Genomic DNA, 72,089 nt, shown 5'->3' with positions numbered 1-72,089 from the left:
AACACGTGTTTAAAATAAGCCCGGAAATGGATAAATTGACTGATTATAAGCAACCTTCGTTCTATAGAATTTTTTATGCAAGTCAATACTTTTCGAGTTAATTGCGATTGAAAATGTTTATTTTTTTACAAAAAAACTACGTTTTTATATGGTTTTTCGCAAATATCTTAAATAGTAAATATTTTATCGAAAAAAATATTCTTAGCAAATGGGGCTAATAAAAAAACAAAAAAAAATTGTGTATCAGCAAAGACTATAAATTGAGTAAAAGCAAAGTAGTAGCTCATGAAAAATACGTTGTTGTTCGTCTAATTCCAAATGGAATATTTCAGTGCGAAATTACCGAAAAATTAAGCAATTTTCGGTAAAAACTTATTAACATTTTTAAAGTGTTTAAAAAAAAGCTGAATTTTTATTTTTTTACAAAAGCATTTTTTTAGCATCAAAAGTAAACGAGTTTTGCTGAAAAAAATTGGACCATTTTTTGGGTAGATAAAAAAATCGTGAAAATCTACTTCTATTTAGCACCTTAAATAAAATTATTCGTTACCGCTTCACCATTTTTACTTTAAAGGTATTTGTATTGTTTATATCTGTACCATCCGTGAATAAGTGGATAAGTCAAATTTTCGTAAAAACAAGATATCTCAATCTTGAAATAGTTCTCTTTCAATTCCGGCAGGTGAATAAATGAGTAATTCAAATATGCAATAGCTTACTTGGTAGAAGCCCGTGAATATTTGGATTTGACGATTTATTAGGTATCAGAACTGGTATATCGACTTATCTAATATTGAAGTTTTAAATATTTGTTTGAAATAATGTATCTTAACTTGACCATCCGGGTATATAATATTCAGTCCGTGAATAACTAGGTATGCAGAAATACCCACTTGGGCACGTTGCATTTTGCTTTATTTTTCTCGGTATATTAAATTACCTGTTTATCAACATAACAAAATAGTAGGGGGTTTTACATTTGAATCGGGAGTAACTAGATGTTCAAGTCAAGTATAGTCCGTCAGGACAAGAAAAGATTCCTACAAGACAAAGGAAAAAGATCAAGACCATGTTTCAGTGGAAAACGGCCAAATAGTACAGAAAAAAAGAAGAAACAGGGAAGTACACGGAAGCAAAGACAAGAACGTAAAGACCTCAGAAATGCTGGTAAAAGTTACACTACTGAAACAGGAAAGATCGTAAAACCTAGCAATATGAGACCATTAAAAACATGTCGTATGAAATGTAATGAAAGGTTTTCAGATGAAGACCGGGGTAAATGTTTTCAAAATTATTGGAACTTGGGAAGTCAGGATAGAAGGGCTAACTATATTGCTTCTCTAATTAACATTAATCCGAAGAAAACAGAAAAGCTAGGACCAAGAAAAAAATATAGAGAATGTTCATATAAATATAGCGTCATTATTGCTGGCATACAAAAGCCAATTTGTAAAACTTGCCTCATTGCAACCCTTGGCGAAACTAAAGGATTTATTGAGATAGTGGGTGAAAAGAAAAAATGCATTTTCTGAAATTATTTCTCCTGATAGACGTGGAATTGCGCCATCAGGTAATAAACGCTCTGCGGAAAAAATTTAAAATGCCAAAGATCACATTTTGTCATTTTCTAAATACCAGAGCCACTATTGCAGAAATAGGACATCTAAAAAGTACTTGTCTAGTGACTTATCTATTGCTAAAATGTATGACATGTATAAAAAAAAACAGTAGACAAACCCGTTTCATTAACGTTGTACAATAACTGCTTCTATAGTTTGTACCAAACACATTGCCTCAAATCACAGATAAGCTTCTGCCAATTAGTAAGGAGAAAAATAAAGACCTACTTGATCTTTTGCCGCTCATCAATGAAGTTTTTCATAACTTTTACCGAAATTTGCCCACTACAGATGTGCAAGACTTGGACCCTGATTTGGAAGAGTTTGATGCAGATAATTAGTAGTTTTTTAGTTTCTTTTTTCAATTAACGTTGATGTTACTTTTTATAAAGAAATAAAGTATAAAAAATGTTGAATTTTTTGTCCTGGAAATTTACACTAAATACAATAAGTCGGTAACTCAATAAGACCACAGAAATTTGGCGTGAATAAGTGGGTAAGTTAGATTTTTTTTTAAAGGAAGTGACATGCTCAAAGCTCATAATTATGTACGTCATTCGTTGCATGATTACCCACCAATTTCTACGAAAACGAAACTGAACTTAAATTTTTTATTCTTCAAAACTAATAAAATGTTTAAAATGGCCATACTGAAAAGTTTGTATTTTTGATGTATCGACTTATTCACAGATGGTACAGATATTATGATCTATAAGTTTGACTGGTGTAAAGTGCTTATTTTTGAAAAAAAAAATGGTTTTAGGTATAGTAAAATAAAAATTCAAAAAATTTCGGAAAAATTTCTTTTTTTCAAAATAACTTAAAAGTGTTAGTGATAAGAAAACTCTCAACGAGTAAAAAATGTAGGTTTTGCTGTTATAAATATGCTAGTTTCATTTTGTTTTTCTGTAAGACAAAAATTGGTTAAGATATGGCTGTTCAAAGTTTGCACACTCATGCTTGGTGACTCGTTCAAGCCCCTTCAACTATGACCCTTTCAAAAATAAGCATTTTAAACCGGTAAAACTGACAGATCATATAAAAAATAGATAAGAAAAATAAATTGTTTGTAAAGCGCTAACGATTAATTTCATTTAAGAGCTAAACACGGAGAGATTTTCATGTTTTTTTTACAAAAAAAAAGGTGCCAACTTTTTTTTATCGTAACTCGCTTATTTACTGCTAGAAACTTTTATAACCAATTACAGTCAAACCCGCTTATTAGAATACCTCTTAAGGAATATCCTGGTTTAGGGAATAGAAATTTGAGGTCCCGAAACGTTTCTACTAGCGACCAATGATCGGTTATTAGAATATCTCGGTTATAGGAATATTTTTGATTGGCACGAAGGCTATTCCAAAAAGCGGGTTCGACTGTAAAACAAAGCTTTTCTTAAACACTTTAAAAAAGTTTAAATGGGTTTTTCCCGAAAAGGGCTTTATTTTTTGGTTATTTCTCGATGAAGTATTCGGTTAGGAATTGGACGAATAAAAACGTTTTTTCATGAACTACAAATTTGGTTTTGCTGGATCTATAGACTTTACGAATACCTACACAGCACTTTTCGTTATTTTCTAAGCTACATTTTTTCTAAAAATATTTATATCGATAAGATATTTACTTTTTGAATAATTTGCGGAAAACGGTTTGAAAACGTAGTTTTTTTGTCGAAAAATAAACATTTTCAATTGCAAATAACTCGAAAAGTGTTATATAAAAGACTTATATAAAAAAAACTTTAAAGCACTCATGGGAGTGCCAACAGAAGTGAAAACTTCTTATGTTATACACTCACCGGCAGAGAAAACGGGCACCCCAAAAAATGGGTCATTTTTAATGTCTTGTATTTTCTAAACCTGATGTCCGATTTAAGTAATTTTTTTAATATGTTATAGCATTATTCTTTATCAATATCTCTGTAATAATATTGTTGCTAGACAGGTACATTGTCATTGTATACAGGGTGTACGAATCAAACTGTGTTTTTTCTCAAACTTTGGAACACCCTGTGGAATGTTCTAGCTTTTATAAAATACTGAAATTATAACCAAACTATAGCCTCAGGTTTTCTTAACATTCTGTTTTTTGATTCAATCGCTTATGTTGGATAATAAAAAAGTTAAGCACTTTAACAACTACCCCCGTTTTTCGTCAATACAGGGTGTTTTTCAATAAGTACGGCAAGCTTTAAGGGGTAATTCTGCATGATAAAATAATGACAGTTTGCTTTATAAACTTATGCCCGCAAATACTTCGTTTCTGAGATAGGGGGTGTTGAAATTGTTCTTACAAACTGACGATTTATTTATTGCTCTAAAACGGTTTGTGATATGCAAATGAAATTTGGTAGATTTTAAGAGCTAGTTATTGTACATTTTTTGGCATACAATTGATAATTGTATATTCACCATTGGCGTGCATACGGGATATATCTAAAATATTTATACCCGTATGCACGCCAATGGTGAATATAAAATTCTTAATTGTACGCCAAAAAATGCGCAATAACTAGCTCTTAAAATCTACCAAATCTCATTTGCATATCACAAACCGTTTTAGAGAATTAATAAATCGTTAGTTTGTAAGAACAATTTCAATACCCCCTATCTCGGAAACGAAGCATTTGCGGGCATACGTTTATAAAGCAAACTGTCATTATTTTATCATGCAGAATTATCTCTTAAAGTTTGCCGTACTTATTTAAAAACACCCTGTATTAACGAAAAACAGGGGTAGTTGTTAAAGTGCTTAACTTTTTTATTATCCAACATAAGCGAATGAATAAAAAAACAGAATGTTAAGAAAACCTTAGGCTATAGTTTGGTTATAATTTCAGTATTTTATAAAAGCTACAACATTCCACAGGGTGTTCCAAAATTTGAGAAAAAAACACAGTTTGATTCGTACACCCTGTATACAATGACAATGTACCTGTCTAGCAACAATATTATTACAGCGATATTGATAATGAGTAAGGCTATAACATATTAAAAAATTACTTAAATCGGACATCAGGTTTAGGAAATACAAGACATTAAAAATGACCCATTTTTTGGGGTGCCCGTTTTCTCTGCCGGTGAGTGTAGTATATAAATTACGAGCTCAATGCTTTTTCCCATCCTAAAAGAAGTGCTATAACTATATTAGATACGCGTTGCGTACGTTCTATGCTACTTATGTATACATACACATATTAAAATAAATGATGTTGAATAATCGAGTACAAACATACATATTATACAATAAACAAAATTATTGGCTAATACTCGTAAAGTGAATGTGAATTTAAATGGAAATACTCACCGGCAGAAAATTCCGCCACCCAAAATTTTTTATTAAGTTTGATAATTTATAACTTTGTTATTTGTACTCCGATTTTCAAGATTCTTGCACCAGTTTGTAGGTACATGTATTGATATCGTTTGGTATTATTCCGGTAACACAAAAATTTTGCTTGCATTCATTATACGGGGGTGAATGGAAGTGTTGTATTTCCTTCTAACTTTACAACATTCTGTGGAAAAATGGAAGGGCTGGTTTTGTTTCATAGTCCTGTGATATTATCCCGGAGGTATCACTAAAATTTTGTTTTTTGAATTATCCGAATATCTCTTTTCTTGTAAGAGCGGTACCATTTTTTGTAAATAAAAACACTGATTTACTCATAAAATAGAGGTTGGATTGATAAGATTAGAATGGCCCGCATGCAGCCCAGATCTCAACCCTATTGAGTATTTATGGGATGAATTAACAAAAGCTATTCGCCGTCATCCTAGACCTCCAGAAAATTTGGTACAGTTATGGCCCTGGTAGAGGAATATCGGGCTATTCCCGAGGCAAGGATAACACATCTATATTCGATGCCACACAGATTGCGAGCAGTAGTTGCTGCAAGAGGTGGACATGCCCGCTATTGAATTGTTTGGTTTTGTTGTTAATTTTGTTTTGTTTTGTTAATTTTAGTGAGTTTGATATTTTTAATTAAAAAAGCCTTCAAAGCAGTGTTTTTATTTACAGCTTTTACAAGAAAAGAGATATTTGGATAATTTAAAAAACAAAACCTTAGTGATACTTCCAGGATAATACAAAAGGAATATGAAACAAAATCAGCCCTCAAATTTTTTCCACAGAATTTTTTAAATTTAAGAGAAAATACAACGCTTCCATTCACCCCCGTATAATGCCATCTAAGCAAAAATGTTTTGTTACCGGAATAATAAAAAACGACATCAATACATGTACCTACAACCTGATGCAAAAATCTTGAAAATCGGAGTACAAATAATAAAGTTATAGATTGTCAAACTTAATCAAAAATTTTTGGTGACGGAATTTTGTGCTGGTGAGTATATAAAATGATGAAGGGTCATCATTCCATATATTTTTGGGCAACTATATGGGCAAATATATACACCTGTTTCGGCCTAATTAAACCTCATCAGTATAGTGTAGCAAGTTAAAAAATTGTAGGTTAACTTGTAAATGCATCACTACAGGAGCAATGTTACCATTTTTGGTCATATTGTTAGAAGACCCGCATATACGCAAGGCTACAACTAACACTGCCAAGGTCCAATTAGGCCGAAACACGTGTATATAGTTGCCCATATAGAAATCAATCTTTTTTCCCATCCCAAAATAGATTTTACATTTATTTTAAATTTAAATACTTCTACACAATTTATATATACATAGGTACACATAATAAATATACGTACAAAATTTATTTCGCCGAAGAGATGACGGTTGCGATGACGGTCGCGAAATAAATCTTTTTCCCCTATCCAAAAATAGGTTTTACATTTATTTTAAATTTAAATACTTCTATACAATTTATATATATATATATATATATATATATATATATATATATATATATATATATATATATATATATACATACACATAATATACCTATATATGTACAAAATTTATTTCGCCGAAGCGATGACGGTCGCTATGATGGTCGCGAAATCTATCCTTTTTCCCCATCCTAAAATAGGTTTTAGATTTATTTTAAATTAGAATACCTCTACTCACAATTTATATATACATACACATAATATATAACATAAGCGATGACGGTCGCAATGACGGTCGCGAAGACGGTCGCAATGACGGTCGCGAATTCAATGCTTTTTCCCCTATCCAAAAATCGCACAACGTCCCTAAAGAAGTTTTCACATCAAAAATATGTAGAACGAAAGTTTATCAGTCAATTTATCCATTTCAGTGCTTATCCTGAACGTATGTTTTTCACCCCCGAGAAGGGGTGACTGTCACCCCCCAAGCAAAAGCAACCAAAGGCAAAAATTCAACTTTGAAGTGGGGGGTAAGTAAAATATAAATCCAAATTTTCATGCAGGGAGTTGGCCCTGAAAATTACGACGTATTCCCCGTTCACTTACTGGGCTAAGCTGAGTATTGTGAGAACCATGGAATAAAACTACTAATAATATGAAATTAAAAACTTTACTCAAAATATCAACTCAACAAATAATTACAAAAGAAGACATAAAACTAAGTTTTTCGGACATTTTCGTAAAATCGGACATTTTCTAAGACTAGAAAGTGGTTTTGATGCTGTTTTCTTGTGGCATTTTTAAGTTAATACACATAGTTTCAAAAGGTATGCATCACCTAAAATTATGCCTATTTTTATATTTTTTCGTGAACAGATTAACGGATTCCACCAATTTTTTTGTATTATTTTAGATTTTTCTTTGGTATTTACACAGCTGTGCAAAAGTTTACTAAAACTTATTTTTTGAACTTATACCGGGTAGAAGACAAGAAACGTTTCTCTTGTTAAGTTTAAGATACCCTCTAGGGAGGAGAAGGTATAAGCATGGGTATACATCGAAATCGTATCGTAGTGTTACGGTTTGTGAACATTTTGTTTCTTAAAATGTCCCTGATATCTTTAGAAATAAAGAAAATAGTTTTATTCTTTAACATGACGTGTTTTAACTGAAACAAACTAAATCAACAATAAAAAAACAGTTAACAAAACTTTAAAAACAGAAAGACACATAACGTTAACAATTCTGGTCGACATAAGAGTTATTTGTCGACCAAGTGAGCGGTATCCATAGCGCAACATACGAGACGAGATTGTTTAATGGAGGCTCTGTGATGGTTTGGGGTGGATTTTCCTTGAGAGTAAGTACGGCTTTGGTGTCTAAGCACTTTAAATATCGAGAGGTACATTGCGGAGATGCTATAACATTTAAATAGCGAGAGGTACATTGCAATACTATAAAAAGTTGCTAACCGAAAGTCGCCCCCAATTCAAAGAAGTAGAAAGAGACGGAATAGAAATCTATACACATGACGACATCGAATTAAGCCTAGCTGAGGTAAAAAATAACGATCAAAACACTAAAGAACAAAACAGCAGAAGGCTCCGGCGGAATACCAAATGAATTGATAAAGAACGGATCGGAAAAGCTATTCCGCATGATACACAAAATGTTTGACAGAGCACTGAATGGAGAAGACTTACCGGCAGAATAGACTCAAGCATATATGACATCAATATGTAAGAAAGGAAATAGAAAAAACTGCGAAAACTATCGAGGAATCAGCATAATATCATCTATAGGCAGATTGTATGGAAAGACCATAAAGAAAAAGTTAGAAATATATCATCATCATCATAGTCATTAACATCTTAGTAGATGTGTTGTGGTTCATAATTGGGCTTCAGCAGCTCGGACAGTTTGATTGATAATATTTCTCCACTGGTCGCGGTCATCAGTTACATGTATTGCCTCAGTATGCTGTTTGTTGAGAAGCTTTTTAGTAATGTCCGCCCATCGTTGTGGAGATCTTCCGCGTTGGCGTTGAGTCTGAGGCCTTCCTTGGACCACCAACCGCTCCATTTTGTGATCACTCCGATGGATATGATCAAAGAACTTTAAAATTCTAGAGTAAACGGTACTGGAGAGACGCTGATCCGGTTTAATTTCATCCAGAACCGAGACATTTGTACGGCGAGCCGTCCATGGAATTCGAAGCAGGCGTCTCCATGTCCACATTTCAAAGGCGTCTATACGTCGTCTATCTGATTCTTTGACTGTCCATGTCTCGCATGCATAGTAAAATATGGAAAAGACCAGAGTTGAAACGAGTCTCTTTTTGTTTGTCATAGTAATGTGACGATCACGCCAGACCCCGTTTAGTTCACTCATTGCTGCTCTTGCTAGTTGAATGCGTCTTCTAATTTCGGGTTCACAAATATATATACAGGATAAAATCGGAGAAGACCAGACAGGATTCACAGCGGGGAAAGCATGCTTGGATCACATCTATACGGTCGAGCAACTAATAGAAAAACGAATGGCCAAAAATAGATCCGTCCATCTGGCATTTGGAGACCTTGAGAACGCGTATGACTCAATACCTAGAACCAAGCTATGGGAAGCAATGGAAGACATCGAAATCCCACGAAGATTAATAAAAGCAGTAAAGGCACTCTACAAAAACTCTACACAGTAGCTATCAAAATGGGCAATCGAATATGCAGTCCATTTAAGACGACAAAGGGACTACTACAGCGCTGCTCCACATCCCCTACCCTATTCAAAATATTCCTGGAAAAGACCCTAAAACCATGGAAAAGAAAGTGCGAAGGAATGGGTATACCAGTAAGGAATGAGTATCTATATACCCTAAGTTTTGCTGACGACCAAATGGTGATCGCACAAGACGAAGATGACCTTAGTTTTATGATGAGGAAACTGGAATAGGAATATACAAAGAATGGGATGGAAATAAACCTAAAGAAAACTGAATACCTAACAACGGAGAATACAGAAATAAAACAACTGCAAATAGACGAAGGTAAACAAAGCAGAGTAACAAATAAGTACAAGTATTTAGGTTTTATAATATCAAACAAAGGAACAACTGAGGAAGATATAAAAAATAGACTAGGACAAACAAGAGACTGCATCATACGAAAATTGAACCCGATACTGTGGGATAAGAACATCAACATAAAAACAAAAAGAAGAATATATAATACCATGACAAGAAGTATCCTCACTTATGGGTGTGAAAATTGGACAATAAATAAGAAAACCAAACATAAAATAAGAGCGACAGAGATGGAATTCCTAAGGAGAAGCTGCAGAGTAACAAGGAGAGATAGAATAAATAACATAGAGATTAAGAGAAGAATGGGAGTGAACTCAGACATAATAGACTACATCGAACAGAAGAGATTAACCTGGTACGGACATGTCAGAAGAGCAGAGCAAAATCGGTGGATAAACCGAATAACAGAGTGGAGCCCGATAGGATAGGAAAAAGGAAAAGAGGCAGACCCCGAAGATCCTTCAGAGATGAAGTAGACGAAGCAATGGAGAGAAGAAATCTACAGGAAGGAAGGGGACTGGCAAGACAGAAAGAGCTGGAGAGAACGGTTGAGTGAAGGAATACAGTGAAAACTGTGGAAATCCTTAGTATATATATACATTGCAGAGATTTTTTTCTTTGAATACTTTTTTCCTTCCGCACTATATATAGGAAATAATTTCGCCTTAGTGTACGATAAGACATGACCTCCTCTTGTATCGAATGTCGTCAGTTAAAATCCATATTATTAAAGAGTAAAACCGTCTGTTTTCATTCTTATTAAAGATATCAGAGAAATCAAAAAATAAAATGTTCACAAAATATGCGGCTACAACATAATTTCGATGTATGTACCATTTCCTACAGGGAGGAAATATTTCAAACTTTTGTTTTATGTATAACATAGATGTTAAAGAGTAAAACCGTACACTTTCTTTGTTTCTAAAGATATCAGAAATATTAATAAAACAAAATATTCACAGACCATAGGACTACAATACGATTTCGATATGTACTCACACTTGTACCTTGTTCTCCCTACAGGGTGTCTCAAACTTAACATAAGAAAAACATTTATTTTCTTCCACTCGGTATAAGGTCAACAAAGAAGTTTGAGTAAACCTTTGCACGACTGTGTTAATACCAAAGAAAAATCTAAAATAATAATAAAATTAAAGGAATCCGTTAGTTCATGAAAAATCAACTATGACAATTAATTTAATTTTAGGTGATGCATAACTTTTGAAACTATGTTTACAAACAGATTCATCCATACTGATGATCTGAAAATACAAAAAACAAATTAATAATGCCTTTACAGTCTTATCATGAGTAGGTATACCTAAATTTGTGTATGCAAAATAAACTAACTAATAAACTAATTTAGTTATTGTAGACCTATAGGAATAATATCTACCTGTGTCCTGCCTAGAGTTACATTTGTCTCAAACTTTTGTTTTATGTATAACATAGATGTTAAAGAGTAAAACCGTAAACTTCTTTGTTTCTCAAGATATCAGTGACATTGATAAAACAAAATGTTCACAGAACATAGGAATACAGTACCATTTCGATATATACTCACACTTGTACCTTGTCCTCCTTACAGGTTGTCTCAAACTTAACATAAGAAAAACATTTCTTTTCTTCCACTCGGTATAAGGTCAACAAAGAAGTTTGAGTAAACCTTTGCACAACTGTGTTAATACCAAAGAAAAATCTAAAATAATAAAAAAATTAACAAAATCCGTTAGGTAGTTCATGAAAAATCAACTATGACAATTAATTTAATTTTAGGTGATGCATAACTTTTAAAACTATGTTTGCAAACAGATTCATCCATACTGATGATCTGAAAATACAAAAAACAAATTAATAATGCCTTTACAGTCTTATAATGAGTAGGTATTAGGTCTGGATCAGGCGTATGAAAAAAAAATTGATTAATAGCAAGCTGAAAATTTGTTAATAGCTTAAGGGTGTCTAGTCGGACCAACTTTGATATATGGGAGCACTGGAACAGGGAAAGTTTTAATTGTGGAACAGGTTAAAAATTTGGAACGGTCAGACTACGAAAACGGCACATGTATTTTGTCCGACAAAACAGAATTTAACTCTCCGAACAGAGATTAAACTCTCATGCAAAAATCAGACTGCTATTTATCACCAAATGGGCGTTTTAATGGGTGGAACATGTAGAATATGTGAAATGACAGGAATTATGACAGGTGATAAATAGCAGTCTGATTTTTGCATGAGAGTTTAATCTCTGTTCGGAGAGTTTAAGTCTGTTCTGTCGGACAAAATAAATGTGCCGTTTTCGTGGTATGACCGTTCCAAATTTTTAACCTGTTCCACAATTAAAACTGCCCCTGTTACAGTGTTCCCATATATCAAAGTTTATCCTACTAGACACCCTTAAGCTATTAACAAATTTTCAGCTTGCTATTAATCAACTTTTTTTCCTACGCGGGATCCAGACCTATATACCTAAATTTGTGTATGCAAAATAAACTAACTAATAAACTAATTTAGTTATTGTAGACCTATAGGAATAAAACCTACCTGTGTCCTGCCTAAAGTTCCATTTGTCTCAAACTTTTGTTTTATGTATAACATAGATGTTAAAGAGTAAAACCCTACAATTTCTTTGTTTCTAAAGATATCAGTGACATTGATAAAACAAAATGTTCACAGAACATTGTAATACAGTACGATTTCGATATATTTGTACACTTGTACCTTGTCCTCCCTACAGGGTTTCTAAAACTTAACATAAGAAAAACATTTCTTTTCTTCCACTCGGTATAAGGTCAACAAAGAAGTTTGAGTAAACCTTTGCACAACTGTGTTAATACCAAAGAAAAATCTGAAATAATAAAAAAATGAACGGAATCCGTTAGTTCATGAAAAATCAACTATGACAATTAATTTAATTTTAGGTGATGCATAACTTTTGAAACTATGTTTACAAACAGATTCATCCATACTGATGATCTGAAAATACAAAAAACAAATTAATAATGCCTTTACAGTTTTATCATGAGTAGGTATACCTAAATTTGTGTATGCAAAATAAACTAACTAATAAACCAATTTAGTTATTGTAGACCTATAGGAATAAAAACTACCTGTGTCCTGCCTAAAGTTCCATCTGTCTCAAAATTTTGTTTTATGTATAACATAGATGTTAAAGAGGAAAGCCGTGCGCTTTCTTTGTTTCTAAAGATATCAGGGACATTAATAAAACAAAATGTTCACAAAACATAGGACTACAATACGATTTCGATATATTATACTCACACTTATACCTTGTCCTCCCTACAGGGTGTCTCAAATTTAACATAAGAAAAACATTACTTTTCTTCCACCCGGTATAAGTTCAACAAAGAAGTTTGAGTAATAAACCTTTGTCCAAGTGTGTTAATACCAAAGAAAAACCTAAAATTTAAAATCTAAAATCTAAAAAAGCGGAATCCGTTAATCTGTTCATTAAGAAATCAACTATGAAAATTAATATAATTTTAGGTGATGCATAACTTTTGAAATTACATTTACAAACAGCTTCATCCATACTAATAATCTGAAAAGACAAAAAACAAATTAATAATGCCTTTACAGTCTTATCATGAGTAGGTACACCTAAATTTGTCTGTGTAAAATAATGTAATTAATAAACTAATTTAGTCATTGTAGACCTGTAAGAATAAAACCTGTTTCCTGCCTAGAGTTCGCGTCCGTTTTTAATTATTATTAACCCGGCAGTGGTCGCCATAATATGAGATTTTCTCTCACGGTTTCATAAAACTGCCAACAACTTTTTTTCTGGGAAATTATACGCTCTGTAGTTCCTACAGCTGCTAGTCTTCTACCTATCCTCCCTCGACAATATAATAGACTCGTCCGCTCAGATAGTGACGGTGACGCCGTAGCAGCAGTATATTATAACAGCAGTATTACCCGATTGTTAAGTCAGTGCGCTTCAAGTGAGATATTCTTTCATCGCGCGACAACCGGCGCCAGCAACTGTGTACAAAAATTTATTTTGTAATAATTTGCAATATGAATAGTGCAAAGAGGATTTTAAAACTTGCCTTGTTGCAGGAAGCACAAGAGAAGAATAAAGGTACTAGTAAAAGTTTGAAATTTATATTAAAATTAATATTATTTCTACATTTTAGATCAAAATGAACAAATTGACGATCTCAATGACCAGATTGAAAGATGTGATCAACTAGAAAGTGACGCGGAAAGTGAACATGAATTACACGATACGGACAGCGAACAGTCTGATTGCGAGACAGTTGGAGATGAATTTGAGACAGTTGATGAGCTCCAGCCGCCTGAAGGTGAGATTTTTTTCAATAATACTCCAATATTCCGTGGAAAAGACAAGAAAACCATGTGGTTTAAACATGCTCCTAAAGTGTATGGCCGAACGAAGATCCAGAATCTAGTTGTCAAAATTCCAGGTGTAAAGGGTATAGCACGTGAAGCCAAGACACCCTTAGAATGTTGGAAACTCTTTTTCCCAGATGATTCTATTCAGGAAATTGTCGACTATACTAACGTCTATTTGGGGTTGATGAGGAAGAACTATGGTCGAGGAAGAGATTGTCCAGACACAAATTATGATGAGATATATGCATTATTGGGCCTTCTCTATTTAACTGGAGTAAAGAAAAGTCAGGATGTTGATATCTCCGAGCTTTGGACAGATGACGGTACTGGCCCTGAGTGTTTTCGTAGCACAATGTCTTATAGAAGATTTTATACATTACTGCGGGCGTTGAGGTTTGACGATCATACAGATATAAATATTCGCATGGCACAGGACAATCTGGCTCCCATTAGGAAACAGTTTGATGGTTTCGTTGAACGATGTAAGGAAAATTACCAAATTGGCTTGTACGGAACCGTTGATGAGATGTTAGAGGCCTTTAGGGGCCGCTGCAAGTTTAGAAAATATATTGCAAATAAGCCTGCAAAATATGGCATCAAAATATATGCCCTAGTTGATTCTACCACGTTTTACACATCAAATTTAGAAATATATGCCGGAAAGCAGCCCGATGGTCCATACCGTGTTGATAATAGTACCATCAGTGTTGTCAAACGAATAATAGCCCCAGTTCTTAATACAGGTCGTAACATAACGATGAACAACTATTTCACGTCCATTTCTCTGGTGAATAACCTCATACTCAACCATCGCACCACTGTAGTAGGTACTCTACGATCGAACGAAGGAGAAATTCCTTTAGAATTCGTTAAGATCAAGGAAAGACCAATTCGTAGTAGTATGTTTGCTTATTCGCAGAAGAGTGTACTGGTATCCTACATTCCTAAAAAGGGAAAAAATGTACTTCTGCTATCTTCTCTACGACATGACGACGGTGCAATCGATGAGACTACAGGAAAACCTGAAATAATATCCTTTTATAATGTAACAAAAGGCGCCGTGGATGTGGTCGATGAAATGAAAACCCTATATTCTGTTTCACGGGTTAAGTGTAGATGGCCACTTACCATATATTTTTCAATGTTAGATATTGGCGGCATCAACAGTCACATTGTGTATAAAGCTAATAATAATAAAACAGAAGAACGTCGTGTGTTTTTAAAGGAACTGGCTTTATCGTTGATGAAGCCACATCTTATAAATCGTTTGACAATTCCACACTTACCTTTAAGCTTTCGGAATTCTATTGCAAAAATTGCCAAAATAACATTACCGAACTCATCGCAACCTGGACCATCGGATATTCAGTATTGTTCATTTTGCCCTCGCCGCAAAAATAAAAGAGTTAAAAAAAATTGTAATTCTTGTCATCGACCAATTTGTCCACAGCATTCTTCTTATACTTGTGTAATGTGCGTTGCCGCAAATTATGAACATATGGATATTGATTAATATTATTGGTTTAATTCTTATCATTTTTTTGTATCTATCTTTTTATACACTGAGCAGCAAAATTAACGCATCACCTTTAAAATGGGACATATTTGATCACTCGAATTTCCTCAAATTGTTATCCGATTTTAGTGATATTTTTAATATGTTATAACCTTATTCTTTAAGAAAATCGATGTAGTAATATTGCTACTGGACATACGAATTTCATTGTATACCGGGTTGTAACAATCATACTGTGTTTTTTCCTCAAAGTTCGGAAAACCCTGTGGAATATTACCTTTCTTCTTCTTGATGTGCCTATCCGTGACGAATGTTGGCGATCACCATGGCAATCTTCACTTTATCTGCAGCAACGTGGAAAGCTGCACAAATGTTGTGTTGAATCAGGTTCTGAGGTTGTTTAATCAGGATGTTCTTCTTCTTCCTGGACCTCGCTTTTCAAATATTTTTCCTTGCCGGATGTCTTGTAGGAGGGCATATCTGGATTCATTTCGCATAATGTGTCGAAAGTATTCCAACTTTCGAGATTTGGTGGTTAGTACTTCTCGGTTCTTCCCCATTCTTCTAAGAACCTCCTCATTTGTGACCCGATCAGTCCATGGAATTTTAAGAATTCTCCGATATACCCACATCTCAAATGCTTCCAATTTTCGACACATATCCGCGTTCAAGGTAGGTCCATGATTCAACACCATAAAAAAAGGTCAGAGAAGACGTAACATCTCAGTATTCTTACTTTTATACCAAGAGAAAGGTTGTGGCTCTTGAAAAACGCCCCCATACGGTTGAAGATTGATCTAGCTTTTCCGATGAGCGCTCTTATTTCTTGGTTGTTGGTTCATTCTTCATTTATTATGGTGCCGAGGTAGTTGTAGTGCCTCACTCTTTATATAGGGGTTTGGTTGATATAGAGTTGGCCTTCTGTTATCTTTTTCTTGCTGACGATCATAAGCTTTGTTTTCTTTACGTTTAGATTGAGTCCATATTGTTGACTGCAATAGGAGATTTTGTCCATGAGGACTTGTAGGTCTTCTAGGTTGTCCGCAAATACTATGGTGTCATCTGCATACCTGATATTATTTAGCCGGTACCCGTTAAGTAGAATATATTTTTCAGTTTCGTGCAAAGCTTCGATAAATATTCTTTCAGAGTATTTTAAAAATTAGGGGGGACAAAATGCAGTCTTGCCTCACTCCACGCATGATTTTGACATATTTGGTGAGTTCACCGACAACTCTGAGGTTTGCAGTCTGATTCCAGTAAAGGTTTCTAATTATTTTCAGATCTTGGTTGTTAATTCCTGCTTCTTTTAGTATTTGCATCATCTTGGCGTGTTGTACTCGATCAAACGCCTTCTCGTAATCAACCAGACATGCGTATACGTCGCAATTTACGTCTCTGCATCTCTGGAATAAGACTTGTATTGAAAAGAAAGCCTCTCTCGTACCAACAGCATTTATGAACCCGAACTGGTTGGGGGAAATTTGACTTTCACATAGCTTGTAAATTCTCGTATGGATAACCTTTAGGAACAATTTTAGGAGATGACTCATCAGGCTTATCGTATGGTATTCTTCTCACTTTTTGGCTCCTGGTTTTTTTGGAAGTGCAGTAAACTCAGACTTCAGCCATTCTGTTGGTATGTGTCCAGAGTTGTATGTGTTGTTGAATATTTTTGTGATTATTGCCATTGATTCGTTGTCCATCAGTTTGAGTATTTCTGCTTGTATATTATCGGGACCTGCTGCTTTTCCATCCTTTAGCCAGCCTGAGTTATGGCAGAATAAACTATTTTCTGTAATATTCTTGGTCCATCATTTACCTCTTCTTCTAACTCAAAGGTGTTATCTCTTTGGTCTTCAAATAGTTTTTCTAGATATTCTTTCCACGTTCTAATTTTACTCTGTTTATCTAAGATGATGTTTCCATCAGAATCAGTTAGATTTCCTCTCTGTCTCCTTATTAGTCTACCTGTGAGTTCTTTAACTTTTCTATGTACATTGTAACTATCGTACTTTGATTGTAGAATCTCAATTTCTTGGCATCCCTCTATTGCTTCTTTTTCTTTCGCTTCTCTAATTTCCCTTCTTATTGACATATTGATTGTTTTGTATATGTCGGGGTCATTTTTGGCATTTCTTCTTTCGTTCATTAGTCTCAGGATCTCATCTGTCATCCATGATTTCTTCTTGGTTAATTTATTTATCTTTAAGTGTCTATCCGTTACATTTTGAATTATTTTGAAGTCCATGTGAGCCGATGTACTGCATCTTTATGCACTACCTTTAGTATATAAAAAATATTGAAATTAAAATTGAATTGTGGCCTCAGGCTTTCTTAAAATTCCGTTTTTTAATTCATTCTCTTTTGTTGGATAATAAGTTTTGTTTCCTGGTTGAAGAACCTGAGAAAATGGTTTGGTTGCAGCCCAAGGCAACTGTTCAGAGCAGCGCCTCGAAGATCAAAATAGCCATAATGATTGCCAACCTTGTCGCGGAGATGGCACTTAAAGAAGAAGAAGAAGAAGTTTTTAACGGATATCAAAAATGTCCCATTTTTAAGGTGATGCGTTAATTTTGCTGTTTAGTGTATTATTATGTATATTATGTTATTATTATGTTCTTATTATTAGTTAATAAAAAAAATTTAAATCTGTTTTAAAAAATTTATTTCATACAAAAAGGTAAAAGTTAGATTTGTGAGACAAAATCTCACGCGCCAACACACACGTACAAACCAACCTAACGACCAATGCCGGGTACAATTTAGTGCAAAAAACGCAATTTTTTCGATTTTTTGCACTCCATTTAGAAGCTAAATAGTTGACATAAAATTACAAAGGTAAATTTTTTAGAGACTTGAAAAACCTTCAAATTGCCGATTTTTTAAAGTTAAAAAGTCAATGTGTTGCTTCGCAAACTGCAAAATAAGTGAATGTCGTTATTTGTTAATAACTTTTACTAAAACCAACTTAAAACTTTATTGTTTCACCCAAAGTTGGGTATTTAGTCTAGAGAAATAAGATTTTTCTCGTGACACATCCCCTTCCAGGCCGAAACCAAATTTTTTGAGTAGTATGGACATCTATATTAATAACCTATATGTTTCCTGCAGCCGATTTTTATGATATACATAGTTATAAACAAATAAAAATCAAAAAACAGTAAATTTTTGCTTTTTTCGTCTATTACTACAAAGTGAAGCATTCTAAACAAATTTGGGAATAATAAACTCATAAATCATATCAAAAACTTCAATATGGTGTTCGCTGAATATGTCTATCCTTATTTGTTGCTTATAAAATTACAAAATAAGTCATAAATTTTGAGATTTTATCTTCTTCTTCTTCTTGTAGTGCCTATCCGTTTCGGATGTTGGCGACCATCATGGCAATCTGCACTTTGCACACTGCTGCTCTGAAAAGATTTGTAGTGGTTGTGTTGAACCACGTTCGTAGATTTTTCAGCCAGGAAATCCTTCGCCTTCCTGGTCCTCGCTTTCCCTCTACTTTTCCCTGCAAGACCAGTTGCAGCAGTCCATATCTCTCACTGTTCCTCATGATGTGACCGAGGTATTCGATTTTGGCTGTTTTTATTTTGATTAACAGCTCTTTTTCTTTTTTCATTCTCAGCAAAACACCCTTATTAGTAATGTGGTCGGTATAAGATATCTTCAGGATTCGACGATAAAGCCACATCTCAAAAGCCTCAATTTTCTTGCAGGTGGCGTCTGTGAGAGTCCACGACTCAACTCCGTACAACAGTATAGGAAATATATAACATCGTAGTAATCTGACTTTTATGGGTATCGACAAATCATGACATTTGAACAACTTTGCCATTTTTTGAAATGCAGATCTTGCTTTCTCTATCCTACATTTGATTTCTATAGAATGGTCCCCATTTTCATTGACGTTCGTACCAAGGTAGGTGTATATTTTTACTCTTTCTATTTGTTGACCATTCACACTGATTCGTCCAAATTGCTGTTCATTCTTAGAGATCATCATACATTTGGTTTTCTTAGTGTTTAGTGAAAGTCCGTATCTCTGACTGACTTCTGCGATTCTGCTCATTAACTCCTGTAGGGCTTCAGAACTGTCAGCGAATACCACAGTGTCGTCTGCGTATCTTATGTTATTGATACATTCTCCGTTAATTCTAATTCCGGCTTCAACATCATCCAATGCTTCTTGAAAGATTTCCTCAGAGTAGATGTTAAACAGCAGTGGGGATAGTATACATCCCTGACGGACCCCACGTTTGAGATTTTATAAATATTCATAACTTATGCAAAAATTAAGTTAGACACGGAAGTATTACACGGAATGCTGAGACTTCTTGTGCTTAAATTATATTTTAAATTATAAAGCAATTGGTCAAATACTTTAAAAGTTATTTAATTTGTTTATCCCAAATTCATTTTTTTGCAACACTATAAGTCAGAAAATTATGAGGTTACAGTAATAATTCGGACAGTTTATGAAAGAAGAACATTCATACTATTAAATTGATTTAAAAAAATGACAAAAAGTTATTTTAAACAGTGTAAAATTATTTTGCAAAAACATGTCGATTTTTTGCTTACTAGAATAACTTTTTAACCGTTACCCGTAGAAAAATTACGTTTCCATATTTAGAAAGACTGAATTTTTATACACATTTAGAAAGAAAAACAATTGTCCTAGGAAAATTAGGGGCGAAGTTAGCCCCTCCGTTTTTTTAATTCACATGTCCTTGCAAAATAATTTTACAATATTTAGAATTATTTTTTGTCATTTTTTTTTAATTAAATTAATAGTACTAATCCTCTTCTTTCATATACTATCCAAAGTATTACTGTAAGTTCATCATTTTCTGACTTATAGTGTTGCAAAAATAATAATTTGGGATAAACAAATTAAATTATTACTTTTAGACTATTTGACCAATTGCTTTGAAATTTAGGGTATGATTTAAGCCCCAGAAGTCTCAGCATTCCATATAATAAAAATATTCTAAGTTAATTTTTACATAATAGGTCTGGATCCCGCGTATGAAAAAAAAGTTGATTAATAGCAAGCTGAAAATTTGTTAATAGCTTAAGGGTGTCTAGTCGAATAAACTTTGATATGTGTGAACACTGGAACAGGGGTAGTTTTAATTGTGGAACAGGTTAAAAATTTGGAACGGTCACAGCACGAAAACGGCACATTTATTTTGTCCGACAGAACAGACTTAAACTCTTCGAACAGAGATTAAACTCTCATGCAAAAATCAGACTGCTATTTATCACCAAATGGGCGTTTTAATGAGTGGAACATGTAGAATATGTCAAATGACAGGAATTATGACAGGTAATAAATAGCAGTCTGATTTTTTCATGAGAGTTTAATCTCTGTTCGGAGAGTTTAAGTCTGTTCTGTCGGACAAAATAAATGTGCCGTTTTCGTGCTGTGACCGTTCCAAATTTTTAACCTGTTCCACAATTAAAACTACCCCTATTTCAGTGTTCCCATATATCAAAGTTTATTCGACTAGACACCCTTAAGCTATTAACAAATTTTCAGCTTGCTATTAATCAACTTTTTTTCATACGCGGGATCCAGACCTATAAGTTATGAATATTTATAAAAACTCGAAATTTATGATTAATTTTGCAATTTTCCAAGCAACCAATAAGGATAGACATATTCAGCGAACGCCATATTGAAGTTTTTTATTTATTTTTGGTAATAGATGAAAAAAGCGAAAATTTACCGTTTTTGATCTTTATTTGTTTATAACTATGTATATCATCAAAATTGGCTGCAGGAAACATATAGGTTATTATTATAGATTATAGATGTCCATACTACACAAAAAAATTGGTATCTGCCTGGAGGGGGTTGTGTCACCAACAGGATATTTTTTCCTTGTTTCTCTGAACTAATTGGCGTACTTAACAAACTTTCAAAATTTTAAACCAATCCATTAGTTAGTTTAAAACTTATTCTATTTGTTTATCCCAGAGATCTTTTTTTGTAATAACACAAGACAGAAAATAAAGAAGATATAATTCTGCTTATGCCAAATGAATGTAGAAGAGTAACACTATCAAAATTTATTAAAAAATGATTTAATATAGTCAAAATCCTAATGCCAAAATATTTGAAATTTTGTGGTTTGTAAAGATTTATTTAGAATAAGTTAAAGAATACTGTCAGTCGAAAAAAAATTGTATACATTCGAAAAGCTAGTATCTTCAAATACACGAATTTTCAAATAAAAAAGTTTGGCCTAGATCAATTTGGGCCAAAGTTAGCAATGTCTTTTTCTTAATTTACAGCTAATTTGTTTATAATAATTAAGGAACCTCATTGATGCCATTTTAAAGAATTGATTTGTTTGTTATATACCATAAAAAAGTTAAAGTACACTTTAATAAATAAAATATTTTTAATAAATAATTATTTATTGAAGATAATTTATTTATTAAATTATACCTTAACTGTTTCTATGATTAACAATGATAGTACGATTAAAAAATAGATTTTTGGAAAAAATTATTTTTCAAAAAATTGTTTAAACAAATTAGACTGTTTATAAATTAATAAATGTCTAGAGAAATTGTATATTTGTAATGTTCACAAAAGTAGGGACATACAAATTAAAAAAATAAAGATCAAAATCCATTGAGCAGATCCCGAGATATAGAAAATGATAGTAGTTTTAAGTTGCTTTTTTAGTTTATGAACTCGTGCATTTGTCGGCGTTCAGATCCTCCTTCACTTACTACGACTAGTTTTAGTACCATTTTAACAACATTTTTAAAAATTCGTGTAAAATACCAGTATTTCGAATATTTAAATATAAAAATTATTTCCTACGGGCAGTACTTTTAAAGTTATTCTAGATATTTGTAATTTTCAAAATTTCAAAAATTTGGCATTAGGATTTTTGACTATACTATAGTATTAATAATTATTATTTAATTAAATTAAATTATTTAATATTAGTGCTGTCGGAAAAATGCAAAGAAATTGAACAATATGAAAAGAAATACGATTACCACAACATGCACAAGAAGATAAAAGAACTGACAAATAAAAGAAAATACAACAGCTCAGCAACGGACATACTTGACACCAACGGAATTTTGATCTCAGAATCAACAAAGATTCTAGACACATGGAATCAATATGTTGAAAACCTTTTTGCTTCAGACCGCCCTAATAATTACTCAATTGAAATCACCAAAAACAGTCGTTCCATTCTCAATTCAGAGGTAGAAAAAGCAATATGCTCCCTCAAAAATAACAAATCTCCAGGACCTGACAATATTCATGCTGAAGTGCTAAAACTCTTATGAGAAACGGACAACTCATTCCTAGAAACCCTAACCACTCTTTTTAATAATATATATGACAGCGGCAGAATTCCGGAAAATTGGTTACAATCAACCTTCGTGGCCATTCCTAAAAAACCATACACTAAATTTTGTGACCAACATAGACTGATAAGCCTAATTAATCATATCACCAAAGTCTTCACCAAAATCATATATAACAGAATCTACAACAAGTGTGAAGCGGAAATCAATGAGTCACAATTTGGTTTTAGGAACGCTTTGGGCACAAGGGAGGCAGTGTTTTGTCTGCAAGTATTAGTAAAGAGGTGTAGAGATATGAACAAGGATGTCTACATGTGCTTTGTAGATTACTCGAAAGCCTTGACAATGTGAGACATGACCAACTAATTGAAATTCTACAAAGCATAGGAATTGATGATAAGGACATCCGAATTGTGACAAGTCTCTACTGGAATCAGACAGCCAGGGTAAAAGTCGGCAATGCGTCCACAGAGAGCATTGATATCAGAAAAAATGTGCGACAGGGATGTGTTCTCTCCCCTGTCTTTTTTAATATTTACTCCGAAAATTTTTTTAAAAAAGCACTGGATGAAGAAAACGAAGGCATAAAAATCAATTGAGAATTGACAAATAACATCAGATATGCGGACGATACAGTCGTACTTGCCAGTAGTATCGATGAACTTCAGTATCTTATGAACAGGGTACAAAGAGCGAGTGAAGAAAGGGGACTTAACCTCAACATAAATAAAACAAAATGCCAGACAATTAAAAATAAAAAACCAACTAATTGAACACGTTGACTCGTATATACAGTGATCAGCGAGCTAATAACCGGCAAAATAACACAAAAGATGGAAAACGTATTACGTTGTGAGATAAAAAGAAAGGAAACTAGTCGAGCTGGGAAATTTAGAGATATTGACTTATAAATTTACATTATTTTGATTGTTTCCCACCTTTAGACGTATTGGACGTGTTTGGCAACTACTACTGTCATAGTGACAGTTTTAGTTGACATACTCCTCTTGAAAACAACACTCCTCTGACAAACAACATGAAAAATATATTCACCCATTCCGACTAAAAATACGGCTCTCGCACTAAAAATACGGCTGCTCTAGTCAAGTGTCGATGTACACTAGCCCAGAGGGACCGACGGCTTAACGTGCTCTCCGAGGCACGGTGAGACGGCTCGTATCATTTTTAGGAATGAAAAATTGTTTGTCTTTGGCAGGGCTCGAACCCACGTGCACTGGTGTTTGAGGCCAGCGATTATGCCATTACTCCACGGCCGCTCACTATGCCTATACTAATAGGTAGTTACACAACATAGTGAGAAATATAACAAAACCGTTTTATTAGGTTCAATTCACATTTGTTTTCTTCTCGGACGAGTCTTGTACTTTGGACCGCTATCACGTCTTGTACGTTGGGCCGTAAAAAATTAATGGGAAAAAAGAAGACACATTTTTATATTGCACAAGTAACTGCAGTAAGTCCGTGTTTAACAGTGTAGTATCTAAAGAAAATTCTGAACAGCAACAAATATTCTGACCCAATTGGTCAACAATTTGACATTGACATTAAAGATGTTTTGCTCAAACTTAAACCACCAAGTCAGGTTGGGTTGTCTGAAAGGCAAAATGGAATACATGTGTTTGACTTAGATTCTGAGAGGTTCAATGTTGAATAACACAATTTTTTGTATATATTTTTAAAAGTTTACTGGTGGTTCAACGTACAAGACTACGTGGTTCAAGGTACAGTACCGTTTTGTACCTTGGACCAAATTAGCTCTATTAAATAAAATTCTAAAAAATGTGTTTGGCTTTGTTTTAATAAAATGACTTTTTAGTATAATAAACTATGGTGTCTAAACTACAAGTTAGTCCAAAAAATTTTCCTTGAAATTTAAAAATTTAAAAATAATTGATCTTTGAAAAAATCCGGTTCAAGGTACAAGCTTCTCCCCTAGATACAAAAATTCGAAAAAATCGCGTTTTTTGCACTAAATTGTTAATAATTAAAACGGCTCCGAACTCTAGGCAGGAAACAAGTAGGTTATCATCCTATAGGTCTACAATAACTAAAAAAGTTGGCAGCTACCTGGATCTTTGAGTGTCCCGAACATGGTCTATTTCCAGCTTATTACCCTGGACTAGTATTACCAAAGATTAACGAACATAACACATTAAACAAATGAAGCAAACAACGGAAAATAACAACTGAACCTCTAAAACACCAGAAAAAACATCAAACGAATTAAGACAAATAACAAAAAACGAACCAATGGAAGTCATATAGACGCAATAAATCACTAAAATCGGCCTTACCTCCGAAAAAAAAGACAAGACGGATCTTAATAATTAATTCTTTTTGCATTCGATTCGTGAATGTGCCAGGAAACTTTGTGAATTGGAGCCATGATATAATATTGAAAAACTGCATAGGTACAAAAAATGCATTCTTAAAGTGCATCTCAAACAGACAATAAAAAAAATTCAGAACTCGTCAATTATCGGCGAAAATGAGTTCAATTTTGTTACTCAGGGGTTTTTGGAGTCGTTGAAAACGAATATGTCGTCAAAAGTGATCTTTGGAGTACCTGGTGCCCAGGGTACCTACTGTTTACCTCGTCTTGTAAAGTTTTCGGCAAATTCATTAAAAATTAGTCAAAAATCATTACTTGAGGGGTTTTTGGGGCCGCTAAAGACGAATATGGCATCGAAAGTGATTTTTGGGAGTACCTGGTGGCCAGGGTACCTACTGTTTACCTCTCTTGTGGAGTTTTCGGCAAAAAAATTATTAAAAAATTAGTGAAAAATAATTACTTGGGGGTTTTTGCGGTCGCTAACGACCAATATGACATCGGAAACAATCTCCGGAATACCTGGTGCCCAGGCTACCTACTTTTTATGGAGTTTTCGGCAAATTAATTAAAAAATTAGCCAAAAATCATTACTCGGGGGGTATTTTTGGGTCGCTGACGACGAATATGACATCGAAAGTGATCTACAAAGTACCTGGTACCCAGGGTACCTACCGTTTACCTCGTTTTCAGGAGTATTCGGCAAATTCATTAAAAAATTAGTCAAAAATCATTAGTCACGAGATAAACAGTATGAACCCTGGGCACCAGGTACACCGGATATCACTTCAGATGTCATATTCGTCGCCAAAGACCCCAAAAACCCCTGAGTAATGAATTTTGACTAATTTTTTAATGAATTTGCCAAAGAATCCAGACAACGAGGCAAACAGTAGGTACCCTTGGTACCAAGTACTCCGTAGAGCACTTCCGATGTCATATTCGTCTTTAGAGACCCAAAAGTAATTATTTTTGGCTATTTTTTTAATGAATTTGCCGAAAGCTCTATAAGAAGTAGGTACCCTGGGCACCAGGTATTCCGAAGATCCCTTCCGATGTCATATTCGTCGTTAGCGACCCCAAAAACCCCCGAGTAATTATTATTTTTGACTAATTTTTTAATGAATTTTTGCCGAAAACTCCACAAGACGAGGTAAACAGTAGGTACCCTGGGCACCAGGTACTCCGGAAATTACTTCCGACTCAAAAACCCCCGTGTAATGATTTTTGATTAATTTTTAATGAACTTGCCGAAAACTCCACAAGACGAGATACACAGTAGGTAACCTGGGCACCAGGTACTCCGGAGATCACTTTTGACGTTATATTCGTTTTCAGCGACCCCAAAAACCCCCCGAGTAACAAAATTGAACTCAGTTCCGCCGATAATTGACGAGTTCTGAATATTTTTTATTGTCTGTTTGAGATGCACTTTAAGAATGCATTTTTTGTATGCAGTTTTTCAATATTATATCATGGCTCCGGTTCACAAATTTTCCTGGCACATTCACGAATCGAATGCAAAAAGAATTATTAAGATCCCTCTTGTCCTTTTTTTTTCGGGGGTTCAGTGCTTTATTGCTTCGACTAATAATAAAACTAACTACAGAAATACTCCGAGAAATGGACTAACAAACATGGATATTAGGGACTTTTATAAAAAAAAAGCTTATAGAAAATGGTGAATTATGCCATTACCTTGGAAGCAAGTCCTTTAGCCACAGATTTTTTTAGAATAATCTTAAATCGTCAATTTGTTAAAAATTAATATTTCACCGGAACCATGCCAGGAATTGAAAAGAATTCTTGCTTGTATTTAAAAATCATTGTTAAAGACTTTCTTGGAAATATACGAACACAGAATTACGCTGAACTTGTCCAGTAACTTTTGGAGAGTTCTGGAAATTAAATAGTTGCAATATGGGCATGAGAGGGAACAGCAAAGACCCTACCAACTACCGTACCATCGCGAACAACAAGGTTTTAGGAAAATAGGTCTACAATAGACGCCATATTCATATGGTAGGGGAGCCCAAGTGGGGATTTTTGCAGTTACTCGAGCGCGTCAGATTATTACATGGGGAGAAACCTTGTACCCTGAAAATGTATCTCTACCATATATTGACCACCAATAATCTATCTTTAGAAAAACTCGAAATCGTCAGATTAAGATAAGGTAATAATAATAATAATAATATCTTATGGCATTTTTGCCGGGGAGATCCTTTGGGATTGTTCCGGCGCCATTTACATCTTGAACCCTGTTTCAAGTAACTAGTCAAGTGTCGATGTACACTAGCCCAGGGGGACCGACGGCTTAACGTGCTCTCCGAGGCACGGTGAGACGGCTCGTATCATTTTTAGAAATGAAAAATTGTTTGTCTTTGGCAGGGCTCGAACCCACGTGCACTGGTGTTTGAGGCCAGCGATTATGCCGTTGCGCTACGGCCGCTCACTAAGATAAAGTCAGTGAAGTACATGCAAAACAGTGTACATATGTATTTCAAAAATCTGACGATTTGAGCGGGGCGTAAGGAAACTGGTGAGTCCCAAAGTTTCACAAGAAAGCTAATATTTCGCGAAATGAATGACAGATCGAAAAACTAAAAAATACGTGCTCAATATTTTTCAAAAATCTATCGAATGATACCAAACACGACTTCCCACGGAGAGGGGTGGGGGGTAAATTTAAAATGTTAAATACGAATCCCGCGATATTTCGCGAAATGAACATCAGGTCGAAAAACTAAAAAATACACGTATTCAATATTTTTGAAAAATCTATCGAATGACACCAAACACGACCCCCCACGGAGGTGGGGTGGGGATTACTTTAAAACCTTAAATAGGAGCCTCCATTTTTTATTGCAGATTTGGATTCCTCCTCCTCTATCCAAGCAAGCAAGCAAGCAATTTGATTTAACCCGACCTGTGGGATTTGTTCACCCTCTCGAAGGAGTACATTCGGGTGTAACAAGTCATTGGGGCGAGGTGTTTTGACCCGAGTTATACAGGGATCACCCCACCTCGCTCCAATGCCCCAGGCCATCCCTTTCCCCCCATAGCACGCTGATGCGCGATGGAGGCACAACTATCGTAGCCAAATGCTCTTCACAATGGAACCCTGGGTAATAAGATTCCACTGTGGTACCCTAATCGAATGCAAAAAACTAGGCCCAGCGTGATGCGCTCTATGCCTTTATCTTCTTAATAACTTATCCGCGGTACTAAAAATTGCTTGCTTGGGCCCCGAGTCATCGTGCCGAGCCCCACTGAGCCCTGTTGGGCCCTGCTGGGCCCCGCCCGATGACTCGATGCTCTAATTTTTATGTGTTTTTGGTTTTTTTAATTTTTTTGGGGGCTTTCGCCATTTTTTATTTTATATAAATTTTTTTGGGGGCTTAAGGCCCTTCTAATTTTCTAATATTTGCTTACCTTGGAGGTGGTCGTGGTACTTGGACTTCGTGGGTAACGCTATCTTCGGCACTTGTTTCGAGCTACGAACACACTACTATCACTTATCACTTTTAGTTTATCCTATAATTTGTTGTTTCGGGCGTCTGTGCTTCCATCGGTGGAACTCGTCGTATCTTAGCGTCTCTCGCAGTATGTAATTTGGGTGATGTTCTAACTCTGCGAATTTGACCCTTGCCTTGTCTGTCATGGTTTCTGTGACTCTCACCTGTTGGAGTTCTCTGAACAGGAATCTTTCAGCTACATATCTTGGGACTCTGACGGCCTCCCTCAAGCTGTTGTTATGGACTGCTTGGATCTTCTTCTTGTGTGTATTACATACGTGTCCCCATGCGAGAGACGCATAAGTTAATACCGGTAGGATTATACTATTTATCAATCTTAACCTTGTTTTGAGTGTTAGTTTACTTTTTCTGCCTGTGAGTCCTCTTAGATTCGCTCTTGCTATGTTGGCCTTCTGGACTGTGGCTTCTACGTGTTTTTGGAAGGTTAATCCTTTATCCATAATGACTCCTAGGTATTTGGCTTCGTTTTTCCACTCGATGGGCCTGTTCTGCACCCTCAATTGTTCCTCTGGCTGCTGTCTCCCTTTCTTGTATAGAACCGCTTGTGTTTTCTCTGAATTTATGGCTATCTTCCATTTGATACACCATGCTTCAATTTCTTCTAGTGCAGTTTGTAGGTTGGTCACTGCTATATCTGCGTTTCTATGCTTGGCCGCTATTGCTGTATCGTCGGCGTAGAGGCTCATGAGGGTACCTGGTGTTCTAGGTACATCTGCGGTGTATATCGTGTACAGCAGGGGTGACAGGACCGCTCCCTGTGGTACTCCAGCCTCCGGGATTCCGAGTTCGGACAGGACTTGTCCTATCCGAATCCTGAACCTCCGGCCGCCCAAGTACGACGAGATTAGCCTCGTCATCGCTCCGCTGTACCCGTAATCCCGCATTTTGAATAGGAGCCCCTTGTGCCAGACTCTGTCGAATGCCTTGCTTACATCCAGGAACGCTGCTCCAGTGTACTGCTTATCATTGAAACCGGCTGCTATGTACTCGGTTAGCCTGAGGACTTGTAGTTCGCTGGAGTGCTCTGCTCTAAATCCGAATTGAGCCTCTGGGATGATATTTAGTCGGGTTGTTTCCGCTTGCAGTCTGCTGAGGATGATTCTTTCCACTATCTTGCTGATCGCTGGAAGTAAGCTGATTGGCCTGTAGTTCTGTGGGAATGTGTGATTCTTGCCAGGTTTTGGAATCATGATGACACGGGCCTCTTTCCATCTGTTTGGGAATGTCTTGAATCTTAATATTGCGTTTATAATATTTGTGAAATACACTATAGCTTTTCTGGGCAAATATTTTAGGGCTCTGTTGGTTATTTCGTCGAGGCCAGGCGCTTTTCTCGGTGAACTATTTTTGATATGTTCATTGATTTCTTCCGGTGATGTTGGGGGGATGAAGTCCTCTGGGTCTTCTGGTCCTTCTTCTTGTTCTTCGACTTCTTCCAGGAAGTCGTCGTCTTCGTCTTGGTGGAAGTTCAGTCTGCATTCATCTTCGAGTGTAGTCCTCATCGCCTCTGCTTTGTCTTCTATGGTGTATACCATGCCGTATCTTCCATGTAGTGGGGGGATAGGTTTCCTGTCGCTTCTCAGCATTTTCTGGAGCTTCCAGACATTTCTCATGTTTGAGTCTTGTTCTTCCATCTCTTGTACGAAGTTGTCCCATTTTTCGCTACGGTGGAGTTTTAGGGCCGTTTGGACCTCCCTATTTAAAATATTTGCCCAGGATTTATCTACTCTGTTTCTTGTTCTTCTTGCTGTTTTCTTTGCTCTATTTTTTTCCCTTATCAACTCTTGTGTTTCTTGTGGTATGTCTTTGAACCTTCCCATGAATATCTCGACATCTTCCTCTGTTGTGCTATTTCTAATTGCCTCTTGGATGATATTTTCGAACTCTAGGACTTTTCCTTCTATTTCTTCTGGATTGTTTATTACTGGCACTATGTTTATTCCTTCACTTACTAACCTTTTGTAGTTAGTCCACTTTATTTTCTTTTTTGTTCTTTTTGGCGGGTTTGTCTCTTCCCATGTTCCGATTTCTAGTAGGATGGGGTGGTGGTCAGTTAATCCTTCGTCCAGCGTGATTAATTCTGATTGCAGTCCTAGGTTTTTGGCTACAACTAAGTCGATGTGTGTCGGAAGTGCGTTTCCTGGGTAGTGGGTAGGTTCTTCTGGGCCCATTGCCATTGTGTCTTCGTTGTTTTCTATGTATCTGTTTAGTAGTCGTCCGTTTCTGTTCGTAGCTCTGTCGTTCCAGTTGGGGGATCTTGCATTCAGGTCTCCTATTATGATGGATGGTTCGGCGATGTTTAGGAACGCATCTAGGTCATCGTCCATTAAAGGGTCTTGTGGTCTTACGTAGGCTGATGTGATCCTTATTGCGCCTTGCCTCATGTTAACTTCTATTGTTGTGGCTTCCATGTTGACCAGTGGTGGAGTAGTGTAACTGGTGTGTCTAATACCCTTCTTTACTAGGATGGCCGTTCCTCCTGATCTTCTAGTGAGGTCGTTCCTATATACGTCGTATCCAGGAAACTTTAGGTTGAAGTTGTTGGTCAGTTTTGTTTCCTGAATTGCTACGATGTCCATCTCGTATCTGTTGGCGAGTTCATCTAGTATGTTCTGATTTGTGGTTATGCCGCCCGGGTTCCAGGAGCCTATCCTCAAGTATCCCCTCTCTGCCATTAGTTCTGTGCCTGCCTGGTGCTGATTATCACCTCTTGGACTACCTTAGTCACGATGTTTGTGACCATCCTGACTAGGTACTCTTCGTCTGGGAGGGTTGGTCGGTTGGATGGTGTGTTGTTCTGCGCTGGTTGGTCTCCCTGCGTGGCTTGCGCGTAGGATACCCCGGTTGCCTGCTGTCTTCGGTTTGGTGGTGGTCGCTGTTGTGACCTCTGTGGTGGAGGCCTCCCCCAGGTTGGGCACCTAGGACATCCTCTGTAGTTGGCTGGGTGGCTCCCATTGCAGTTGGCACACGTTGCCTTGACTTCTCTGGCTCTCTGGCACTGCTTTGAGTGGTGTTCTTCGCCGCACTTCACACATCTCGGGTCCTTGTGACACGAGTTCTGGGCGTGATGGTACCCTTGGCAGTTGAAGCACTGCGTCGGTCCTGCTGCCTTGCGTAGGTCCTCTACCACAACTTTCATGTGGCACAGGTTCGTTACCCGCTTTGCTTTTTCCACGTCTTCCTGATCCAGTGTCATGACAAACATGGGTAATGGCCTCCTTTTCCCTACTCTCGTAGACATGTTACGTGCTGTGTGGCAGGTTATTCCATATTGGTTTGCCATGTCTTCTTGGATTGCCTTCTCGGTGGTATTCGTGGGCAATCCTCGTAACACTAATTTTGGTTTCCTCTCTTCGTCGAGTGGAAAGGCTATCCATTGTAGCCTCTTTTTCTCTTTGGCGGCGTATGCTTCTGCATATTCCTCCACTATCCTTGTCATCTTTCTGTAGTCATCCGGGCTTTTAGCCTGGATGAGCGTCTCTCTGCCACTTCTGGAGATTTTGTTTGTGGTGATGATGCCTTTGCCCTGGGCTATGGTAAGAATAGCCCCTGTCTCGCTAACACTCTGTAACTTAATTACAGGCGGTTTTCTGTATGGTGTTACCTGGTTTTCAGGTAACACGGCTTCTTCGGCGTCTTCTTCGTCTTGGTTTGTTTCCATTGACACTGTATCAGTTTGACTGGAAGCGGCAAGCGCGTCCCTATCTGTGCTCGTGGATGGCACTGGTTCCTCGGGGAGGGGTAGCTGTACCTGGGGAGCTAGTTTCATGGCTTTTTCTTGGTTGGACGTCCATGCGGCGTCTTCCTCGTCGGTTAGTGGAAGGTGTGTCACCAGGGGTGGAAACTCTTCCTTACTCTTTTTCCTCTGTTGGGTGGACGCCTCCTTCGTCGAGGTGGTAGCCTTCTGGCTGGGTGGTCGAGTCTGCTCGGTGGTCATCTTTTTGGTGGCAGGCTGCTCTACTGGTGGCTTTTTGTCCGTCTTTTCGGGGTTTTTCTTCTCCGATTTCTTTGCGAGTTGTTTCTGGAGAGCTATCAACTCGTCGAATCTGGCATCCATCTTTTCGCTCATTCGTCGAATCTCCGTATTCAGCTCTTTGATCTCTGCCTTCTGTTGTGCGATCACATCTTCGTATCTTTTGTTGTTTGCATCAACGTTTGCTGCAAATTCTTTCATCAGGGTTCTGAGTCGGTTGATTTCTGCGTTGGCCTTTGTCAGCTCGTCTTCGCTGGCGGCATCCTCTTCAAACCGCTGACGTTTGGTAGTGCCCCTGCCTTCGGCGCCTGGGACGTCTTCGTCCATGTCTTCGACTTCCTGGGTGGCCCCGATGTTCTGGGAATCCTCGACTTCCTGGGTGGCTTCGGTGACGTTCTCGGTGGTCTCGGCGTTCTGCGTGGAGTCCTTGCCTTTTGACTTCTTCTTCTTTTTTCTTATTCTACGATTTTGAATCGTAAAACCGTCTTTGCCATCTTCCTGGTCGCTCGAGTGGTCATCGCTGCTCTCTTAAGGGTGCTGTAACAGGAGGGACTCTTTAGAGTCTGCATATCTTGGCGGGGAAAGCGCCTTGGATTTGGGGGGTGACCGAGATCTGACTCGTGTCATCTTTGGTTGGGAGCGGTAACCTAACTTTTAGAAGAAGCCTTTTTTTCAGCCGATTGGCCCGACACCACATCGACTTCAGGGTTGGCTCCCTGCACAACAGCGCGGTAGTTCTCGTACCTAGACAGAACTAGATACGGGATCCTCTTGATTTTCTCAACTCTCTGACCTTAGGGGCCGGGGCTGCAAGATGTATTCTAAATAACTACACCTTGCAGTGTCGAGGTACAGTGTTTTAAACTGTACCCATTCCTATCGGAGGCACAGAGAGTATCCCGTAGCGGGCTCACGTCGAGCCCGCTATTGCTTATTCTGCTTTCCAACCCTTGTTTGCAATGTCTCAGAAAATTCAATGAAATCAAACTTCCTGAGTTTCACCACATCCAAGAGGTTGGCTTTTGCCTCTGCTTCCACGTCTTCGCGTCTAGCGAGAGCGAGCGCTCTAGTGTTGCTGTGCTTACATTCACAGCCGTACTAAGAAGTACGTTACACTAAAGCACTTCCCTCTCCTCGACTTGTTGCGCTGCTACTGCTGCTCGTCCGCACTCTGCGCGTCTTGTCTCTTCGGCGGCTACCGAGAGACTTACTTCCTCCTCTATCCTTTATCCTTTGTAAGGATGTGGTGACGTTATGGTATTTGACGAATGGTTGCTATCCATTCTTCTCTCTCCTGGGCGCGACAAATATGTTTCTAGATTAAATTCTCTAGATTTTTCTAGAATTTGTCTGAGATTAAGAATTTGTTCTCGTGTGCCTCTTCCAGGGACAAATCCACATTGTTCTTGTGGGATCTGTGGTAAAAGTATTGATTTTAACCTCTCGGTAATTATAGTTAGAAGGACTTTACTTGCGTGGGAGATCAGGGCTATAGTGCGGTAGTTATTACAATCAGTTGGTGAGCCTTTCTTATAAATGGGTATGAAAGTAAGCTTACACCAATCATCTGGCCATTTTCCTGTGTTCCAGATTTCATTACACAGTTTGAACATCACTTCAACTCCTATGTCTCCCATTTCTTTAAGTGCTTCCGCCGTGATTCCGTCTTCTCCTTGAGATTTTCTAGTTTTTAATTTTTTAATTGCGGTTTCTATTTCCGATTTTAAAATATGTGGTTCCTTTTCGTCATTTATTTCTTCTGGATTCACGTCTTCATGGTCACTATGAAACAGCATTTCACAGTATTGTTTCCATGTCGCTGCTATGCCCTCTGCATTGGTGATGATCGTTCCCAAGTTATCGTTAATGACGGGCGTTTGTGGTTTAAACTCTTTAGTTAAGTATTTCACTTTGGCAAACAGTTCTCTAGATTCTTGATGGTCGGCGTGTGCTTCTAGTTGTTTGCATATTTCTTTAATGTGATTATTTTTGTCTCTTCTACTTGATGATTTTATGCGTCTGTTTACATCTGCTATCTTGTTTTCAGATTCTGTTGGATTTGCAGCGTTGTTTCTAATATTTCTTCGTTCTTCTACTAGGTTCAGTGTCTCATCAGTCATCCAGTGTTTTTCTTTCCGTTGGGTTTCTTTGGGGTTTGTAATATTTATTGCGTCTATAATCCACGTCTTTGTATATTCCCATGTTTAATTGGGATCGCCAGTAATGTTTGGTGTGTTACTATGTCTTAGTGTTTCTTTGTATTTCCCAGGCTCTTTATGAATATATTTAATTGTTCTAGTTGTTTCAATTTTCTTACAAAATTTGATACGGAATTCGGATTGTAACAGTTTATGGTCTGTTCCGCAATCCGCCGCTGGTTTTGTCTTTACGTTTACTACCGAACTTTTCCATCGGTTGCTGACAAGAATATAATCTATTTGATTTTTATATCTTCCCTCTGGTGAAGTCCAAGTTGATAGTCTTCGCGGGTGATGTTTAAACATGGTGTTCATGATACTAAGTTCAGTGTCGATGACAAATTGTAATAGCCTTTCTCCTCTCTCATTTCGTTCGCCTATTCCGGCGATTTGGATTACTTACCTAAAAGTAAGTAAATTTTATTCGAGACATTTTTTCGAATTATGGATAGATGGCGCTAAAAAAAACGATTGTTGTAAATATAAAGTTAAATTAAAAATGGAAAGTCCCCACTAAAATGGAAAACTTTACTTTAAGACCTACTCTTCACAACCCAATAGGTCCCCATAACGCTCGAGTGACTGCACATTTAGCTTACTTTGCTCCCCTACCAATAGCCATATAAATAGCTTAGAAAGCACGGGAATATAATTAACCTGCATTTATGTGCTTTATAGATCTGACTAAAGCCTTCGAGTGTGTTAGATTAGATGTGCTAAGATTGCTAAAGAAGAAAAATGAGACCAACAAGGTGATACTGATAATATAATTAAAGACATTAATATGAAGAACAAAACCAGAATAAAAGTCGATAATGAACTAACATCGGAAGTAGAAATCAACTCAGGTATCAGACAAGGGGATAGCTTGAGCCCATTACTTTTTAATTTAGTAGTGAACAAAATCATGTAAAACATTAAAAGTACATGAAAAGGATAGAAGATGGCAGAAAACAAATAAAAATCCTCTGTTATGCTGACGACGCAATCTTAATCTCCGATAACGAGGATAACCTACAGCGAATGGCACAAACTTTCAATACAGTGGCGAAGAACCACAGCAGTAGATCAACAGCTAAGACCAAATCCCTGGTAGTGTCAAGGGAACCCATAAGATGCAAAATAGTAATTAACAACGAACTAATTGAACAAGTCTCGAGATTCGAAAATCTGGGAGTCGAAATATGTAGTTAAGATGATGGTAAAGAGAGCGTCCGAGAGCAAGCAAATAAAGCCAATTACGTGTCAGGATGTCTGAGGGATGTCATCTGCAGAAATAAGGATATGAGGCTGGAAGGGAAAGTACGCATATAAAAATCATGTGTAAGACCGATCATGACGTACTCGATAGAAACAAGATGTGACACAGCAGAAAGCAAGAGGATAAAATAACTGGGAAAACACTGCGAGACAGAATACGGAACGACAGAATAAGAGATCATTGTAACATACAAGACATAGTACGGTGGGTAAGACAGAGAAGACGAGAGTGGAATCAGCATGTGACGAGAATGGACAGCGAGAGAATAGCTCGTATAGCCAGAGATTCATAGCAAGAGACCAATAGGAAGGCAATTTACAAGGTTGCGAGATAGCTGAGAGTCAGCATCACAGCTACGTATAATAATAATAATAATAATATACGTTTTTGATACTGTAGGTATCTAAGATGAGTCAATTTTCCCCTTAGAGGGGGTGTGAGCCGTACGTTTAGACTTATGGATATAGGTGAGCTATTAGACAAACAAACTGCTAACTTAAGAACTTATTTTCAGATGCAGACTGAGACATCCACTCTACATCGCGCTATCTGCGCAGTAGATGATACAACACCGATCAAACTGAGGTAACCAGAAATGCGCATAAACCACTTCACTAAAGACGAAAAAATGCGCACCTGGATGGGTAAACCTCTGCACGGGCGACATTCCAATGAGGTCAGCCAAGACTATGTCGACAAAACAGCGTCGAATTATTGGTTGACATCAGGAAAGATGTTCCCTGAAACGGAGGGTTCATTACTGGTCATTCAGGATCAGGTTATACCAACCAGAAATTACCTCTCGTACTAGTTAATAAATTAACAAGACAAACAACACTAATTGATGTGGCGATACCTAACAACAATAATCTTCGTAGTAAATTTACTGAAAAGATCGCCAAGTACAGAAATCTGGAAATTCAAATACGGAGACAATGGAGAATGCAAAGTCCCCAGACAATACCGATTATTATGTCTACTACTGGAGTCATTCCGGAGAACTTCCTCGAAAGCATCAAAAAGCTGGGTCTGAATGAACATCATCTTTATAAGACCATGCAGAAAGCTGTAGGTACTACTAGCGACGGCCAAAAGTGTACGAAAATTTCTGGGAGATACTCCAGCATACCAAGTCACCTAGGGCTCGATAACACGGAAAGAGTCCCACCAGAGCTCAATCCTTTTGATACCGTAGGTATCTGGGATGAGTCAATTTTCCCCTTAGAGGGAGTGTGAGCCGTATGGCTAAATCTGGATATACGTTTATTCAAATCAATTGTTATTACAATAATTTACAATTTCAGTTTACTTACAATAAAATAAACGCAGAAAAAATCTTAAAAACATAAACATGTTTGTTGACTTAAGGGGGGGGGGTATGGTTGTTTGAAATGTTTAATTTTTTTTTATTATTTCAAATAAAAGTGCACATTTTCAAGAATACTCTCTGAAAATTTCAAGATAATCGGAGTAAAATTACCAGAGATACAGGGTGTTGAATATTCCTACCTTCGACTCGCGTTGCCGCGGCTTCGCGCCAGCACGCTTGAGCGTAGTGAGAAACGTTAAACAACTGTTCGCCTTCTCTTTTGTAGATTACTCCGCAATTCAAAAAACATACTCCAATGTTCATCACTTTACGATTTGGCCGACAAATAAGAAGATGAATATGCAGTTGTCAAAACTTTAAACGCATTTTTCTCAAAACTGCTTTTTCAAATGCGGTGGACATTGTAACTGAAAAACTACTTGACCGATCTACCTGAAATTTTGCATAGATTTTCTTTAGATATTTCGTGAGGTAACAACGTCGAGATATTTTTCGTTTTGTGCTTATTTTTTGTCCAACAATATTAAATTACAAAATTTTCACAAAATTTTTATCAAAAATTTCGTATTTTTTATACTTAGTGATACCAAAAATTCAAAAATCATTAAAAATAAAAAAACTCGACGTTGTTACCTCGCGAAACTCATAAGCTAATTAAATATTTTTGAATTTTTTGTTTCGTATAATCCAGTGATGAGTTCTGATGTCCACCGCAAAATCCATTTTTTTTAGCTGCCTGCCACAATTTGTCGCCAATGGCTTATTTTTCAATATTTTGGATTGAATTTTTTCTTAAATATTCTTTGAATTGTACGTGTATGTTTATTTGATTTAAAAATAAAATAATTCTACCATAGCTTCGAAAAAAATTCACAAAAATGTGCTTGATATGTTGATTTCAAACCATACCCCCGCCCCCTCCCCCCCTTAATCTGTCTAATATTGACAAGTTTATTTTTATTGTTTAGTTTTTATAAGTCATTATTTTATTTTTACACTTTGTAATCTAATTTCTATGTTTTTTTATCTAGTATAATTTAAATTTATTAAATTGTTACACAACTCCCTTTTTCCTTTTACCCAAGCAGTAACTAATTTTTATACAAATAAAAATATTTGATATTTTTAAAACATATGGGCAATTAATTGTATATTCTTGGAGTAAAATATTTAATTGACCGTTGCGTGATTGTTTTTAAAGTGTGAAGACATACGACATTCAATTTTCTTCTTGTTTCATAATTTGACACTTTTACTTTAAGAGGAATTTTATCTTTATGAATATTTTTAAGTAGCTCTAAGCAGTACAAGAATACAAGCTCAAAATCGCTTAATAATAGGTCAAGAGGCCTAATATACGAAGAAGAAGAAGAAGAAGAAGAAGAAGAAGAAGAATACGAAGAAGACGAAGAAGAAGAAGAAGAAGAATATGAGTATTAAACTGCATTTTCGCTGATTTTCTGAAAACTCTTGATGCAGGCAATGATTAGCAGGATGCGTGATTCAACCAAAAATTTGAAGGTTATGGAGGGTAAGGTAGATAGGATGTACACACAATGGTTGACTATTTTTGGAGCATCAAACGAGAATGCCCTCTGATTCGATACTCGACAAAAAGCTTAAAGAGAAAATTTTTGTTTTAATACAGGGTGGGGCATTAGTGTGACAAAGTCCACATCTAAGAAAGAAGACGTCGAGGAGAATTCAAAAATGTAAAAATATACAGGGTGTTCCATTAAAAAAAACATAAGTTTCTGTTACCCTGTAAATACTGGTGGCCCTGTATATTTGAAAATATTTTTAAACTATGCTGCTTTCCACGCCTCAACTTTTACCTAAATAACTTTTTTTCGTGTCTCTTACGATAAACGAGTAATTGGACTTTGTCTCACTAATGCTCCACCTTGTATATAATTACCGTTCACTACTTAAGGTTATACAGTAGCGATCAACAGGTAGCCAAAACGCGTTCCAAGATTGCGGCTGTAATTTTGAATATTTTTTCGAGATATTTGGCACACGTATTCGTATTATAATAGGGAATGGCGGTACAGAGCCCAATTTGAAAAATATATTAATATGTGGAAATTACTCTGTAATTAAATACAATATTTAAAAAACGAGCCTGTACCGCCATTAAGAAGAACAAAAAAATACACTTTCTTCAAATAAACTTTTTTATCCGATACCTAGGTTTTGTGTCATTTTGGAACTACTAATGAAATAAAAAATTTTAGTAGTTCCAAAACGACACAAAATCTAGGCATCGGATAAAAAAGTTTATTTGAAGAAAGTGTATTTTTTTGTTCTTCTTAATGGCGGTACAGGCTCGTTTTTTTAATATTGTATTTAATTACCGAGTAATTTCCACATATTAATATATTTTTCAAATTGGGCTCTGTACCGCCATTCTTTATTATATTACGAATACGTGTGCCAAATATCTCGAAAAAATATTCAAAATTACAGCCGCAATCTTGGAACGCGTTTTCGCTACCTGTTGATCGCTACTGTTTCCTCTTAATTGTGTGAACACAATTTAACTTCTTCTTTATATACACAATTTTTATTACTTGTGGGGGTATCCTGTATCTTAAAAACTTGATAGACCAAATGTGCGGGTATTTTTGGATTCAGAGTACATTTGTACAATTTTTTAGGGACTGCGAGTAAGTACCCTTCAGAACTGTGTTTTGTATAATATGGTTTTGGGCAGATCAAATGCCAGTTGATGTGGCCGCAAAATTTAATAAAAATAATAATAAAGAAATAATGAAATCATTTTAATTATAAAAATATTATTTAAATTTTAAAAATACAGAAAACATAATTAGTGCACTCACTGTAGGTGGATTACCTCCGATTTTGTTGAGCCTCCATCAATTTTCATGAAAATTAGTGAGTGGTTATAGGTCTGGATCCCGCGTTTGAAAAACAGTTGATTAATAGCAAGCTGAAAATTTGTTAATAGCTTAAGGGTGTCTAGTCGGATAACCTTTGATATATGAGAACACTGGAACAGGGTAGTTTTAATTGTGGAACAGTTTCAAAATTTGGAACGGTCAGACCACGAAAACGGCACATTTATTTTGTCCGACAGAATAGACTTAAACTCTCCGAACAGAGATTAAACTCTCATGCAAAAATCAGACTGCTGTTTATCACCTGTCATAATTACTGTCATTTGACATATTCTACATGTTCCACTCATTAAAACGCCCATTTGGTGATACATAGCAGTCTGATTTTTGCATGACAGTTAAATCTCTGTTCGGAGAGTTTAAGTCTGTTCTGTCGGACAAAATACATGTGCCGTTTTCGTGGTCTGACCGTTCCAAATTTTTAACCTGTTCCACAATTAAAATTTCCCCTGTTCCAGTGTTCCCATATATCAAAGTTTGTCCGACTAGATATCCTTAAGCTATTAACAAATTTTCAGCTTGCTATTAATCAACTTTTTTTTCATACGCGGGATCCAGAGCTATTATAAAATATCTTAGGAAACAAAAGTTACATAGTGCCAACTTGCGTTTTTATCCTGGGATGGATACCATCCTCTCTGGGGGAGTGAAAATTATTTTATTACAAATATCCCCAAAATTCGATAGAGGGAGAAATCCTAAGCAAAATTTGTTAAATAAAGTTATAAAAATAAATCAACACTTTATGAGTTATCAAAGATCAAACATTTTGCTTATTCGTGAAAAAATGCATGTTTTTTTCAAAAAAGTTATTATTACCAAAATTATAGAAAATAGAAAATTGAATATATTCCTTACTAAAAAGACCATTTAGTATTAACTTAAAGTGAGTTATGGGTAATAGGGAACTTCCATAAAATTTTAAATTCGAAAAAAATGGTATAAATCTCAACAGAACATAATTTAAAACATGTATCATTATTCCAGCCAGGCCAAAACGCGTCGTGACGTCATCCGTTTATATGTTTACATTCTTTCAACAAAGTAAACAGAATTTTAAATTAGACGTTATAAACGTCAGTAGAAAATACAGTTATGTGACATTACAAGTGTTTTTTAACGTTTGAGCTATTCATAGAAAACTTGTACTTTTACAAAATGGTTTTATTTTCCGTAGTAAACATTCTTTCCTTTCCTTCAATAACTATATCAAACTCCAATGTCAACAAACTGGTATATATTATTACAATGACATAAGATAAATAGAATATAAATATGTTTCCTTTATTCCGCGACGAGATATACCCAAGTAGGTGGAGGCCAATAAACTAAAGAAGAAGAAGATTATAACCATAAACGGAACCATATAGTTAAACTCAATGAACTGTCAACACGGATGGAATGGCCCCATCCCATTCAAATAGTGAAGTGAGATTGCCACCAACATACAAGAGAGAGGTCCTAGAGAGAGACAGAGAATGTGCAGGAAAATTTGACAGGCCGTGTAATTTGAGTTGCCTATATAAACTTAAATCGGGGAAATGGACCTCATATTTTTTTAACTTGGTATATATTATTTAACTAGGGCTAATAGGCAGTATTTAAAAATTAAATTAAGTTAATAAAGTTAAAAAAATATGAGGTCCATTTCCCTGGTTTACGTTGATATAGGCAACTCAAATTACACGGCCTGTCAAATTTTCCTACCCATTCTTTGTCTCTCTCTAGGACTTCTCTCTTGTTATCGTGGCCGCATTAATTTTCTTCGTGCCTATTCCATCCGTGTTGACAGTTCATTGGTTAAACTGTGTAACGTCACGGGTCTTTTGAACTATTTTAAAATACAGAAGACTTTAAATTTGTACTTCTAAGTTATAATGAGTTTTTAAAGCTTAAAATTTTGGAAATCCCATTTTTATACAAAACTGAACATTATTATGTAATAAAAAAATGTGCAAGTTCCCTATTGAATGTATATTTTTTTCAACGGGTACTCAAATCTAAGTATTCAAGCTTAAATAACGGGAAAACGATGCATTTTATAAAATATACTTACTGCACTTGTCAAACCTACTCATGAATATGTACTTATCAAATGAATTCCCGAAGAACTTGAGAGCATCAATATTAAGAATTTTTTGGAAGAAGTGAATAAAATACATATTTACACCATTTCCACAAAAATTAAAATCTATAGTAATCCGTATAAGGCTTTCTTTAGTTTAGCATAAGTCATTATCATTAGTAATTGCACAAGAGCTCTAAAATTATTGAATTTTTCCCGAGTGACACTTTGACAGTTTTAATTTCACGAGCCGAAGGCGAGTGAAATTGTGTCAAAGTGTCACGAGGGCAAAAATTCTATATTAATTTTAGAGATCGAGTGCAATTTGTTGCGATTATTTCATGAATAAAACTGTTCAAAACCAAAATTTTATTGTAATTTATTTATGTAAGTACAAATTAGTACAATTACACACAGTTGTTATAAATATTTGACGGTTGAAAGTCATCACTTTTATAATTTTTAGAACATTAATTGTCATTAATGTCACTGAATGTATTTTTTCATAGCAACGAAGGGCATTTGACGTAATATACTTGACGACGGGAAATTATCAAAAATTATCAGTTTAATTTTAATTTCTGTAGCTTTCTATTGGTCAGAATCTCCTATAAATGAAATAATCAGTAGTAATTGCAGAAGAGCTCTAAAATTATTGAATTTTCCCGAGTGTCACTTTGACAGTTTTAATTTCACGAGCCGAAGGCTAGTGAAATTATTTCAAAGTGTCACGAGGACAAAAATTCTATATTAATTTTAGAGATCGAGTGCAATTTGTTGCGATTATTTCATGAATAAGACTGTTCAAAACCAAAATTTTATTGTAATTTGTTTATGTAAGTACAAACTAGTACAATTAAACACACAGTTGTTATAAATATTTCACGGTTAAAAGTCATCACTTTTATAATTTTTAAAACATTAATTGTCATTAAGGTCACTGAATGTGTTTTTTCGTAGCAACGAAGGGCATCTGACGTAATATACTTGACGACGGGCAATTATTAAAAATTATCGATTTAATTTAGATTTCTGTAGGTTTCTATTGGTCAGAGTCTCCTATGAATGAAATAATCTCAAATTTTTTTACCGATTTAGAATGCATACGTATTTTTGAAAACAACATATGATTAAAAAAACCGAATTTTTTAAAATTGCGTAATTTTCATTTTCTTTTGATAATAACTCCAAAAATACTCGAAATACGTAAAAACTGAAAGAAAACCAAATTTTAGTTTCTTATTTATTAAATATTTTAGTTCTTTTTTTACTTTTGTGCTATAAGAAATAACCGAGATAGAAACGTTTAAATCCTAAATTTTACTGCGAGGGCCATGTAACCGGGACCTTTTAAACTTTTATCATTAAAAAAATAAGCTATTTAAAAAATTAAATTTAATATGCATTTATAGTCCTCGACATTACCATTCAAATGGTTCCTATCATAAAAATTAACGGAGGTGTTCTAAAAAACAATAAACATTTTTTTGAAAAATTTTTGGAGCCTGCACTAAATATACCTACAAATGAAGCTTCGCGTTAGTCTACAGTATCACCTACTATTATATATCACTTTTCTTATTAACTTCATCTTAAATATTGCGAAAACAAAATAGAAGTCAGAATAGATGGGCAACTTACAGAACCTATAAACATAGCCAGTGTAATAAGGCAGGGAGACTCATTGACTCGTCCTATGCTCTTAAATTTACTCATGGATGAAATCATCAAAAACGTCAACAAAGGAAGAAGATACAGAATAATGGGAAACAAAGAGGTAAACGTTGCTCTCTTACGCAGACGACGCAATATTGACTAACCAAGATGAAGATAGCCTGCAAAGATTAGTCCACAAATTTAACATAAGAGCAAAATAAACAATCTCATCTCAGAAAACTAAAGCAGTAGTAATCAGTTAAGACCCAATCAGTTGCAAAAGAGAAATTGATGGTGTCAGTATTAAACAAGTAATGAAAATAAAATACCATGGAATTACATTGTCAAGCTACGGAGACCTGGACAAAGAAGTGAGAAATCAAGTACAAGAAGCAAATAGCTTGGCAGGATGTCTCAATAACACTATAATATGGCGAAACCGATAATATATTAATACTGAGATAAAGTCAAGAATTTATAAAGCCAGTGTGTGACCAATAATAATCAGAAACAAGACCCGATGCAAATCGAAGAAGGAGTGAGGACATTAGAAGACAATGTAACGTATAGTGTATAAACGAATGGACACTAAATGGAAAAAAAGAATGAAATAACCACATAAGCCAATTGGGAAGACACGTGTGGTCAAAATACTGGAGATGGAGTGAAAAACTTCCATAGAGGTATCTATCCACCAATGAACAAGCAGAATTACTTATAAAGAGGAAGAAAAAAAAGATCTTAAATATTCTTTTAATGTATTTAGTCTAGATACTGTACTAATATAGGCCACTCATCAGTGGTAAAAAACTGTAAAACCGTGGAATTTTGAGAACCAACACCGATTTTAATATAAATTTGGGTTTAAGCTTTGTTGACACTCTTCTTCAAAATCTACCCTATGCCAAACTGCGATTTTGCCCTTGGGCTGAAAACGACCCCCTCTGGGGGATGAAAATTTTTTAATCAAAATAACTCTGGAAATCGATGGAGTGACCAATTCTGAGTAAATTTTTTTATAAATAATTTTTTGCAAAATTGACACGTTTAAAAAATTTAATTTTATAGTAAAAATCATTAAGAACAAAGTTGTGGCTAGTAAAAAAAAAACAAAGAGATTCGCGTCGCGTCGGAAAGATCTAGGTAAACCCAATAACGACTGAGTTATTACTCTTTAAAAGATGGATATTTTCAAAGAAGCTCGAAATGGAGAACCTTCAATCCCAAATAACTCGAATGTGATGCAATTTTTTGGGAGAATTTAGCAGATGTTTTAAAGTTCATTAAAAATCTTTCAAATAAGCTCTGACAAAAGTTTTTTGCTTAAGAACTGACTGACGTATGACGAAAATAAAGTCGCTCCCTGCTTTTCTCTTTTTAAAATGTAAAAATTAAACCCTCGTCGTTACAATCCTAATAGAAATGAATAGCTTCCCACTTGAAATTATTTATTTAGGAAACTTTATTTAGGTATAGTTGATACGATCCATGTGAATCGACCAATTTGGAATGCTTAGTTTAGAAAAAATAGTTGATTAAATCGAAAATGACATTATTATAATTGACATATATAAATGACATTATTATAATGACATTATTATAATATATAATAAAAAAAATGCATTTTTCTTAAATAAACCTAAAAGTAGGTATTCAGGATACACAAACAACAAAAAAAATTAAAATTTTGAGCAAAAGAAATTCTACAATTATTAATATTTGAAAATTTTTTTCATATTATGAATACTTTTAGATTTATTTAAGAAAAATGCACTTTTTTAACAAAATTTAAAAATGTCATTTTCGATTAAATCAACTCTTTTTTCTAAGCTAAGCATTCCAAACCGGTCAAATCATATGAATCGTATTAATTATACCTAAATAAAGTTAATTTCAAGTGGAAAGCTATTCATTTCTATTAGGATTGTAATGACGGACGAGGGTTTAATTTTTACATTTCAAAAAGAAAAAAGCAGAGCAGAGAAAAAAGCAAAAAAATGCAAAAACTTTTATTTGACAGATTTTTTAATGAACGATTTTTAAAAGATGTCTCTGAGGTTTTCTCAAAAAATTGCACCGCATTCGAGTTATTTGAGATTAAAAGTTCTCCATTTCGATGTTCTTCGAAAATAACCATCCTTTAAAGAGCAATAACTCAGTCGGTATTGGGTTTACATAGGTCTTTCAGACGCAAGTCTCTTTCTTCTTTTATTAGCTACAATTTTGTTTTTAATGATTTTTTCTATAAAATGAAATTTGTTTAAGTTATTCATGAAAAACGGTTATAAAACGTGAGTTTTTTAGTAAAAAATGCAGTTTTAATCGCAAATAACTTGGAAAGTGTCAATTTTGTAAAAAAATTTTATAGAACAAGAATTTACTCAGAATTGGTTACTCTATCGATTTCCATAATTATTTTGATTACAACATTTTCATCCCCTAGATGGAGTTGTTTCTACCCCCAGGGCAAACCGCAGTTCGGCATAGGTTAGATTTTGACAAAGGTTATAATTACTACCTAAATCCAAATTTTCAAGGAAATCGACTTTGGTTCTCAAAATTCCACGAGAAAATGACTGTTGATTGGACTAATATAATAGTTATTTATGTATCAAGGGCGTAAAATAGGCGTTTATGGACCGCGACGTGTAAGTAAGAGCCCGAGCCGATAGGCGATAGACCGTAAGGTCCATAAACGCTGTTTACGCCCGAAATACATACAAATTTTTATGATCATTTATTAATAAAGATACTGTTTTAATGATCATTTATTAATAAAGATACAAAATTCCTTGCACGATAGGCTTAGTGATTATTTTTTAATGCTTCTTTTTCTTTCCACCTTTTGCGAGCAATTTATTATAAATACCGTTTCAAAAGTTGCATGAATTTTATAGCTCAATTTATTAAAACTCATCCTGTATAACAATTCACCGAATCATTTGTATTGGTTAGTTAATAAAAAATGTCATATTGAAAGAAATATGTGTAAATACATAGATTGCAGTCCAAATTTATATGGTGATTCTTTTGGGCATGCACCTTCCACAAATCATACGGAGTTATTGGAAGTTCATAGCAACTTACAACAGAGCAAAGTAGCAAATCCTAACATTTCTATAAATAATTGTTCAAATTGTGTTATAAATATAAAATTATAGATGTAGGAAGCTTATGTTTGATTGCTAAAGTTATAATTCCTTTATTAAAATAAAATACAATAAATAAAAACTTTGTGTTTCACTAACCACACCCACCATCTAACATTACCGTCCGGCGAGCGATAAAGAAGCCCACGGGCGCTAAAGTGGCACTTTACGCCCGCCAAATGTATACATAATATGGACTTTACCGCCCGGTCGTGCATAGAATAATTTATATTGAAGCGATATAGCACGTTGGGTGCCAAAATTAAGCGATAAACTCCCAGAAATAACTGAAATAGCATTGAAAAATAATATTTCAGTCAACTATGATAGTTATCGTGTACCCTAGACTAGCTCAGATTCACAAGGTGTGTATTCGTCTTCTCCTAATCAAAAATATAAACGATTAAGATCTGGATTGGAAGCAAACAAAACAATATTTTAACTAATCATGTTTATTCTTCAATAAAGATATAATAAAATATGATTTATTAAATTCGATAACATAATATACACACACTCAAAAATGTTTTGCATATTATCTGTAACGCCACTGAACGTTTCTCATTTGAAATTTTTTGCACTGATTTTTTTTTGTCTACTAAATAATGTATTTTATTGCTTGTTTTTTGTTTCTTAATCGTCGCAAAGATTCTCAGTATTCATATTGCGTTCATCAGTTTTCGAAAACCGATATTTGTAAAAATTGGTTTGCGTTTTATTCACTTTGTAGTGAACAATATGAATAGACAAGTGATATCTAAGTTCAACAGAGCTTGAATCGTTACTTTGATTGAGGAAGGCCACACACAAGTCGACGTTGCTGTCCGGGTTGGAGTTAATCAGAGTGATGTGTCTCGGATTGTGAAAAAATATTGAGAGACGAATTCTGTTAGCGATCGTCCAAAAAGCGAAATACCAAATACCCAGAATTACTACCAATGTCCAAGAACGCTTTTTAACGTTAACTGCCCGAAGAAACCCCTCTATGACTGCCCCAGCTATTAGAAGAGAGCTCCAGCAAGCTCATAATATTGTAATTTGCGATCAGGCTATTAGAAACAGGTTATATTCGGCGAATTTATTTACAGGAAGACCATTGTTTGTACCCAAGCTTACGTTAGAGCAGAAAAGGACTCGACTGGAATGGGCCAATGAACATTTACAATGGCATGACAACAGATGGGGAAACGTGTTATTTTCTGATAAAATAAAAATTAGCCTTTTGTCGGATAATCGTCGAATTGGGATTTGGAGGAACCCAAATCGACAGGATAGACTTAACCAAGCTGTCCAAAGAGTCCCATATCAAGGTGGCTCCATAATGTTTTGGGGCGGCATCATGCTAAATAATAAAACTCCTTTAATTCCTATTGTTGGTAACATAAATGGGCAAAGGGCCTAGCCGGGTAAGATGGTGAAAAGTGCCCCCAGCTCGATTTAAATTCCATATAGGCCAATTTTTAGCACATATAGAGGAACTCACTTTCTGAAATTTTTAGCCCCCTAGGTGGTCACGTGACCCCCCTAGAGCCTAATTAGGCTTTTTATGTTTTTATTTTTTATCTCAGGCGCATCAAGCTAGCCAAAAACTTTATTAAAAAAAGTTGTAAGTTCCAAAAAGATCTATAAGAAAAAATTTTTTTTAAATTTTTTGGCGGGAAATTCGAATTTTTAGAACAATTTTAAACTTTTAAATGACTCTGAAAAAAAACTAAGACACTCGTTTTTACGAAAATTAATTATAATGTGTATTTTTGCACAATATTTCACCCTGAATTTTTTCAGACTTTTAAAATTGGTGAAACGTACCTTTAAAAATAAAAAACCGCATTTTTCAGTTTTTTTTCGTATTTTGAAACAATTTTATACATATTTTTAAAAAAAGGTAACACTGTCACTAGAATAGGTAAAAAACTGAAAAATAATTGGGGTTTGCTTAATACAAATTTTTTGTAAAGCCATCCATTTTTAAAATACAGGTCGTTGAAGAAAACAAAATTTTACACATTTTTTACGATTTTGCTGAAACTACTGGCAACATTGTAATAAAACTTGGCGGGATTTAAGAGCTGGTTATTGTGCATATTTTGACATACAATTAATGATTTGATATTCATCATCAGGGGCGGATGGGCCCACCGGGATACCGGGAATTTTCCCGGTGGGCCGTCGTTTGTGGGCTGCCACGCGCGGACCTAAACCCTTAATTTTTCAACTGCATGAATCTTGATTTTTATAAATCGATGTAAAAATACTGATACGGTTGCACCTAGACCTAGCAAATACCTAGACTAGACTATAAAAGTAAGAAAAGAACCAAAAATTATGTTCAACAAAAGTAAACAGGATGTATACTTTCTTTAAAGACTGGTCCAGCGCTGTTCTTTATTATGTTATTTTCTAAGCTCCCTCAAACAGCGTATACCTGCTAAATGCTACCTGCTATTTTTGTAAGCTATTATTGTATTAAAATTTACCCAGCAAGAAACACGAAAATAAACTTAAACACAATGTGTGTCTGGCACTGGCCTATGTTAAAAACATCTGCGGACAATATGCACTCCCGGCTTACAGTTTGTATCAGTCATCGTAGTTATTGTTTTTTTAGTAAAGGAAGCCCCTTGACCTTGAGACCCTAAGGATTATTTTTCGTTTTACAGTTTGTTTATTACTGTCGACGACTGTCGTTATTTGAGACAGCGGTTGTGCGAGTTTGCAAATTCTACGTCCGTCGCGTCGCCAGAAATCTTTTGGATTAACTAACGCCTTATCACTTAGTTCCGGTTCCGAAAGACACGAATTATTATGTGACGTGCGCTTTTACTTCGGGATTAGTTGAATAGTGGCGTAGAAGGATAATAGAGAGATATCGCAAATGCATTTTTATCGCACGCTAATAGCGGAATACGCTATTTTGACATGTACGCAAGCGCAGAATGAATGTTACGCTAATACCGGATAGCGTGTCCCGCTATTTAGGTTGAAATAAGGGACGGTAATAACGTTAACGCTAATTTGACATTTGGGATGAAACATAAAAATAATGTATAGAATACAAATTTTATAAACTAAATACTGTGAATGATCTTATGTTGAGAAATACGTGCATTTTTATTTTGTCTACAATAGACTACTTTTTGTGGTTAGGATATTATTTATTCAGATATTTTATATTATTTTTATACTAACTATTTATATTTATTGTTGGTTAAATCATTAAAATTAAAATGCATGTCAACCAGCTCAATATCCAAATTCATTTTTCAAAAACAAACAATTACAGTATTCCTCAAAATTAATTTCTAGGTTACATTGTAATACCAAACGTCGGTTGTCATAATAACGTTAAGCCCCGCCCCAGAACATTTGCGATAACTCTCTTGTTGCCTGTGCTGAAATAGAACGTTATACGTTATTTACGTCTTGACACGATATTATCGTTTGCATTTGCGATATCTCTCTAATAATAAACATTTACCTACTTCTAAATTAACCAATAACGTTATATTACTTAAGCCGATTTATTAGAGTGGAAGTTTAAGGTAGGAAATAATTATTTAAAATAATTTTTACTATACAGGGTGTTTCAACACTATACACCGTGTCCGGAAAGTCGCGGATAAACAGTACAAGGTGTTATTCTGTACTAAAAGTTCGTATTTTTTTTAAATAAACACATTAATAAATTAGGCAGGTGCAAGCTTTCTGTTTAAATCATTCGATTAAAATAAATTCTCGTACACTCTGTTTCATCTTCTTTCCCAAACAAAAAATTTACTTACTTTTAGTGTTTTGTAGTATTGTTAAGTTCTGTAAAAAACTATAAAATTTGTAAAAATCTATTGCTTTCAAGTGTTTTTTTACGTCTAATTCGCAAACAAATCGTTTTTGGGCGTTTGTTTATAAAGCAAGAATGTTGGTTGTGATGTCTCCTACCACGTTTAACGGTTTGTAGGTATAGTTATGAAATACTCTGTATAAACATGCTCAAAAAGCGCCTATTCTAGCTGTTCAATAATTATGAAATTTGTTACGTTAGGACGAAAACTGCTTGTATGATAGCCGTCAGAACCAATATACTAAGTGAATAAAAAATCAAATACCAATGCCACCAAAACGAAAAGGAGGACAAGAAAAAAAACTAGAAAGGGAGAAGAAAAAAAAGATGTGAAATAGCAAAAAAATGTCAGTCTTTGGATAATTTGCTCAATAGTTATTCTGTTCCTTCAACTTCAGGGGTAGAAAGTGATATTAACACGGAAAAACAAGAGCAAGAGCAAAAATCCGAAGAAAATTTACCGGTTTCAGAAACTAAATTTGAAACTGAGTTAAAGCTGTCAGAGGACTCGGACGACGACATAGAGACAAGTGATGAAAGCGATAGTGAAGCTAATGTAAAAAAGGCACTTAAAGACGAAGAGGCGCTACTAAAGCTGGGACAGCCGAAAGAGACAGAATCTGGCAATTTCTTCGACCGTCCCGATCCCAATAAATTACAGCTATTTTTTGAATTCCATCCAAAGGTACCTGTCGCACAAAAAGATGTACCTTTCAATGTGGAAAAAGCGTTTACGCGTAATAATAAAACAAAAAGGAAATGGTTGAGCTATAGTGAAGAAAGAAAGGCACTTTTCTGCACAATTTGTCTTGCTTATTCAGTTGAGAGTAATAAAGATCAAAGTTCTGCTTTTGCAAGAGGTATGTCTGATTGGAAACATGTATATCAGCGAATAAATGAGCATGAAAGTTCAATCAGTTATGGAAAAAACTGCGAAACATATTTCATGTATATTAAAAATCAAACAATTGAAAAAATACTTTTTGGAAACGTTGTTGAAATGAGAAATAAAAAAGTTGCAAGCAATCGGCACGTTTTGGATGTTATTATTGATGTTATAAAACTAATTGGCAAACGAGGACTTTCTTATCGGGGCACAGCAAATGAAGCTGCATACAATCTAGAAAATGAAAACCTAGATCATGGTAATTTTTTGGAAATAATCTTACTTTTATCGAAATTTGATGTTATTTTGAAGAAACATTTGGACGCCATTGTTAAAAAAAGCAAAAGTTATCACAATAGAAAAATCAAACGTCGAGCTGGAAATTTCTACACATTTTTGTCAAAAACTACTGTAAATTCAATCATTGTCATAATCACAGAAATTATTCTAAAGAAGATTTCTTCAGAGATACAGACTGCCACTATGTTCTCTATAGAAATAGACAGCACTCAAGATATTTCAGTAACAGACCAATGTTCAGTTGTAACAAGGTATGTTAAATTGTAAGTATAATAAAATCTTCACCTTTGCTTATTTTATTTTATTTCAGGTATGTTTACAACGGAACAATTCACGAACGCCTTCTTGCAGTTGTTCCTTGTCACAATTCAACAGGGAAGGGATTTCATACCATGATTCATGACATACTGGTAAAAAATGGTTTGGATGAAAAAAATTGTATTGCTGACTCTACTGATGGGGCGGCTAATATGCAAGGGAGATATTCGGGATTCTCCAGTTTCATGGTCCAGGAAAATTCAAATCATGTTCATGTTTGGTGTTATGCGCATATTTTAAATCTTGTTCTGACAGACATTTTTAAATCCCACATTAAGGCCGCATCATTTTTTTCATTACTGAATTGTATAGCAGCATTTTTTAAAGAATCTCATCAACGCATGGGTTACTGGTTGGACATTGGTAACAATGCTAGATCACAGAAACTTCAGTTGATAGGAGAAACTCGTTGGTGGTCAAAGGAAGCAGCGCTCAGTAAAATTTTTGGTAATTTAAATGAACCTAATAAAGCACTGTACGTTGATTTAATTGACATTCTTAATACAATTGAAAATTCACAAAAAATTAAGCCAGATGCAAGAGCGACTGCTGCAAATTACAAAGCACAATTACTGAAATACGAAAATATTTTAATTGGGCACATATTCTTAAAACTGTTCTCTATAACAGGCCCTTTATCAAGATATATTCAGACAACAGGGTTAGATTTATTAAAATGTAACTTTATGGTTAATGATTCTATACTGAGTTTAAAAAAAATGCAACGAAATTTTCCAGACATTGAAGCATCTGCAGATAAATTTGTAGGGTGGGCTAAACTCTCTTTTGAAAGGAGAGACTTCGAATTTTTTATTGAAGAACAATTGCACGAGTTTCGATCAAAAAAGAAAAAGAAATTCTTTGATGAGAAAACTTCTGATGAAATCCCAGTAAGCCCAAAAGAAAATTTTAGAATTGTTTTTTTTAACGTTATTGCGGATACTGCAGTAGAATCAATCAGTAGAATATTTGCAAACAACGCTGAATTATGTAGGGATCTGAACATTTTAGATCCAAATAATTTTGAAGAAATCGCCAAAGGTGAGCTACCTGAGAATTCTCTAAAAATATTGTCAGAAAAATTAATACAGTTTGATTCTTCTGCAACTCCTGCAAAGTTGAAAGAAGAGTTAGCAAGCTTTGCAAGCAACTGGAAACATATTAAATTAACAATTGAAGATTCATATGAAATAAATTATGCTAGACTTGATGTGGGGTTAGACGACTCTTCTTATGCACAGTCAGATGTAGACGAAGATGACTGTATAACAAAACAGAGTACAAAATCAAGGGTGTGCATCGAATCTAACAAATGTCAGAACTGTGTCATTTGTTGCTACGGTTCAATTTTAAAATATAATTTGTTTAAGGGGGCTTATTCCACGCTGGTATTGGCTTATCAATATATACTTTCATTGCCCATCTCGCAAGTGGCATGTGAACGATCGTTTTCAACTTTAAAATTTATCAAAAATAGATTAAGAAACTCCTTGTCTGATAATAGACTCGAGTCGTTCATGCTGATGAATATTGAAAATGATATACTGAGCGATATCAACAATGATGAAATTATTAATCGTTTGGGTCAAACAACCAAAGTAATGAAGGACGCTTTAATGTATTAATATAATAAATAATAGGTAACAGGTAACCATTTAGTGATAGCTATATATGTAAAACGATATTTCATTCACCTATAGTTTATAACACATTAATTTGTTATTTATATATCTTAAATATCTTAATATAGAATTTTCTAGAGCAAACTTTGTATTTTAGATTCCAAGTTTCTATAGTTTAAAAAAATCAAAAAAACTCCCATGTATATATATATATATATATATATATATATATATATATATATATATATATATATATATATATATATATATATATTTAAATTTTGGGCCGCCGTCGTTTATTCTCCCGGTAGAATTTTACTTGCCCATCCGCCCCTGTTCATCATTGGCTCGCATAGGGGTAATGGTCTGAACTTTTTAAAGAATAAAGATAGTACGCCACTGACATATTTCAAATTAACAATCGTTTTTTAATTTCTCGTTCAATTTGTGACAAAAAATGTATCTTGTTATTTTTTCATACGACGCGCCATTTTTATTCAAAAAATAAAAGATCTTAACCCTTACAAAGTATTCGAACTTCTAGTAGTTTCTACATCTTCATACATAATAAACTCATATATCCATTATCAAAATTAATTCGAATACTTTGGAAGCGTTAAGATATTTTATTTTTCGCAGCAAAACAGCGCGTCGTATGAAAAAATGAGAAGATAGATTTTTTATTGCAAATTGAACGGGAAATTCAAAAATGATTGTTAATTTGAAATATGTCAGTGGCGTACTATCTTTTTTTCTTTGAAAAGTTCAGACCATTACCCCTATGCGCGCCAATGATGAATATTAAATCCTTAGTTGTATGTCAAAACATGCACAATAACTACCTCTTAAAACCCGCCAAGTTTTATTACAATGTTGCCAGTAGTTTCGGCAAAATCGTAAAAAATATGTAAAATTTTGTTTTCTTCAACGCCCTGTATCTTGAAAATGGATGGCGTTACAAAAAATTTTTATGAAGCAAATCCCAATTATTTTTCAGTTTTTTACCTATTCTAGTGACGGTGTTAAATTTTTTGAAAAATATGTATAAAATTGTATCAAAAAAACGAAAAAAAAACCGAAAAAATGCGGTTTTTATTTTTAAAGGTACGTTTCACCAATTTTAAAAATCTGAAAAAATTCAGGGTGAAATATTGTGCAAAAATACACATTATGATTAATTTTCGTAAAAACGAGTGTCTTAGTTTTTTTTTTCAGATTTATTTAAAAGTTTAAAATTGTTCTAAAAATTCGAATTTCCCGCCAAAAAAATAAAAAAAAAATTTTCGTATAGATCTTTTTGAAACTTACAACTTTTTTAAATAAAGTTTTTGGCTAGCTCTTAATACGGCTGAGATAAAAAATAAAAACATAAAAAGCCTAATTAGGCTCTAGGGGGGTCACGTGACCACCTAGGGGGCTAAAAATTTCAGAAAGTGAGTTCCTCTATATGTGCTAAAAAGTGGCCTATATGGAATTTAGATTGGGTTGGGGGCACTTTTCACCATCTTACCCGGCTAGGCCCTTTATATTGATACCATTCTTAGGCCTGTTGTACGCTTGTGGCGAGGAGCTGTTGGTCCAGAATTTATTTTTATGGACGACAATGCGCCTCCCCATCGTACGAGACATCTGGCAGATTTTTTAGAGACAGAAGATATCGTCAGATTACAATGGCCACTTTGCTCAACTGACCTCAATCCCATTGAGCACGGATAGGATATGCTCAAAAGAAAAATTCAGTTCCGGCAGCCACCCCCAAGGACACTACAAGACCTTAGAATAGCAGCGATTGAAGAATGGGGCACCATGGACCAGAACTACATTAATACACTTATAAGAAGCATGGGACATCGCATTCAGTCTTGCATTGATGCAAGAGGTGGAAATACGGCATATTAAGTATTAGTTCCTATATCTGTACAAATTAAAAAAAAATATATTTATAATACATATTATAAATAATAATAATAAATTGTTAATCCTTTAAATTTTGTTTATTGTTTTTTCCAAAACATACAATTTTATATATAATATAATAAAATATTTTGTTAAAAAAATAGATTTTACCAGATTTGGTGGATAATTTTGAAAATATTACATTATGCAAAACATTTTTGAGTGTGTGTATATTCAGATTCTTGTCAAAAACTAACAATTCTTGGATTATACTTATGGCTTTTGGTATCTGTTTTTGATGGTAACTTCTTGATGTCAAATGGTACTGTTGTTTCTGCAACTGGCGCTGGGATCCTAGATGCTGTATTCCACCACCAGGCCTACGGATGTTGGTCGTTGTAGTCTAGGTAAGATGCACTGAATGGTTGCAGTCAAGATGATATTATGGTCCGTGTTGTTGTATCTCCGACGATTGAGGATGCTTGAGGATCCAGGAGGGAGAAAATTGGTGTTATTATCAAAAAGTAGAAGATAAAGTACATAGCAGACATCAAAAAGTAGAAAAACCAAAAGTATGTCCTTCTGCCATTCTTCCAGAAATAATCAGAAAGACTAGCAGATGTCAAGAATAAATTAAATGGAATTATTATTAATTATTACCACTAGCTAAAATCATTTGATTACTACGTGAATGTTAATAGGTAAAAATATTATTGTTACAAAGCACGTAGGTAGAGATTTGGAGGTTAGATAAGAAAAAAATTATTATAAAAACTGTGAATGTAAAAATATAATGAATACAAGAAAATAGAATAATGAATTTCTTACCCCAAGAGAAGAAGATGGTCTGATGAATAAAAATGGGCCCTTATTTAAAATCCATGGCTTTTATCAAATTATTTTGTCGCCCCATAAATAATTTGTGTCACCGAACTGGGACAAAGTGCCACTGTAATGTCAGCGAAATATACAACACAGAACTTAAAAAATATAAAAGACAAATTTCTTTGACATAATGAGATGTTAGAATGGAAAGAGAGTTGCCTATAACATGAGAGGGCGCCAAACAAGCTTTTAACGGGGAAAACAGGTAAAACAAATACAGAAGATTATTAAGGAATTATTAAAGCAAGTAAATAAAATAATGATTTAAAAATAAAATAGCAAAGATGTGACATTTGTAACGTTACAATAGAGCTACAACTTTTTAGAGCGATGTCCCGTACTATACCAAATTTTGGAATCGCACTTGTAAATATGACGTATATATTTATGGCGAAGGGGACGAGGTTAGCAACGCATCGATTCGTCTACTTTCGCAAATGATGGCTTTTCTGCAAATAATGAACCCCTTATGGATTCTGAACCCTCAAAATTTTTATAGGGTAATTCAGTTAGCCCTGATGGTCTTAGAACATATTTTTATTTCTACATAGACAGAAACGAATGTTGACGCGATATGGTGAGGACAACTGTTGCCCGAATGTAGCGGAGCAGTAATGTGTAGTATATTATTTGATAAGTGTTTTTGTTCTGTTTTCTTCTTATATAGGTATAAGATTAATATTCTTATATCCATATTGATTAATATCTCCGTACTGTCGGAAATATCTAGGTAATTGTAGTACTATCTTGTTTTGGAATTTAAATATTCCTTACGCCTCTGTTAATATGTTTGTACGATCTGTGCTAGTGTAGTTTGTGTCCTCTTTCAATTTTATCCCATCAAAAAATACTACTTTACTTTGAAAAAATAAAGAACAGAAATGCTGCAGGTAAAGGCGAAATACCAAACGAATTACTGAATGTAATCTAATGTTATAATATAAAGGGTTTTCACCTATGTATTTAATAGCAGCACTGAAGATAGAATATTCATTCTGAAAACGTTCTGTGATTTAGCAATTGAAAATAATTTTCGTTTTTCTTTTATAGGCTTAGTATTTATCAGACCGCCCCACTAGTATCACTTAAAAGAGATAGCAAAATAATTTCACAGTCAAGTTGATTTCACCTTTACCGAAGTAAGATTAGGAGATAGTGGAATATTCTAATTTGTTAGTATATCTAACAGTATTAGTCATATAATTATCAGCTTAAAATTATCAGTAGTAAGTGAACGAGAGCTCTAAAATTATCGATTTGTCTCCCTAGTGATACTTTGACAGTTTTAATTTCACAACCCGAAGGGAATTGAAATTATGTCAAAGTGTCAAAGGGTAACAAGACGAAAATAATTTTAGAGATGGAGTGTAATTCGCTGAGATTATTTCATGGATAAAACTGTATTTTTAAATCATTTTAACTATATTTTATTGATATCTTCACCTGAATATTTGCTAAACATGTTTCTTGGTGTTTTCTGTGACAAGTTGTAACACATTATATATATACACCGTTATTAGGCGTCAACGCCCTTCGGCAGGGATCTATGGAGGAGTATCACCAAGCCACAAGCCCTTATTACTTGCCGTACCGCTCCTCAATAGGCCTACCAGACGCCAGTTATTCCAGACCAAGTCGTAGATTCTATTGAATTTTATGCTACCGACGTTGGCCTTTTATTAATTTATGGCCTGGCTGAGGCTCGAACCGTCGATCGCAAATCCACTAAACTTGTCGATCGACTGCGTCTCAGCGAACTGGAACGTCTAGACCGACATGTAAAACTGTAAAACATTACTTATCATAAATTTAACTGAATAATAATTTTTGCGTAGTAACGAAGGGCATCTGACGTAATGCTTGACGACGGGATATTATCAAAAATTATCAGTAGTAATTGCACAAGAGCTCTGAAATTATTGAATTTTTGCCGAGTGACACTTTGACAGTTTTAATTTCACTAGCCGAAGGCGAGTGAAATTATGTCAAAGTGTCACGAGAGCAAAAATTCTATATTAATTTCAGAGGTCGAGTGCAATTTGTTGCGATTATTTCATGAATAAAACTGTTCAAAACCAAAATTTAATTGTAATTTATTTATATAAGTACAAAGTACCATTAAACACACAGTTTTTATAAATATAATATGACGATTGAAAGTCATCACTTTTATAATTTTTAAAACATTAATTGTCATTAATGTCACTGAATGTATTTTTTTGTAGCAACGAAGGGCATTTGACGTAATATGCTTAACGACGGGATATTATCAAAAATTATCACCTTAATTTGCATTTCTGTAGCTTTCTATTGGTCAGAATCTCCTATGAATGAAATAATCGGCTTTAATATCACAAGAGAGTAAGAATAAATTGACAATAATGCGACAATTTTTCGAAACCGTGTTGTCTGGCAATAGGTTATTGCTCAATGACAACCAGTTTGAGAAAAAATATAGCATTATTTTCATAACATTCATTCCAATTAATGTGACACACATTTTTCAACTTGTCAAAGTGAACAGCACAGTTTAGCAAATATTTAGATGAAGATATTGGAATTAGACGAAGAATTATTTATAAATACAATTGAAGACCCTGGTGCAAGAAGGGGATAAGTATCAAATTCTGCAAAATCGAGATAGGTGCTTATTTAGGTTGAAAAGTAACTGTTCTTGCCTGGCGCAAGTATAGAATATGTACAGGTTATAGATACTGAAATTATAAGAGAAAACAACTTATCCCCTGGTATGGTCTGGTGCAAGAACAGTATAAGAAATGTGTAACTTATCCCGTTCTTGCACCAAATTTTGAATTTAATTTTTATATGTGTGTTATTCTGTCCCACTATTGCACCGGTGGCTTGCCGCGATTGGGTAAGGTACCGGTATCTGCACGAGCCACGAACGCGATCTAAGTCACGTAGTCACCGAGAAACTGTTGTGGAGAGTTAACATAGTGCTAGTGCGAGAGGTACGGTTTAGTAAAATATCGAGGATTTTTTTATTATTACTAGATCATAGGATATTATTATAAGTTCAAATAGTGAGGATGAACCATTTCAAAGTTCAGGCAGCGAGTTTCTGCCTTCGAATGATTCTGGTACATCTGAAAATAATTTATATGAAGAGAAGGAGTCCGCTGATAAAGAGGCTGGAAATAATAAACATGGACAAAAGAAAACGAAAGATCCCAAGAGCTGGAAAAGAAATGTGCAGAAAATAAAAAGAGCTAGAGGTGAAGTTTATAAATCTACGACAACGAGAAAAGTGGTACCAGAAAGGAAACAAGGCGATGATTGCAAATGTAGTAAGAAATGCATAGAAAAACTTTCAGAAACCGAAAAGCAGGAAATAATGTAGGTAATAGGAAGTAGACTTTCTGTTAAAATTGGCGTTGCTTTATTTTATAATCATTTTTATTAATAATTACTCCACATTTAATAATAAAGTATTTCTTCTGAAAATGGGTTTTAATGTAACTTATCCCCTTTTTGCACCTGCTGTAAACTACAGTACAAAAAAGGCTTAAACTTATCCTATTATTGCACCAATTTTTTTTTCCTTAATAGCATTGTTGTTTGGCTGTAGAATGGCGGCAAAATCATATATACCTGCTGTATTAGTTCGGCCCTACTTCATGAACAACATAAATTTTAAATTAAAAAATAAAACTTTTTTTGCTTCTCCTGTAAAATTTACATATTGTTACTTATCCCCTTCTTGCATCAGGGTCTTCAATTGTATTCATGAAATAATCTTATCAAAGTAAACTCGAGCGCTTAAATTTGCAGATTTATGTTCTCCTCGTGGCAATTTGACATTAGATGCAAAACTAAAAGTTTATTATGGATATTTTCTTAAATTTGACAGTTGTCAAAACTAAGAAACTGATTGTAATTAAACACAATCTACTTAAGAGGCTACAGTAGCGATCAACAGGTAGCAACAAACGCGTTCCAAGATTGCGGCTGTAATTTTGAATATTTTGTCGAGATATTTGGCACACATATTCGTAATATAATAAAGAATGGCGGTACATATTAGTATGTGGAAATTACTCTGTAATTAAATACAATATTAAAAAAACGAGCCTGTATCGCCATTAATAAGAACAAAAAAATTAACTTTCTTTAAATAAAGTTTTTTATCCCATGCCTAGATTTTGTGTAATCTTGGAACTACTAAAAATTTTTATTTCTAACAAGAAATCGAACATATTATAACTAATAACTAATTAGGCAACATAGAGAAATTATTACTGTCATTTTGACAAACCTGCGTCAGATTTTCTCTAATCTGGTCTGTCATCTTTATCGATATCTGTTCAGTGCAGTAGTGTGTTAATTTAAGAATTCGTTATTGTTGTTTCATAGGAAAGTAGTGTTTATTGATAGTTAATTTATTATATTTTTGTTGTTGTTGTATAAGTTGTTGGCCTTTTTGAAAGAATATATTGTTGTTAATTGTTGTAGAGTTTTAGTTATATGTAGGTAGGTAAATATATTTTACGTAAAAATATTTCGAATTCTAATGAGAGTATATAAAGTTGGAGTGGCTTTGGCGCTCTATGAACTAAATAAAATAAATCAAAACGGGAACTAGTGTATGTTTTCAAAGACTGATAGTGTGTAAATAAATTTATTAAAATAAGCTAAGTACTTTCAGCATTTTTAATGCCATCATCAGAGCTATCGTCTTATAATTGTAACTACCTCAAATGAAGATAAAACTTTCAACAAACACATTCTCATATTAAAAATTAACCCAGGGATCTATCAGGGTAAAAACCCATAAATGTATAAAATATTCACATTTAATGTATTTTAAAAAATGGCTACCATTTTTACAATCGATCTATAAATAAAATAAGACGGCTCTTGTTTCGCTTCACAACGAAATGATTATTTATTATTATTTCGTGCAAATACCTCTGAACATAAAATTTTCACCTATTTTGGTTTATTTTTATAAATATTTTATTTACTAATAACAAAATTGTTTTCTATTACTTCCATTTAGCGCGCCTATGAGTTAAATTGTCAAAATATTAATCTTAGATAATGTCAAAGATTACCACTGTTGCCAAAGTTTCGCAGACCTTACGAAAAAAAGTATGATACTATCTCCCGAAGTTGCTACCTGTTGATCGCTACTGTTTGCTCTTAAAAAAATCTCATTGTAATTTTGTACAGTAGAAAATTACCGATGTAATAATAATCTGATTGGTCAGAATTAAAGACGTGATGAAAAATCTTTCTACACGATTGGAAGTTAAAATCGTTAAAAAATAATCGCTGTAATTTTTATTTCTGTAGCATTCTATTGGTCAGAATCTCCTATGAATTATTTTAAATGCAAATGAATGAAGTTTTTAGCATTTCTTAAGTAAATAAAATAGTTATTTATGAAACAGTTCGTGAAGTATGCTTTTTGCGAACGCACGCGATGTTTAGAGCACGAGCGACAGCGGTGCGGGTGCTATACATTGCATAAGTTTGCAAAAAGTACTTCACGCACAGTTTCATACAATATTTTATCTACGATAAACAAATAAAAAAACTGTAACTCTTTATTATACAATTCTTAGAACTTTGACATTTAAAAATTCTAACTTCTTTCAAACCACAAAACTGTCAAAATTTTTGTTGTAATTTATTGCTCACATGTCATCACCATGACAACGCGAAATTTAAGGATATTTGGTTATATAAAAGTGTGCCAAAAAATAGTGCGAAAAAGTAAATCCCATTTAAAATACATTGTTACTTCACGCACACTTTAAATTCTTCACGCACTGCTATCTATAATGACAGTTTTCACAAACTAAAAACTTATACATAATATGAGATAGAGTAGATAAAAATATTTAAATTTTCAAGGTTCACTTTTCTTAAATAATAATAGTTAAAAATCCAATTTTAACAAATCTACTGTTTAAAAATTTGATTTCTACGTTGTAAACTTAAAATAATGTACCAAACGGCATGCCCCATTCTTCCAAATTCCTGGATGAATAGTGGCAAAAAATTTAAGTTTGAACACACATATCTTCGTCCTTCTTGCTCCTATTCCGGCTGATACCGTCGCCGAAAGGATTGTTTAATCCTAAAGCGATGCTCAGATGTCGAGTATTCCGATGCAGTTGCCATGACAACGCCGTTTCCGGTGATATGCGGCTGCGGAATCACTTTGCCGGCACTGGCACTGGCACGCCAACACCAGCCACCGATTCTGCTTCCTTTCCTTTCTCTCTCGCCCGTCTGAATACTGAACAGCGCTGCTGATACTAGTCCAGGGAAATAAGGATTTTCTCAGGACACTGAATTATCCAGGTATCTGGCAACTTTTTTAGTTATTGTAGACCTATAGAAGGGAGACCTATATGTTTCCTTACACTCAACGAAAAAGGTACGTAATATTAATAAAAATGTTAATTTAGACAACAAAAGCAATACTTAAAATGTGTCCAATTCTTGGTTTTATTGGAACAACAAAGCAATTTTCATCAATTCATTATTATTTTCGTTAGTTGATCCAATGTATTACGTTTATTGAATGAATGAACATCCATTTATTAATATTACGAACACTGTTCACTGAGCCAACGAACACTATTCATTGAAACAACAACGTCGTTAATTGACCGACGAAAACTATTCGTTGTGACAATAACAGTATTATTTCTCCTAACGTATTTCGTTTATTTCTACAATTATATCCGTTTATTCTTACAATTAATTCCGTTTATTCTTACAATTAATTCCGTTCATTGCCACAATAAATACGGTTATTCTTACAAGCAATTTTATTCATCCCTACAATCAGTTTCGTTGATTCCTACTATGAACGTATTTTATATTGATAATTACTGAATGCATTAACTCTCAGGGCCGGTTGTTCGAACGCTAATCAACAATGATCATTATCAAATATTTAATTACTGTCACCAAAACTGTCAATGTCAACTTTGTTTGGGTTGCTGAAAACATAATTAATTACAATTATGAGATTTATTATTAATTATGTTAATAATTATTGTTATATTAATTGATTATAGACTCCACAGACTTTTTAACAACCCAAACAAAGTTGACATTGACAGTAATTAATTATTTGATAATGATCATTGTTGATTAGCGTTCGAACAACCGGCCCTAAATGTATGATATTAATTGATTTATAATAATTTTGCCATTAACCTAATGGACTTTACACTGTGTGATTTTTCATAGGATTTCACGTACACAGTGCGCTGGAAAAAGTGTTGCCCCCTTATTAACTTATTTATTTTTAGCACATAAGCAGAACACTCGAACAGGATGATTTTTAAAATAATCAAAGTATATTATAACATCAATGTTTCGAACTTTACGCGATCTCTCTTCAGGTGACAGCCACAACTTTGGTTTTTTTAAATGGGACATTATGTGACAGCTCATTTAATATCGTTTGAAATAGTGATTCCAAAAATGTATAACACTTTAATCCTTTTGAAGAGCGCAGGTGCAAAATTTTGATCGAATTCTTTTTAAACGCATTCATTTTTTTTGGAATCCTGAGAAAACTAATAAGTATTTTTGAAAAATTTAAACGCAGAATAAAATATTACATATTACCGAGGGCTGAAAGTCCCTTAGAATAAATAAAAGTGTCTTTTGAATGGTATATGTGAAATTAAAAAAGATACTTAATTTTCTCTTTTGCGCCCCTGTGACTTATTAAAATAATCATTATAGAATTTCTCAGGAACTTCAGACCCTCGATAATACTGTAATATTTTATTCTGTGTTTAAAATTTTCAAAAAAACTAATTAGTTTTCTCAGGATTCGAAAAAAATGAATACGATACTAGACACACGAAAACTTCCTTCCAGTACGGACTACACTTGGAAACGAAAAAAAATTATTCGGCACTTCGGCAGAGGTAACAGAATTGTTACCAAAAAACGATAAGGAAAAGCCGTTACATTTCAAATGGTCAAGCAAAACATTTATTGTTTCAACAACTTCGTTTATTGTTACCATGACCGCATTGATTGTGATTATTAAACGCAGTAGTAGATTGATTAATGCATTCGTTGTCACAACAATCAGTTTACATCTATGGAATAATCAAATATTACTTATTAACAACATTTGTACATTGTGTTAATGAAACCTGTACATTGTCACGATAAACCAAGGTAATTGCTTATCATCTACAAAATCAAGAAAGTGCTTTAATGTCAGAATTACCATTATGTATTTATCAAATATACGAAAATAACTTATTGTCTGAATAAGTTGAGTGTTATTGATTAATGTACTCTAGTTATTTTCACAATTATTATTCAATAATTGTGACGCAAACCAAATACATTGATCAATGTCTAAAAGTTCGTTGAAACAAAAAATTAAATTGTTGTTACAACGAAATACTATTCAATAATGACTATTAATCAATATTACGAACTAAATTTTTTTTGAGTGTAGGCGAGGATATAAAGCATTGCACCTCTAACTTTTTTAAAGTAAGACGGATCGCCATGAAACCTTTTGCATTCGATTTGGGAGAGCTTCAGGAAAATTCATGAATACTTGGCATGAGGGACAAATGAAAATTGCATTGTTGTAGGCGGAAAGTGCATTTTCCAAAGTGCATCTCAAAGTGTTCAAAAAATTAAAAATTCACAACTCGCGAAATAATCATGGAATGAGTTTAATTTTCATACTCGGGAAGTTTTTTACCGGAAACCGGAATGTCGGATCGGCGAAGCTACAATAGGTATCTGATGCCCAGTATCCCGGTACCTATGCATCTCCTGGAGTTTGATGTAAATTCATTATGAAAATCGTTGAAACTTGTTATTCCGAGGTTTTTGAGGTCGCTGAACACGAATATTGCTTCGGCGATGCTGTATGGAGTACCTGGTGACAGGTATTTACGTCATTTACTGGCGGTTTCGGAAAGTTTATCGAGAACACTTCATCGACGGAAAATTAGTCGACAACATTTGGTCGACAAACAGTTGGTCGAGTGCACAATTCATCGAATGTTCAATTCGTCGACGAACATTTGATCGAATGGATTTTTCGTCGACAAAGACCCAAAGGGAATTATGGTGACAAATGAAGAATTATTGATTTTTATTTTTTTTTTTTTCAAGTTTTTGTTTAAATTTTCTGCTGTAGTCAAAAATGTTGATAAGTATGAATTGTCCGGAAATGCTCCGTTCGCAAGTGCGCCGACACCAAAAAGAGGAACGGTACAACATCACTAATTAAAATATCGGTTTATATTTCTGTACCTCAGAGCTAAACTGTATTAACTCACAAAATTAAAATTTTACAGGAGAGCAGTTTAAAAGAAATATAAACAGTAAATTTTAAATACAATTTTTACTTCTTTTTCTTCAAATATGTGATAAACACTATTGGATAAGTATAAATGATACCATATATTACTGTATTTGTTATTTTTATACCTCTTTAATTTTTTAAAAAAACGTGGAGTTAACCCTCTAATGCATCAATTTTTGTTCGAGCTGAAAAATTCAGGACAGTTAGATTTTGCACTTACGAACACAAATGTGCTAAGGCAAAAATTGATATTACTGCCAGGTTTTCCTTTGAAAGGAAAAAAGAGGCATCCGCCTTTAGGCGGACTTGTGCAGTAACCATACATTAAGGTAACTGCATTTAATTTTTTTTATTATCAAAATAAGCAAATAAAAACATACTAAAATTATTGTTTATTATGAAAATCGTAAAAACATGTTTTTGTGGTTGAACTACATAAAGATAAATTGCGTTTTATACAATATTCTTGGGTTTCGGATGTGCATTTTGGAAATTTGCACTGTTTTTTACTAGTATGTTCTCGAAATACACACCAGTGGCCTGTTTGATCGTAACGGATGTCCTCCGTCGGATGATATGCTCTCTTTGGTGCTCCTGCAGTGGTTTTAGGTGAACAACTAGAAGGTTGGCCAACGCGTCGTTTGACTGGAGCCATGCCACACAAGCAGAGCGATTCAGATACTTGTGTTCTGAACACTGGCAACTCAATTTTTTCTTTTTGTGCATGAATCCTGATACAGTAGGTACGCTTTGATCACCGCCACATCTATGAGATAGTAAAAAATACGATTACTCAATTTTCTTGTCTTCATATTATAAATGCGGTACCGACCTAATAGTCCATCCATAAAATTAACACCTCCCTATGCTGGTTATATTCTTTGATGATCTGTGGGCAATCGATTTTATCGTGAACTCTTTTTTTCTGTCCCAACGTCTAACTTTTTGGAACTTTACGCTATCATTTTTAGATGCAAGTGGTTGCACGCCAACATAAGTCGATCAGAATCATAGTCACTCTCAAAATCGCTTGCTTCAGCTTCTGCAGCAGGTATATCGTCCAACATCACCCAGATTTCTGCATCAGTGATTTCAGACAGTCTGAAACCCCGCTGTACCATATCTGAAAAGGAAAATGTACTGTACCACAACGCTTCAGTAATACCCCATAAAATAAATTTTTACTACGCCAGGATGCACAAGTCTATGGAAAATGGAACAAGAGTATGGAAAATGCAACATAACAAAAAGATCGAAATTGATTCAAATCAAATCGGATGAAAAATGTGTAATAGAGGTATTTAGCTACTCACCTATAATTTTTTCTGCTTCACTTAGCGTTCCACAAACAAGTACTTATTTTACTAAAAATGAGTTTTCGGGCCAAATAATTTTTTCACCCAATACTACTAATTGTCTTCATATAACTAACCGCCTCGGCTGATCTATGACCGATATGAAACTACGGACATCGCTATTATATAAAACAAGTCATCCACGAAACAGTTTTAAGTAGGTATGCAACCAGAATTTCTCCCGTTGATACCAATATGACTTTGATCAAAGTCCGCCTTAAGGCGGTTGTATGCATTAGAGGGTTAATACTGTTTGGCATGAAAACAATTACCATGTTCGAGAGTTAATATAATGGTAAGTTAACACACGTGAATAAATAATCTGGAGATAATACGATACATGAAACACAATTTAGTCAAGAACACTTCTTTTTTTAAATTAAATGAAATAAACAATATGTATAAAACAAAATGAGTAAACAAAACTAACGAAAAACGAAACCCAAAAGATGAGTGTTGTTCACTTACAATTATTATTTTGGAAAAATTTTATAAATCCTCATCTACTTTGTCGGAGTGGGATAAGTTTTTATAAAAATTATGAAATTCCTTTGGCTTATCATGATTCACAGGCAGAGCCGCAGGAAACTCAACACGCCTAGGATTTCTGTTAAGATCAACAGATTGGAATGTTTCCGAACTAAAATTAGTTTTGAAAAAAGTAATCCCAAATTATCGCTACATGCATAGGTACTTCCAAGTGGACAACATCTAACATACGAAGGTCTGTATTCTGCTGAGTTTGTTCCTTATAATAAAATGTGAACAGTTAAAACAGTTGTTGTTTTAAAGAGTCTTAAAATCCTTGAAGTCATTTAGTTACTTTCATTTATTTTCTACAGAATACTGAATACCAGTAGCACGCCGCGGTTTCACATCGTTCCATGGAGTTAATAATTTTATTTTGCTGGGTATTAAGTGTAAACGACTGTTTAGCTCGGAGCTACGGAAGGACTTAATACACTTTAACATTGCCTATCTTCGAAACCACATTAAATAGGATTTTATATCGTATTGCATATGAAAGATGTGAAGTGTGTTATGTAGAAAGTTAAATAATACAATTTTTAAAAAAAATGGAGTTAATACAGTTTAGCTCTGAGGTACTCACCGCTGTCTACTCTCCCACCGCAGCCAATTTTTTCATTAAATTTAAAAATAAGTAAGCTTTAGAAAACAAAAATTAACAAAACCCCAAAAAATAAATAAACTCAGATATGTATAATACAATATTCCAGTTAACAAAATAAAAACCAATAATCCGTCGTTTGTCACCATTAATCCATTTATCCTAAATATAAATAACAGTTTGTCGACGAAAAATCCATTCGAACAAAAAATGTTCGTCGACGAATTATACATTCGATGAATTGTGCATTCGACCAACTGTTTGTCGACCACATGTTTTCGACTAATTTTCCGTCGATGAAGTGTTCTCGACCAACTATCCTAGACCCGTTTACTGGAGTTATGTAGAAATTCGTTATAAAATTGAACAGTAAGTAGCAATAACAGAAAGTTATTTTTATTTAGAGTGTAAATTGCGAAAAAAAAATATTATTAAGTATTAATAATTTTTTTAGATATAAAAGAATAACAAGTTTCAACAAATTTTGTTATGAATTTCCATAAAATTCCCCGAAAAGACGAAGGCATAATGCACCAGGTATCTCGTACAGCATCTTCGTTCTAATATTCGTGTTGAGCGACCTCAAAAACCCCGAAATAATAAATTTCAACTATTTTCATAACGAATTTTTATAAAACTCCAGGAGATGACGTGAATACCGAGATACCGGACACCAGGTACCTCTTGCAGCTTTGTCGATCCAATGTTCCTGTTCAACGACCTCAAAAACCACCCGAGTATGAAAATTAAACTCATTTCCATGATTATTTTCCGAGTTGTGAATTTTTATTTTTTGAACGGTTTGCGAAGCACTTTGGAAATAGCTATTTTCCTAACAAGTGCAGAAAGTCATTCTTTTCCGCACGCGACTGCAGTTTGCCGAACGACGCGAAGCGGGAGTTCGGAAGCAGTCGAGTGCGGAAAAGAGACTTTCTGCAAGAGTTAGGAACAATATATTTTTTCTAAGAGTCTTTAAAAAATTACCAAATCTTAATCAATTAATTTAATTAATATGACTATTTCACTCATCTTAAAATTTTCACATAATCTGACCAATCACAAACCAAAGACAGCTTGTGTTATCGCGAAAACACCAACTGTCTTTCAATTCTGATTGGTCTATCAGCTTCGTGTTTTCAACGACGTAACCATGGATACCGATCTCAAAGCAAAGTTTGACGTTTGCCAAAAAAATTATTGTAGCTGTATACGTCAAAATGAGTCGTTTCGGTGGTACTTCAAACGAAATTATAAACCAAAACATTGAAGAAAATATACCGAGTAACACAAGAAAATCTAAATCTTATATATGGAGACAATTTATGATGTTCTGGGTGGATCGCAACTACAAATTAGATGCAGAAAATAACAACGAAAGACTAGCATTCATTCTAAAAGACTGGGCCTTCAACTATTTATTGTTATAGGTAAAAAATAATTATAACAAATTATTTATAGTTATAATAAATATTTCATGATTATGACTAATTGTGAATTATTCAAAAAATGGGTAGATTTGGGTTACCTAGATCAAATGTATTATTATTAAATTCATTCCTCTCATTCTACTGAATTTTTGACCTATCACTTTGTTCGTGAAATAGTCTAATAAAATACCACTCGTGATTTAATTTATCTTATAGGTCTGTCTTTTATTTCTAAACTCAACTGAGTTGCAACTCGTCCTACGGACTCGTGGTGTTTTCAAGCAACTCAGTTTCGTTTAGAAGTAAATCGACAGACTTATCGCGAAAATTGAATCACTAGTGGTATTACTATTGAAAATACAAACACAAATTAATTCTTTGACAAGGTTGTCAAAACCAAACTTTCAATATAGTTAGTTAGCATGACGACGATCTTGGTTTCCATGACGATGATTCAAAATGACTGTTATTGTCTACCGATTTGACTTTCGAATATTATGTCAAAATAATTTTATTTCATCGAATTGTCGCGTTAATTTCATTAAAACAGGAACACAATAAGATATATTTGAAATAAATTAGTAAATAATATCTAAATATTAGTTTATTGCATGTATTATAATTACTTTAAGGCCATATTAACATATCTAAATTAACACGCGTGCGGAAAAGTAAAAACTGCGTGCGGAAAAGTAACACGCGTGCGGAAAAGTAACACGCGTGCGGAAAAGTGAAACTTTCAAAACTAAAATGCGTGCGCGAAAGTAGACATTTTTGCACGCTCGTAGAAAAATGAATTTTCTGCCTACAACAATGCAATTTTTTATTTGTCACTCGACAAAAATGTTGTCGATCCAATGTTCCTGTTCAACGACCTCAAAATCCTCCCGAGTATGAAAATTAAACTCATTTCCATGATTATTTTCCGAGTTGTGATTTTTTATTTTTTTAACGGTTTGCGATGCACTTTGGAAAATCAATTTTCTGCCTACAACAATGCAATTTTTTATTTGTCACTCGACAAATGTTGTCGATCCAATGTTCCTGTTCAACGACCTCAAAAACCACCCGAGTATGAAAATTAAACTCGTTTCCATGATTATTTTACGAGTGGTGAATTTATATTTTTTGAACGGTTTGAGATGCAATTTGGAAAATTTATTTTCTGCCTACAACAATGCAATTTTTTATTTGTCACTCGACAAATGTTGTCGATCCTATGTTCCTGTTCAACGACCTCAAAGATCACCCGAGTATGAAAATTAAACTCATTTCCATGATTATTTTCCGAGTTGTGAATTTTTATTTTTTGAACGGTTTGCGATGCACTTTGGAAAATTAATTTTCTGCCTACAACAATGCAATTTTTTATTTGTCACTCATGCAAAGAATTTTCTTGAAGCTCTCCCGAATCGAATGCAAAAGGTTTCATAACGATCCGTCTTACTTTAAAATAGTTTAAGGTTTGGGCGATTTTAGTGCTTTATTTCCTCCTCTACCTGCCTAAAGTTCGGAGCCGTTTTTTAATTTATTAACAGGTTAGTGCAATTATCGCGATTTTTTAGATATTTTGCACCTCATTCAAATTTCAAAATTTAATTTTTTAGGACATTTAAAAAGCTTCAAAATGCCTATTTTTGAAAGTTAAATAGTCAATTTGTTGCTTCGCAGACTACAAAGTATGTGAACATCATTATTTGTTAATAACTTTTATCAAAACCAACGCAGAACTTTGGTGTTTCACTCAAAGTTGGTATCAGGATGCTCAACAAACCCTTAAAATTTGAGACCATTCATTGATTAGTTTAAACGTTATTATATTTGTTTATCCCTACGTAGATAATGGTAATCCTACGTATGCCAAATAAAAGAAGAAGCGTTATACTATAAAAATGTATTAAAAA

General features: G+C 34.5%; 3 protein-coding genes across 3 annotated transcripts; 2 read left to right on the top strand and 1 right to left on the bottom strand.

Annotated features, from left to right (window-relative positions):
* Positions 1 to 13,446: 13,446 nt before the first annotated feature.
* LOC126885192 (uncharacterized) lies at positions 13,447 to 18,052 on the top strand. The gene is made up of 2 exons (XM_050651628.1): positions 13,447 to 13,606; positions 13,662 to 18,052. Exons 1-2 carry the CDS (start codon positions 13,543 to 13,545, stop codon positions 15,392 to 15,394), a joined length of 1,797 nt encoding a protein of 598 aa, XP_050507585.1. The 5' UTR covers positions 13,447 to 13,542; the 3' UTR covers positions 15,395 to 18,052.
* Positions 18,053 to 26,926: 8,874 nt separating this feature from the next.
* Positions 26,927 to 33,483, bottom strand: LOC126885512 (uncharacterized). Its single transcript, XM_050652093.1, has 3 exons — positions 33,480 to 33,483; positions 32,598 to 33,136; positions 26,927 to 26,995 (listed from the first exon to the last, which is right to left on the bottom strand). Exons 1-3 carry the CDS (start codon positions 33,481 to 33,483, stop codon positions 26,927 to 26,929), a joined length of 612 nt encoding a protein of 203 aa, XP_050508050.1.
* Positions 33,484 to 38,892: 5,409 nt separating this feature from the next.
* On the top strand, positions 38,893 to 60,295 carry LOC126885511 (uncharacterized). The gene is made up of 4 exons (XM_050652091.1): positions 38,893 to 38,929; positions 51,426 to 52,464; positions 52,524 to 54,149; positions 59,971 to 60,295. Exons 1-4 carry the CDS (start codon positions 38,893 to 38,895, stop codon positions 60,293 to 60,295), a joined length of 3,027 nt encoding a protein of 1,008 aa, XP_050508048.1.
* Positions 60,296 to 72,089: the final 11,794 nt, after the last annotated feature.

The sequence above is a fragment of the Diabrotica virgifera genome, chromosome 5 (assembly GCF_917563875.1).
Source record: "Diabrotica virgifera virgifera chromosome 5, PGI_DIABVI_V3a".
In the NCBI taxonomy this organism is placed as follows: domain Eukaryota; kingdom Metazoa; phylum Arthropoda; class Insecta; order Coleoptera; family Chrysomelidae; genus Diabrotica; species Diabrotica virgifera.
Note: the sequence above shows the minus strand (reverse complement) of the source record. Positions and strands in the feature narration are given on the sequence as shown.

What these genes read in the sequence shown, in the direction of transcription:
- LOC126885192 (XM_050651628.1), top strand. Translation starts at nt 13,543, where the DNA reads ATGAATAGTGCAAAGAGGATTTTAAAACTTGCCTTGTTGCAGGAAGCA. An exon ending in AGCACAAGAGAAGAATAAAG is followed by an intron (nt 13,607 to 13,661) that starts GTACTAGTAAAA and finishes TCTACATTTTAG; the next exon opens with ATCAAAATGAACAAATTGAC.
- LOC126885511 (XM_050652091.1), top strand. Translation starts at nt 38,893, where the DNA reads ATGCGTGATTCAACCAAAAATTTGAAGGTTATGGAGG. An exon ending in CAATGTTCAGTTGTAACAAG is followed by an intron (nt 52,465 to 52,523) that starts GTATGTTAAATT and finishes ATTTTATTTCAG; the next exon opens with GTATGTTTACAACGGAACAA. An exon ending in GTAATGAAGGACGCTTTAAT is followed by an intron (nt 54,150 to 59,970) that starts GTATTAATATAA and finishes TATTATTATAAG; the next exon opens with TTCAAATAGTGAGGATGAAC.
- LOC126885512 (XM_050652093.1), bottom strand. An exon ending in AGACGGACAAAAAGCCACCA is followed by an intron (nt 26,996 to 32,597) that starts GTAGAGCAGCCT and finishes TTTAATTTCCAG; the next exon opens with AACTCTCCAAAAGTTACTGG.